Source organism: Triticum aestivum, chromosome 4A (assembly GCF_018294505.1).
Source record: "Triticum aestivum cultivar Chinese Spring chromosome 4A, IWGSC CS RefSeq v2.1, whole genome shotgun sequence".
NCBI lineage: Eukaryota > Viridiplantae > Streptophyta > Magnoliopsida > Poales > Poaceae > Triticum > Triticum aestivum.
In genome coordinates this window covers 544,980,231-545,052,319 of record NC_057803.1, presented here as the reverse complement: position 1 = coordinate 545,052,319, position 72,089 = coordinate 544,980,231, and the positions used below count along the sequence as shown (strand labels likewise).

General features: G+C 45.1%; 1 protein-coding gene and 1 long non-coding RNA gene across 2 annotated transcripts; one reads left to right on the top strand and one right to left on the bottom strand.

Moving 5' to 3' along the window:
- Positions 1-49,782: 49,782 nt before the first annotated feature.
- On the bottom strand, positions 49,783-52,741 carry LOC123086848 (metal transporter Nramp6). The gene is made up of 4 exons (XM_044508667.1): positions 52,088-52,741; positions 51,280-51,416; positions 50,528-51,180; positions 49,783-50,395 (listed from the first exon to the last, which is right to left on the bottom strand). Exons 1-4 carry the CDS (start codon positions 52,672-52,674, stop codon positions 50,177-50,179), a joined length of 1,596 nt encoding a protein of 531 aa, XP_044364602.1. The 5' UTR covers positions 52,675-52,741; the 3' UTR covers positions 49,783-50,176.
- Positions 52,742-64,924: 12,183 nt separating this feature from the next.
- Positions 64,925-71,399, top strand: LOC123086849 (uncharacterized). The gene is made up of 7 exons (XR_006441145.1): positions 64,925-66,018; positions 67,169-67,240; positions 67,656-67,698; positions 67,773-67,896; positions 68,459-68,615; positions 68,739-68,986; positions 69,068-71,399. It is a non-coding gene; the product is annotated as an uncharacterized lncRNA (long non-coding RNA).
- The last annotated feature ends 690 nt before the right edge of the window (positions 71,400-72,089 follow it).

Sequence of the window (72,089 nt, the reverse complement as noted above, 5' to 3'; positions counted from 1 at the left end):
CTAGAGAGAAAACAACACACAAGAAGTAGGGTATTACCTCCATCTCCGAGGGCCTGAACTTGTATAATTCCTTATGTGTACACCCATTTGCATATTTGGTAGTCACTATGCATATTGTCAATGAAATAACTATGACATGGGAGCTCATACGTCAATTTTGCATCGTTATTTCTTATTATAAATTGCTCATTATCAACCATGTTTTTCACATTATGCCACCACTCTTATATGTTTTTCCTATTATTCTTCAAGTTACAATCAAGGAGGGGGAAGTGCCATGAAACTTCCAAAAAGTATAAAAAAGAAGTCAAGCAAAGAAAATAATTTTCTAAAGATAGAAAAGTTCCCAAAAAAATCAGAAAGTCAGAATCACTGAGGAAAAGAGCCAGGGGGCTTGGACCTAGGCTTGTCGGGGCCACGCAGCCACCCAACATGGTCAAACCCTTGGCCGCGCCACCATGCCGCATGGGGATCATAGGGCGCGCCTCCCCCTCTCCCAGTACCCTTGGTATTATTTTTACTTGAAAACCCTAGACCTAATTAAGTAGGATTTTTTGCACCGTTGGAGCAAGGCAGAATATGGAGGGGAGCCATTTTCTTTCCAGGAGGGCTGATTTGTTGAGATTCATCCCCTTCGGGTGGGGTAATGTTAAGCCATCCTCATCACCAACACTAAATCCACGGTGAGGATCATCTTCATCCACTCCATCTTACCAACACCATCTCCGCTACCATTACCATAACCTTCACCATCCCCTTTTCGATCTATGAACTATGAACTCAAATCTGTTGCAAAATTCACTTCCGGTGTTGATTGTTATCTAGTAGTTGATGCTTTGTGGTTTATCGGGAGGAGACTTGAGGAAGGGGAAGAAGAACTCATAGGAAGAAGGGGTCTTGTTATTTTTATTTCTTGCTCCCTAGCTTTTTGATGGTTACACAATATATAATTTACACCTCATTGCGCCACACAAGTAACCCTGACACAAGGCCCAACCTAGCAAACACCATACACTCAAATTTGTCGTAACCTAGCTTCTAATCGTGCATCCTAAAATTTATAGTTAGTCGTCTTAGATTGGTGGAATCCAAGTTGCGCCCTCGGTGCCGCCAGTTAATCAACTTTTATTCGCAGATGATATCATGTTGTTTTTCAAGGCTAGTGACTGTGCTATCAAACTTGTTGGGAACCTACTATCAAGCTTCTGGTCAACATATCAATGCTAGTAAATCTTCTATATTATTTAGCAAATGATGGCCAGTTGTGATTAAAGAGAAGGCCAAGACCTTACTGAAAGTTCCCAATGAAACTCTCAATGAAAAGTATTGATGTCGCTTGAAGCTACGTCGGTATTTCCCCAAAGAGGAAGGGATGATGCAGCACAACAGCGGTAGGTATTTCCCGAAGATATGAAACCAAGGTTATCGAACCAGTAGGAGAACCAAGCAACACAACGTAAACAACCCCTGCACACAAATAACAACCACTCGCAACCTAACGTGTTAAAGGGGTTGTCAATCCCTTTCGGGTAACAGCGCCAAAAGCGGTGCATGGACGGGAGAAAATTGTAATAAATTGATAGATCGAACGCCAAATAAAATAAAGTGCAGCAAAGTATTTTTGTATTTTTGGTTTAATAGATCTGAAAATAAAATCAAATAAAAGTATATCGCAAAGGCAAATATATGAGAAACAAGACCCGGAGGCCGTAGGTTTCACTAGTGACTTCTCTCGAGAAAAATAGCAAAAGGTGGGTAAACAAATTATTGTTGGGCAATTGATAGAACCTCAAATAATTATGATGATATCGAGGCAATGATCATTATATAGGCATCACGTCCAATATTAGTAGACCGACTCCTGCCTGCATCTACTACTATTACTCCATAAATCGACCGCTTTCCAGCATGCATCTAGTGTATTAGGTTCATGGAGAAATTGAGTAATGCAATAAGAACAATGACATGATGTAGACAAGATCTATATATGTAGAGATAGACCCCATCGTTTTATCCTTAGCAGCGATGATACATATGTGTCGTTTCCCTTTCTGTCACTGGGATCAAGCACCGTAAAATCGAACTAACTACAAAGCACCTCTTCCCATTGCAAGATAAATAGATCAAGTTGGTAAAACAAAACCAAAATATTGGAGAAGAAATACGAGGCTATAAGCAACCATGCATATAAGAGATCAAAGAAACTCAAATAACTTTCATGGATATAAAAAGATAGATCTGATCATAAACTCAAAGTTCATCGATCCCAACAAACACACCACAAAAGAGTTACATCATATGGATCTCCAAGAGACCATTGTATTGAGAATCAAGAGAGAGAGAGATGAATCCATCTAGCTACTAACTACGGACCCGAAGGTCTACAAAGAACTACTCACGCATCATTGGAGAGGCACCAATGGAGGTGGTGAACCCCATCTGAGATGGTGTCTAGATTGGATCTGGTGGTTCTGGACTTTCCGGCGGCTGGATGAATATTTCGTCAACTCCCATAGGGTTCTGGGATTTTTGGGGTATTTATAGAGCAAAGAGGTGGTCCGCGGGGCACCTGAGGTGGGCACAACCCACCAGGGCGCGCCTGGGCCTCCTGGCGCGCCCTGGTAGGTTGTGCCCTCCTTGGGGCACCCCCCAGGCGTAGCCAGGGCCCGTTGTGTTCCTTTTGGCCCATTAAAATTCTCTATAAAGTTTCGTGGTATTCGGACTCCGTCTGATATTGATTTTGTGCGATGTAAAAAACATGGAAAAAACAGGAACTGACACTTGGCACTATGTCAATAGGTTAGTACCAAAAAAAAATATAATAACTATAAAATGATTATAAAACATCCAAGATTGATAATATAACAGCATGGAACAATAAAAAATTATAGATATGTTGGAGACATATCAGCATCCCCAAGCTTAACTCCTACTCGTCCTCGAGTAGGTAAGTGATAAAAACAGAATTTTTGATGTGGAATGCTGCCTATCATGTCATATCATATTCTTTTCTTTATAGCATGGACAATTGGACTTTTAGTTGTTCAAAGCAATAGTCTAGTTTTGACATGATAATTTAGATACTCAAGCATATCAACAAGCAACCATGTATTTCAAAATATCAACGCTAAAATAAGTTATTCCTAGCCCATCACGCTCAAACATTGATCCATTCATGAAACACACTCGATTATTAGTTACACCCAATACTTAAGTATGGTCATATTGCCTCCTAGTTGGTGCTTTTATAAGAGAAGATGGAGACTCAAAATAAAAATTGCATAAAGTAAAAGAAGGGCCCTTCGTAGAGGGAAGTAGGCATATGTAGAGGTGTCAGAGCTCAAAGCGAAAAACTTAGAGATAAAAACATTTTGAGAGGTGTATCCATCCCACCAACGAAAACGACTTAGAGTTCACAATACTTTCCATGCATAGATATATCATAGGCGGTACACAAACAGAAAATAAAGTTATTCCTTTTTCCACCATACTTTCACTTTCCATGGCTAACTATATCCACAGGTGCCCTCCATACCAACACTTTTCAGGGAATTTATTATTTCACAACATAAAGTAAATTCATTTTTTTGCATTTCGGGACTGGGCATCCCTAATACCTTTGCCTCACTCTCGTGCAATGACAAGTCAATAAACACTCATTTTGAGAATAACGCATCTAGCATGGAAAATATTATCCACCCCTCACCGCTCCGCGAGCGAAACAAACACACAAAAGAGAAGTTTATTTTGAACATTAGAGATGGCACATGCAAATTTGCTTAGAACGGCAAAAGAATACCGCATATAGGTAGATATAGTGGACTCATGTGGCAAAACTAGGTTAAAGGTTTTTGGATGCACAAGTGGAGATCATACTTAGTGCAAAATGAAGGCTAGCAAAAGATTGGGAAGCGACCAACTAAGAAACGAATAATCTCATAAGCAAGCATTAAGCATAATTAACACCGAATAATGCACCATAAGTAGGATATAATTTCATTGCATGACTATTGACTTTCGTATTTGTATAGGGAATCACAAACCTTAACACCAATATTCTTACTAAAGCATAATTACTCACCAACATAACTCACATATCACATCATCATATCTCAAAACTATTACTAAGAATCAAGTTTATTTTGTCCAATGATCTTCATGAAAGTTTTTATTATATCCTTCTTGGATATCTATCACTTTGGGACAAATTTTCATGTATTGCTTTTGACAAGCTCCAACAAATATAAGTGAAGATCATGAGCATAATAAATTTTTCTTTCTCTCAAATTAATTTAAGTGAAGCAAGAGAGAATTTCTTGAAAATTTTACTAACTCTCAAATAAATCTAAGTGAATTAAGAGAGCATTTCTTCAAAAATACTAAAGCACACCGTGCTCAAAAAGATATAAGTGAAGCACTAGAGCAAGTCCATTGCTCATAAAAATTTAAGTGAAGCATAGAGAGCAATTCTAACATGTCATGAAATAATTTTGGCTCTCTCAAATAGGTGTGTCCAACAAGGATTGATGACTTAAAACACAAAATAAAACAAGCAAAGACTCATATCATACAAGACGCTCCAAGCAAAACACATATCATGTGACGAATAAAAATATAGTTTCAAGTAAAATACCGATGCTAGTTGGAAGAAAGCGGGGATGCCACTCGGGAGCATCCCCAAGCTAAGTTGGTTGCTCATTTTTGGATATGAGCTTGGGATGCCTGGGCATCCCCAAGCTTAGGCTCTTGCATCCTTCCTTCATCCATTGTAAGATAACCCAAAACTTTAAAACTTCAATCACACAAAACTCAACAAAACCTTCGTGAGATCCGTTAGTATAAGAATAATAAATCACTACTATAAGTACTGTATCAAACCACTTCATATTTTTTTTGTATTATATATACGATATTCCAACTTTTCTATGGCAAAAACTCATCAAAGAAAATCATAGAGCCATCAAAATAAGCACACAACACAAAGAAAACATAATCTGTCAAAACAGAACAGTCTGTAGCAATATGACTATTTCGAATACTTCTGTAACTCAAAAAATTCTGAAAAATTAGGATGACTTGTGCAATTTGTATATTGATCTACTACAAGTGGAATATGTATTGTATCGCTCTCTCGTAAAAAATGAAAATTAATTTTTTGAGCGCAAAAGTTTCTGTTTTTCAGCAAGATCAAACAACTATCACCCAAGAAGATCCTAAAGGATTTACTTGGCACAAACACTAACTAAAACATAAAAAACACAATCATAACAGTATAATAATTGTGCTAACACTCAAGAAAAGAAAGCAAAAAGAAAAAATAAATTTTATTCATTGAGTTGCCTCCCAACAAGCTCTTTCTTTATAGTCGTTAAGTTAGGCTTTGCGATTTCAATGATGCTCACATGAAAGATAATAATTGAAACACAAAAAGAGCGTCATAAAACATGTGACAAACACGTTTAAGTCTAACATACTTACTATGCATAGGAATTTTATAGGCAAACAAATTATCAAGACAAGAAATATCTAGAATATGCATAGGAGAGAAATAAAACTTTGACAATCTCAACATAACGAGAGGTGATTTAGTAACATGAATATTTCTACAACAATATTTTCCTCTCTCATAATAATTACATGTGGGATCATGTTCAAATTCAGTAATATAGCTATCACATAACATATTCTCTACATGATCCACATGCATGCAAAGTTGATACTCTTCCAAAATAGTGGGATTATCATCAAATAAAGTCATGGCATCTCCAAGCCCACTTTTATCAAAAAATTTATAAGATTGAACACTCTCCAAATATGTGGGATTATTTTTACCTAGAGTTGACACTCTTATAAACCCACTTTTAATATTGTTGCAAACATATTCATCATGAGGCTTAAATAGACTATCAAGATCATAAGAATCATCATCACCCCAATCATGATCATTGCAGTAAGTAGCGGACACAAACAAGCATCCCCAAGCTTGGGGTTTTGCATATCACTAACATAATTGACATTAATAGAATTTATAATAATATCATTGCAATCATGCTTTTCATTCAAGGAGCTATAATGAATCACTTCATAAATTTCTTCATCACAATTTTCAGATTCACGAATCTCAAGCAAAGCTTCATAAAGATAATCTAGTGCACTCAACTCACTAGTAATTGGTTCATCATGATTGGATCTTTTAAAAATATTATCAAGTGGATGGGGATCCATATCAATAGATTTGTAGCAACCAAAGATGCAAGCATATAGAAGGCACATGACAACACAAGCAAACAAAAGATTTGATGGGAAAAGGCGAACGAAAAAGAGGGCGAATAAAACGGCAAATTTTTGTGAAGTGGGGGAGAGGAAAACGAGAGGCAAATGGCAAATAATGTAAATTACGAGGAGATGAGATTTGAGATTAGGAACCTGGTATATGTTGAAGATCCTCCCCGGCAACGGCGCCAGAAATTCCTTTTGATGTCACTTGAAGCTACGTCGATATTTCCCCAAAGAGGAAGGGATGATGCAGCACAACAGCGGTAGGTATTTCCCTCAGATATGAAACCAAGGTTATCGAACCAGTACGAGAACCAAGCAACACAACATAAACAACCCCTGCACACAAATAACAACCACTCGCAACCCGACGTGTTAAAGGGGTTGTCAATCCCTTTCGGGTAACGGCGCCAGAAACGGTGCGTGGACGGGAGAAAATTGTAATAAATTGATAGATCGAACGCCAAATAAAATAAAATAAAATGCAGCAAAGTATTTTTGTATTTTTGGTTTAATAGATCTCAAAAAAGCAAATAAAAAGTAGATCGCAAAGGCAAATATATGAGAAAGAAGACCTGGGGGCCGTAGGTTTCACTAGTGGCTTCTCTCGAGAAAAATAGCAAACGGTGGGTAAACAAATTACTGTTGGGCAATTGATAGAACCTCAAATAATTATGACGATATCCAGGCAATGATCATTATATAGGCATCAAGTCCAAGATTAGTAGACCGACTCATGCCTGCATCTACTACTATTACTCCACACATCGACCGCTATCCAGCATGCATCTAGTGTATTAAGTTCATGGAGAAACGAAGTAATGCAATAAGAACGATGACATGATGTAGACAAGATCTATCTATGTAGAGATAGACCCCATCATTTTATCCTTAGTAGCAATGATACATACGTGTCGTTTCCCTTTCTGTCACTAGGATCAAGCACCATAAGATCGAACCCACTACAAAGCACCTCTTTCCATTGCAAGATAAATAGATCAAGTTGGCCAAACAAAACACAAATATCAGAGAAGAAATACGAAGTTATAAGCAATCATGCATATAAGAGATCAAAGAAACTCAAATAACTTTCATGGATATAAAAAGATAGATCTGATCATAAACTCAAAGTTCATTGATCCCAACAAACACACCACAAAAGAGTAACATCATATGGATCTCCAAGAGACCATTGTATTGAGAATCAAGAGAGAGAGAGAGAGAGAGAGAGATGAAGCCATCTAGCTACTAACTACGGACCCGAAGGTCTACAAAGAACTACTCACGCATCATCGGAGAGGCACCAATGGAGGAGGTGAACCCCATCGAGATGGTGTCTAGATTGGATCTGGTGGTTCTGGACTCTGCGGCGGCTGGATGAATATTTCATCGACTCCCCTAGGGTTCTGGGATTTTTTGGGTATTTATAGAGCAAAGAGGCGGTCCGGGGGGCACCCGAGGTGGGCACAACCCACCAGGGCGCGCCTGGGCCTCCTGGTGCGCCCTGGTGGGTTGTGCCCCCTTCAGGGAACCCCCCAGGCACAGCCAGGGCCTGTTGTGTTCCTTTTGGCCCATAAAAATTCTCCGTAAAGTTTCGTGGCATTTGGACTCCGTCTGATATTGATTTTCTATGATGTAAAAAACATGGAAAAAAACAGGAACTGACACTTGGCACTATGTCAATAGGTTAGTACCAAAAAATGATATAAAATGACTATTAATGATTATAAAAATCCAAGATTGATAATATAACAGCATGGAACAATAAAAAATTATAGATACGTTGGAGACATATCAAGTATCTTGGCATGCCTTCTGATGTAGGTATGTTGGTGTTTTAAATATTTGAAGGATATATTATGGAGCAAGGTGAAATGATGGATATATCGTTAGTCGGCGTGGGTACCATGGAAAACTATGAGCAAACCAAATACATGGGAGGCCTTGGTTTCAGAGATTTTTGAGCTCTTCAAGTTGTTGCTGTTAGCGAGACATTCATGGAGTGTATTGCCATCATCGGAAGTTTATGTGCAAGAATTCTCAAAGTTATTTATTTCCCTTCATGTTTTATCCTCTCCCAAAACTGGGAAATCATCAATCTCATATTTGGTGCTCCATTATTGAGGGAAGAGTTGTGTTGAACCAGGTGCTCATAAGAAGAATAGGGGACCAATCTTCTACTCGTATTTGGTCATATAATTGGATCATACGGGATGAGAATATGAGACCCATTGCGTGTACCTGACCCCCTGTCATGGTGATGGAGCTTATTGAATGTACTAGTGCATCTTGGCGACATGATATTATTCAATAATGTTCTTGCCCATGGATGAAGTGGCAATCATGAGCATACCCATATGCACTAGTAACAATCGGGATTTTTGGGCCTGGAACTTTGAGAAGAAAGGTATTTTTTAGTCAAGTCTGCATATAGGATGTTGGTCTCCACTGAAAGGAGGCAGGATTGGCTAAAGGGCTGCTCGAGCTCTAGCAACCCAGGAGGCGAAGCTAGGTCTAAATTGTGGAATGTTGATGTTCCAGCAAAGCTTCACACTCTCCCTTGGCATCTTGCAAAACACTCACTGCCAAGTGAGGATGTTCGTCACCAAAGAAAATGAGCAATTCTGATACATGCCAATCGTGTCGACCTTTTGATTCATGACGTCATTGTTTGATTTAATGCTCCATGACAAGATGTGTTTGGTCTTTGGTTGATGAGGAATTAGCCAAGCACATGGCCATGTCCGAGCCAATGTTCACATTGTTTGAATCCTTATCACATGGATGCATGATTAAACTAGTCGTGACCCTTTGGGCAATATGGCATGCGAGGAGGAATCAATCCATGAAAAGGTATTTCTCAGAGCCCTCTGTCTACTCACCTTTTTCTTGAGAGGTATATTGCCAAGCTAGAAGAGCTGAAGCGTCCCAAAGAGGTGGCTCCTGCACCGCCAAGACCTGTTCAGCGCCATATGACATGGCAGCCTCCACCGACGGATGTGGCCAAGACAAATGTTAATGGTGACCTATCGCTCAAGGGGGGAGTAATGGTACACACCAGCTAGGTGGAGGATTAAAATTGGAGATTAGGGGAGTAAGGGACCCACCCCCCCTAAAATTCAGGGGAGGGGGTGTTAGTTAGGAGCATTACGTAAGAGTTTTCGTAGGCTTACCTAGATGAAAGGGGGAGTCTAGTGCGTCGGCAGCGTCTGCAGGGATCAACAAGCTTGTTGTTCATCAACATTCCAGGTGTCAGGTTGTCTTAGTCAATAGACTGACAGAAACATATGCTTTCTCCGCTAGCTATAGTACAATTTCTCTTCAGATGAGAAAAAAACTCTCGTATATAAGGTAACATACTTCCTCCGTAAAGAAATATAAGAACATTTAATCTTAGTGATAGAAATATAAGAACATTTAATCTTAGTGATCTAAACACTCTTATATTTCTTTACAGAGGGAGTACAAGTTTTGTATCACCCATTGCACACAATACGGACCACAAATGTTAACACATGGTCCTTACCCGAAGTCCTTTTTTTGGAGGAGGTCAAAATGAACCTAAAGTCCTAAACACATTTTTCCTTCTCGAGGTACATGAATATCATAACATGCATCATCCTCACTTCAATTTCTATACCGGGTGGTTAAATACGTTGGGTGACCAGTCTACACAGCCAGATAGAATGCCTTGCTCCACTCCCGTGTTTCTTTTGCACTGTTTGTCAAGTCGCAGAACAAACTACAGAATTACAAGACACAACAACACATGTCCATCTCGATAGTGGGTAGTTACTGTTCTTCTCAACAGAAGAACGCGCCATCCTTAATTCCTCTGTGCAAACACAAAATTCACAACACACTAAAATGTGCCAGGGGCAGTAGCCAAACCAAAGGGAACTACTCCGAACTGAAATTGACCATGGTGTTTCTTAAAAGCAGTCTTGAACTCTTCTTCTTCGTTCATTCCGATCTAGTGGTATCCAGCTCTGAGATCTAGCTTGGAGAACCATTTCATGCCCCCTAATTCATCCAGCAGCCCATCAATTATTGAAAGAGGAAATTTGTTCTTAATTGTCAGCGCATTTAATCTCCTGTAATCCACACAAAACCTCCATGTTCCATCCTTCTTTACTAGCAACACAGGAGAAGCCAAATGGCTCATACTGGGTGTGACCAGACCAGCCTGTAGCATGGATGTAACATGTTTTTCTATATCATCCTTTTGCTGAGGGGATTACCTGTATGGTCTACAGTTTATTGGTACAACATCAGGTACCAGATGAATTGTATTGTCAAAAGCTCTATGAGGAGGCAATGTTTTTTGGCTCTTGAAATACAGTATGATTCTTGTCCAACAGTTGCTGCACAACAGGTGCCATGACTATGTGGTTGAGGACTGTAGTGGCCCACACATCATTCCCTTTCTCCCACTTAAGGAACTGTTCTATTGAAATTTCTCCAGCTTCTCTTGTTGCACTGGTAACACTCCCTGTAGCTTCACCTCTTTGCCTTCATGCTTAAACTGTATCCACTTTTCTGCCCAATGACATTGCATAACTCCCCACTGTTCCAACCAATCCATGCCTAGTATAATGTCATGACCTCCCAAAGGAAATGTGACGCCCTCGATTTGACCATACACTAATCATAGACGCAAATGTGTACGATCAAGATCAAGGACTCAAGGGAAGATATCACAACACAACTCTAGGCACAAATTAAAATAATACAAGCTTTATATTACAAGCCAGGGGCCTCGTGGGCTCGAATACATAAGCTCGAAAACACAAGAGTCAGTGGAAGCAACAATATCTGAGTACAGACATAAGTTAAACAAGAATGACTTAAGAAGGCTAGCACAAAAGTAGCAACGATCGAAAGGGCAAGGCCTCCTGCCTGGGACCTCCTAAATACTCCTCGAAGTCGAACTCCACATAGAATCATCCTTGGGATCCTTGATGACTATCGGTGTCAAAACCGGCGGATCCCGGGTAGGGGGTCTCGAACTGTGCGTCTAGGCCGGATGGTAACAGGAGGCAAGGGACACGAAGTTTTACCCAGGTTCGGGCCCTCTTGATGGAGGTAAAACCCTACGTCCTGCTTGATTAATATTGAAGATATGGGTGTTACAAGAGGAGATCTACCACGAGATCAGAGAGGCTAAACCCTAGAAGCTAGCCTACGATATGATTGTATGTTGTGATTATGGTCCTACAGACTAAAACCCTCCAGTTTATATAGACACCAGAGAGGGTTAGGGTTACACAAGGTCGGTTACAAAGGAGGAGATATCCATATACATATTGCATAACTCCCCAAGTAGAGTCCCATCCGGACACGAGACGAAGTCTTCAATCTTGTATCTTCATAGTCTAATAGTCCGGCCAATGGAGATAGTCTGGCTGTCCGGAGACCCCCAAATCCAGGACTCCCACAATGACCCACAAGTATAGGGGATCTATCATAGTACTTTCGATAAGTAAGAGTGTCAAACCCAACGAGGAGCAGAAGGAAATGATAAGCGGTTTTCAGCAAGGTATTCTCTGCAAGTACTGAAATAAGTGGTAACAGATAGTTTTGTGATAGAATAAATTGTAACGAGCAGCAAGTAACAAAAGTAAATAAAGTGCAGCAAGATGGCCCAATCCTTTTGTATTAAAGGACAAGCCGGAACAAACTCTTATAATAGGAAAAGCGCTCCCGAGGACACATGGGAATATCGTCAAGCTAGTTTTCATCACATTCATATGATTCACGTTCGATACTTTGATAATTTGATATGTGGGTGGACCAGTGCTTGGGTGTTGTTCTTACTTGAACAAGCATCCCACTTATGATTAACCTCTATTGCAAGCATCCGCAACTACAACAAAAGTATTAAGGTAAACCTAACCATAGCATGAAACATGTGGATCCAAATCAGCCCCTTACGAAGCAACGCATAAACTAGGGTTTAAGCTTCTGTCACTCTAGCAGCCCATCATCTACTTATTACTTCCCAATGCCTTCCTCTAGGCCCAAATAATGGTGAAGTGTTATGTAGTCGATGTTCACATAACACCACTAGAGGCTAGACAACATACAACTTATCAAAATATCAAACGAATACCAAATTCACATGACTACTAATAGCAAGACTTCTCCCTTGTCCTCAGGAACAAACGTAATTACTCACAAAGCATATTCATGTTCATAATCAGAGGGGTAATAATATGCATATAGGATCTGAACATATGATCTTCCACCAATTAAACCAACTAGCATCAACTACAAGGAGTAATCAACACTACTAGCAACCTACTAGCACCAATCCCGGACTTTGAGACAAGAATTGGATACAAGAGATGAACTAGGGTTTGGAGATGAGATGGTGCTGGTGAAGATGTTGATGGAGATTGCCCTCTCCCGATGAGAGGAGCGTTGGTGATGACGATGGTGATGATTTCCCCCTCCCAGAGGGAAGTATCCCCGGCAGAACAGCTCTGCCGGAGCTCTAGATTGGATCCGCCAAGGTTCCGCCTCGTGGCGGCGGAGTCTCGTCCTGAAAAGTTCCTTCTTATTTTTTTCTCATTGAAAGACTTCATATAGGAGAAGATGGGCGTCAGAGAGCCACCAGGGGGGCCACGAGGTAGTGGGCGCGCCCTAGGGGGGGCGCCCCCCACCCTCGTGAGCAGGGTGTGGGGCCCCTGGCCTTCATCTTTGGTGAGGATTTTTCTTTATTTGTTTTAAGATGTTCCGTGGAGTTTTAGGACTTTTGGAGTTGCGCAGAATAGGTCTCTAATATTTGCTCCTTTTCCAGCCCAGAATTCCAGCTGCCGGCATTCTCCCTCCTTACGTAAACCTTGTAAAATAAGAGATAATAGCCATAAGTATTGTGACATAAAGTGAAATAACAGTCCATAATGCAATAAATATCGATATAAAAGCATGATGCAAAATGGACGTGTCAACTCCCCCAAGCTTAGACCTCGCTTGTCCTCAAGCGAAAAGCCGATAACAATAAATATGTCCTCATGTTTAGAGGTAGAGGCGTCGATAAAACTAAAATATGGACATGAAGGCATCATGATTATTCTCATAGCAGCAACATATATAGATTTTGTCATATGATTACTTATGTTCAAGTGATGATCTATTCGCAATGCAAAAGTATAAATCATAAACCTTACTGGGCTCCGACAAACTATAATCTCAGTCATTGAAGCAATTGCAATTTATCATAACATCAGAAAGAGTCTATGTCAGAGCTAAAAAGCAAGTCCACATACTCAACTATCATTTAGTCCTCCATAATTGCTAACACTCACGCAATACTTGTGGTTACGGAGTTTTAATCGGACACAGAGAAAGATAGGGGCTTATAGTTTTGCCCCACAACCTTTTACCTCAAGGGTAATGTCAACAATAATGGTTCATGCTCCCCTACATCCAATTAGATATATATATATATATATATATATATCATGTTCTTTCCAACATGCTGAGCTTGCCAAAGGATAAAATGAAAAAGAAAAGGTGAAGATCACCATGACTCTTGCATAAGGCAGAAGATAATAATAAAGGATAGGCCCTTCGCAGAGGGAAGCAGAGGTTGCCATGCGCTTTTATGGTTGGATATATAAAATCTCAATGCGAAAGAACGTCACTTTATATTGCCCTTGTGATATGAAACTTTATTATGCAGTCCGTCGCTTTTATTACTTCCACATCACAAGCTCGTATAAAGCTTATTTCTCCCACACCAATCAATCATACATATTTAAAGCAATTTTTATTGCTTTGCACCGATGACAACTTACTTGAAGGATCTTACTCAATCCATAGGTAGATATGGTTGACTCTCATGGCAAAACTGGTTTAAGGGTATTTGGAAGCACAAGTAGTATTTCTACTTGGTGCAGAGAATTTGGCTAGCACGAGGGGGAAAGGCAAGCTCAACAAGTTAGAGGATCCATGACAACATACTTTATCTCAGATATAAGAAAGACATAACTCATTACGTTGTCTTCCTTGTCCAACATCAACTCTTTAGCATGTCATATTTTAATGAGTGCTCCCAATCATAAAAGATGTCAATGATAATATATCTATATGTGAAAACCTCTCTTTCCTTATTACTTCCTATTAATTGCAACAATGACCAAAGCTATACTTGCCAACTCCCAACAACTTTTAATCATCATACTCTTTCTATGTGAAGTCATTACTCTCAATAAGATCAATATGAACTCTTTGTTTCTTTTTATTCTTTTTTGCTTTTCTTTTATTCACCCAAGATCATGGCAAAATAATCAAGCCCTTAACTCAACACTAATCTTTATTATATATAACTCACTGACTCGATTACATAGAGAGATCATAAGGCAAAACTCAAAACTAGATTATGCCATAAACTTTATTCTACTAGATCAAGATACTATTAATAGGATCGAACTAAGAAAAACGATAAAGATAGGAGTTGTGATGGTGATACGGTACCGGGGCACCTCCCCCAAGCTTGGCAGTTGCCAAGGGGAGTGCCCATACCCATGTGATTATATCTCCTTTGTCGGTGAAGAAGGTGGAGGTGACGGATAATCGCATATCGTGCGTAAGAGGTCCTCCAGCTTGTGAATAATGCCCTTGAGTGCAACAATATGCTCCTTCAACAAAATATTTTCTTGTGTGAGATACTTGTTTTGTATACGAGCTAACTCAATCATCTTGAAAGCTTCGATCTCAGCTGGGGTAAGAAGGTTATGATCAGATTGAAGGATGTCTTTTGCTGCCGGAGCTTGATCCTCCGTGGCCTTCTTGATCCTTTCATCCTTGTTGACCCTCGTGGGTTCTTCCCTCTTCAGATCTATCTTCATTAGCCAAGCATCGTTGTCACCATTGTTGGAGGAGGGAGACGACATGATGCCTAGCTTGGGAAACCCTGACAAAAAACAGCTAGAAACAAGAACAGAGGAGGTTTGCGTGATATGGGAGTCAAAACCCTCGGGAGGTTATATAATGACTTTTTACCGACCAAAATACGTAACGTGCAAGAAAACGGAGTCCGGAAGGCACACGAGGTGCTCACGAGGTAGGGGGGCGCGCCCAGGGGGGTAGGGCGCGCCCACCACCCTCGTGTCCTTCCTGGACTGCTACATATTTCTCTATTTTTCTAAATATTCCAAAATGGAGAAATATTGCCTTAAAAATTGTTTTGGAGTCGGTTTACTTACCATACCACATACCTATTCCTTTTCAGAGTCTGAAATGTTCCGGAAAGTGTTTCTTATGTATTCCTCCGGGGTTACGACTTCAATAATATTGGTTTCAACATTTATGGGATTACCTGAGATATAATGTTTGATTTTTTGACCTTTTACCACTTTCGGATTTGTGCCCTCAAAGTTGTTGATCTTTATGGCACCGGAACGATAGGCCTCTTCGATAACATAGGGGCCTTCCCATTTAGAGAGAAGTCTTCCTACAAAAAATCTTAAACGGGAGTTGTATAGCAATACATAATCACCTACATTAAACTCACGCTTTTGTATCCTTTTGTCATGCCATCTTTTAACCTTTTCTTTAAACAACTTGGCATTTTCATAAGCTTGGGTTCTCCATTCATCAAGTGAGATAATATCAAATAACCTCTTCTCACCGGCAAGTTTAAAATCATAATTAAGATCTTTAATAGCCCAATATGCCTTATGTTCTAGTTCAAGGGGTAAGTGACATGCTTTTCCATAGATCATTTTATACGGAGACATACCCATAGGATTTTTATATGCAGTTCTATAAGTGCATCATCAAGTTTTTTGGACCAATTCTTTCTAGACCTATTAACGGTCTTTTGCAAAATTAATTTGAGCTCTCTATTGCTCAACTCTACTTGACCACTAGACTGTGGGTGATAAGGAGATGCAATTCTATGATTAACATCATATTTAGCAAGCATTTTACGGAAAGCACCATGAATAAAGTGTGAGCCACCATCAGTTATTAAATATCTAGGGACTCCAAACCTCGGGAAAATAACTTCCTTAAGCATTTTAATAGAAGTGTTGTGATCAACACTACTAGTTGGAATAGCTTCTACCCACTTAGTAACATAATCAATAGCAACTAGAATATGTGTGTATCCATTAGAGGCAGGAAAAGGTCCCATATAATCAAAGCCCCAAACATCAAACGGTTCAATAACAAGTGAATAATTCATTGGCATTTCTTGACGTCTACTAATATTACCAATTCTTTGACATTCATCACAAGACAATACAAACTTACGGGCATCCTTGAAGAGAGTAGGCCAATAAAAACTAGATTGCAATACCTTATGTGCAGTTCTATCTCCAGCGTGGTGTCCTCCATAAGACTCGGAATGACACTTGCGTAGGATCTGTTCCTGTTCATGCTCAGGTACACAACGTCTAATAACACCATCTACTCCTTCTTTATAAAGATTTGGGTCATCCCAAAAGTAATGTCTCAAATCATAGAAGAACTTTTTCTTTTGTTGGTATGTGAAGCTAGGTGGTATAAACTTAGCAACACTATAATTAGCATAATCAGCATACCATGGAGTACTACGAGAAGTACTTATAACATTTAATTGTTCATCAGGAAAGCTATCATTAATAGGTAGTGGGTCATCAAGAATATTTTCTAACCTAGACAAGTTGTCCGCAACGGGGTTCTCAGCTCCCTTTCTATCAACAATATGCAAATAAAATTCTTGTAGCAAGAGAACCCATCTAATAAGTCTAGGTTTAGCATCTTTCTTTTCCATAAGATATTTAATAGCAGCATGATCAGTTTGAATAGTTACTTTAGAATCAACAATATAAGATCTGAACTTATCACAAGCAAATACAACTGCTAAAAGCTCTTTTTCAGTAGTAGCATAATTTCTTTGAGCATTGTCTAGAGTCTTACTAGCATAATAAATAACATTTAATTTCTTATCAACTCATTGCCCTAGAATAGCACCTACAGCATAATCACTAGCATCACACATAATTTCAAAGGGTAGGTTCCAATCAGGTGGCTGAACAACAGGTGCAGTGACTAATGCTTTCTTAAGTATTTCAAATGCTTCTACACATTCATCATCAAAAACAAATGGTATATCTTTTTGCAATAAATTAGTCAGAGGCCGAGAAATTTTTGAGAAGTCCTTAATGAACCTCCTATAAAATCCAGCGTGACCAAGGAAACTTCTTATAACTTTGATGTCCTTGGGACATGGCATCTTTTCAATAGCATCAACCTTGGCTTTATCAACTTCAATACCTCTTTCAGAAACTTTATGCCCCAAGACAATACCTTCATTAACCATAAAGTGGCACTTTTCCCAATTCAAGACAAGATTAGTTTCTTCACATCTCTGCAAAACTTGATCAAGATTGCTCAAGCAATCATCAAAAGAGGAACCATAGACGGAAAAGTCATCCATGAAAACCTCACAAATCTTTTCACAAAAGTCAGAGAATATAGCCATCATGCATCTTTGAAAGGTAGCAGGTGCATTACATAAACAAAAAGGCATACGTCTATAAGCAAAAGTACCAAAAGGGCATGTAAAAGTAGTCTTTGATTGATCTCTAGCCAACACAGGTATTTGAGAGAAACCAGAATAACCATCTAGAAAGCAATAGTGTGTATGTTTGCATAATCTTTCTAGCATTTGATCAATAAAAGGTAAGGGGTAATGATCTTTCTTAGTAGCTTTATTTAATTTGCGGAAATCAATTACCATCCTATAACCTGTGATAATTCTTTGTGGAATCAATTCATCTTTATCATTAGGAACAACAGTAATACCTCCCTTCTTAGGGACACAATGGACAGGACTTACCCACTCACTATCAGCAACAGGATATATTATACCTGCCTCCAGAATCTTTAGTATTTCTTTTCTTACCACTTCTTTCATTTTAGGATTCAGACGTCGTTGAGGATCACGAACTGGTTTCGCATCTGCTTCCAAATTTATTTTATCTTGACATAGAGTGGGACTAATGCCCTTAAGATCATCAAGAGTATATCCAATAGCAGCACGATGCTTCTTCAGAGTTTTCAATAATTTTTCTTCTTCATGCTCTGAAAGGTTAGCACTACTAATAACAGGATATATCTTCTTTTCATCAAGATAAGCATATTTAAAATTATCAGGCAAAGGTTTAAGCTCAAACATGGGATCACCCTTGGGTGGAGGAGGATCCCCTAAAATTTCAACAGGCAAATTGTGATGCAGAGTAGGTTCCTGTTTAAAGAATACTTCATCTATTTCCCTTCTTTCATTCATGAACATATCATTTTCATGGTCTAGCAAATAGTGTTATAAAGGATCACTAGGAGGTACGGCAATAGAAGCAAGACCAATAATTTCATCCTTACGAGGTAATTCTTCCTCACGATGTTGTTTACTAAATTTAGAGAAATTAAACTCATGAACCATATCATCCAAGCCAATAGTAACGACATTCTTTATGCAATCTATGGTAGCATTGACAGTATTTAAGAAGGGTCTACCAAATATAATGGGACAAAAGCTATCTTGTGGGGAACCAAGAACAAGAAAATCAGCAGGATATTTAGTTTTCCCACACAAGACTTCAACATCTCTAACAATTCCAATTGGTGAAATAGTATCTCTATTGGCAAGTTTAATTGTGACATCAATATCTTCTAGCTCAGCAGGTGCAATTTCATTCTTAATTTCTTCGTATAAGTCAATAGGTATTACACTAGCACTAGCACCCATATCACATAAGCCATGATAACAATGATCTCCTATTTTAACAGAAATAACAGGCACGCCTACCATAGGTCTATGTTTATCTTTATCACAAGGTTTAGCAATTCTAGCAGTTTCTCCTTCGAACTGAATAACATGCCCATCGATATTATCAGATGGGAGATCTTTAACAATAGCAATATTAGGTTCTACTTTAACTTGCTCAGGAGGTGTATAAGTTCTAATATTGCTTTTACGAACAACAGTTGAAGCTTTAGCATGATCCTTTATTCTAACAGGAAAAGGTGGTTTCTCAACATAAGAAGTAGGAACAATAGGATCATTATAAGTGATAGTCTTTTCTTCAACTTTAATAGGTGCAGCTACTTTTACTTTTATGGGAGGATGATATTTAAACCACTTCTCCTTAGGGACATCAACATAAGTAGCAAAAGATTCACAGAAAGAAGCTACTATCTTAGAGTCAAGTCCATATTTAGTGCTAAACTTACGAAAAATATCGGTATCCATAAAAGATTTAACACACTCAAACTTAGGTGTCATACCTGACTCCTTACCTTCGTCGAGGTCCCAATCTTCAGAGTTGCGTTCAACTCTATCTAATAAATTCCATCTGAATTCAGTAGTCTTCATCATAAAAGAGCCAGCACAAGAAGTATCGAGCATGGTGCGATTGTTTTCATAAAGCCGAGCATATAAATTTTGAATAATCATTTCTCTTGAGAGCTCTTGATTTGGGCATGAATATAACATTGATTTAAGCCTTCCCCAAGCTTGAGCAATGCTTTCTCCTTCGTGAGGCCAGAAATTATATATATAATTGCGATCACGATGAACAAGATGCATAGGGTAATACTTTTAATGAAATTCCAACTTCAATCTTTTATAGTCCCATGAAATCATATCATCACATAGCCTATACCATATCAATGTGTCTCCCTTCAAAGATAAAGGGAATACCTTCTTCTTAGCAACATCATCGGGTATACCTGCAACCTTAAATAATCCACAAACTTCATCCACATATATTAAGTGCTCATCAGGATGCTTTGTTCCATCTCCTGTAAAAAGGGTTAGCTAGCAGTTTTTCCATCATACCCGAAGGAAATTCAAAAGGAGTTTCATTTTCAATAGGTTCAGTAGGTTGAGGAGCAACTCTTTGCTCTACTGGACGGGATGAAGATACCCTGAACAAGCCCCTCAGAGAATTACTTTCCATAGTAACAACTGACAGTAAATTTCAGCACACTATATAAATTTTTCCTTACCAAATTCCACCTACCAAAGGCGCTACACTCGCCGGCAACGGCGCCAGAAAAGAGTCTTGATGACCCACAAGTATAGGGGATCTATCGTAGTCCTTTCGATAAGTAAGAGTGTCGAACTCAATGAGGAGCAGAAGGAAATGATAAGCGGTTTTCAGCAAGGTATTCTCTGCAAGTACTGAAATAAGTGGTAACAGATAGTTTTGTGATAGGATAAATTGTAACGAGCAACAAGTAACAAAAGTAAATAAAGAGCAGCAAGATGGCACAATCCTTTTGTAGCAAAGGACAAGCCGGAACAAACTCTTATAATAGGAAAAGTGCTCCCGAGGACACATGGGAATATCGTCAAGCTAGTTTTCATCACATCCATATGATTCGCGTTCGATACTTTGATAATTTGATATGTGGGTGGACCGTTGCTTGGGTTCTGTTCTTACTTGAACAAGCATCCCACTTATGATTAACCTCCATTGCAAGCATTCGCAACTACAACAAAAGTATTAAGGTAAACCTAACCTGTAACACCCCGGATGTAATTTTCCCAATTTGTACTCCAACTCTTGCCGTTTCCGGCGTTAAGTTAATTTATTTCCTCTGGTTCGGGTTCTTTGTCTCCGTGTGCTGTTATCGTTGTCATGCATCTCATATCATGTCATCATGTGCATTGCATTTGCATACGTGTTCATCTCTTGCATTCGAGCTTTTTCCCCGTTGTCCGTTTTGCATTCCGGCGCTTCGTTCTCCTCCGGTGGTCATTTCTAGCTTTCTTTCGTGTGTGGGGGTTAAACATTTCCGGATTGGACCGAGACTTGCCAAGCGGCCTTGGTTTACTACCGGTAGACCGCCTGTCAAGTTTCGTACCATTTGGACTTCGTTTGATACTCCAACGGTTAACCGAGGGACCGAAAAGGCCTAGTGTGTGTTGCAGCCCAACACCCCTCCAATTTGGCCCAAAACCCACCTAACTCTGCTCCATCATCTAGAGCGTTCGATCACGATCGCGTGGCCGAAAACCGACATCATTTGGACTCTCCTAGCTCCCTCTACCTATAAAACTAGACCCCTTCCCCGAAATCCGGATCCCCCCTCGTCCAAACCCTAGATCCAACCCCTCGCGCCGCCGGACGAAAACTGCTGGGCCGGACATGTACGGACGCTCCGTCGCCGCTGCCCCGGGCCAATAGGTGCCTGCCACATGGCGCCGCCGCACCGCCCCCGCCGCCGGCCCGGGCAGCCCGCGTTGGGCCCCCGCGGCCCACTCCCTCCGCCGCCGCTCGCTCGCGCCCTTCTCCTCTCCTCCCCGCGCTCCGGCCGCCGAGCCGCCATCGCCGCCCCGCCACAGCTCCTCGCCGGCCCCGCCGCCTCCGGCCGCCGCACCGGCCTCGACCCCGCCGCTCCGCCGCCGCCACCTCGTCGCGCGCCGCCGCCCGGCCCGGATCCGGCGAGATCCGGCCGGCCCTCGCTTCCCTGACTTCTCCGGCGACCCCGAGCACTATTCCGGCGAAGATCCGGCGAACTCCTCGATCCGCGTGCAAACCCTAGATCGGAGGTCGAAAATCTACTATGTCCCTGATATTTTCCGTTTCAAGTGCTCCTGTTCGTAGCTCCGTAACTTTGCATCCGTAGCTCCGATTCATGCATATAGCATATCAAAATGTTCACCTCAGAGATCATTTCATTCCATTGCATCATTTTCATTTGAGTTCATCTTGATGCCCGAAATGCTGTTAGAAGAGGGCTACTTGAGATTTTTTGTCAGATCTGCTACTCCATTTAGGTTTTTGTCATTTTTGCCATGATTAATGTGTGCATGATATGCCCTGATGCTCTACATATGTTTTGTTAGGGATTTTGTCGTCTTTCCAGAGGTGCAACCCATGTATTTTTGTGATGTGTGAGGTGACTAGTGCAAGCTTGCAAAGTGGTGCACTTAGTAATTCTGTTTTCAGGGACTTAGCAATTCCACTAAGTCCTTGAGCTGTTTATCTCATGATGCCATATGTTCATGTTGTTTCCTAGTGATCCGTGCCTCTTTTGAGGATGATCAGTAAGGATGTTTTGTTAATCTTGTAGTGCTCTATCCAGCCATGTCTTTGTTTGCAATTATGGAGCACCCTAGCTTGAGTCAGACGAGCTCTACCTTTGCTACTTAGTGAATCTGGGCTGATTGTCAACTTGTTTGCAATTTTGCCAGTGATGTTGTAGTTGATCCGTGCATGCTATGCTATTGTTCTTGCCATGTCTAGCTTGAATTTTGTGCCTTCTTGATGGATGTATGCTTGTCTTGCCATGACTTGCACCATAGTGAGTGCATCGAGCTCGTAAACATGCCTACTTGAGTTATATTTCAGCATGTGCCAGTTTTCACGAAGTCTGAAAACTGATTATGTTTTGCTATGTTCACATGCTTGCACTTGTATTTTCTGATCCCTTTTGGCTCAAGGTCACTAAGGGACTTTTGTTAAGCTCTTTGAGTAGCTCCATACTATGCTTTACTTTGTCATGTTCAGGTCCTGTAGCATGTAGTTTTGTGGCTCCGAAGAGTGCTACCTGATCTGAAATTCCAGACAAGTGTTAATTTCACTAAGTCTGAGATCTGTTTGCCATATGCATTCTTGCCATGCTTGTTTGAACCTGTTAATGGATGAATTGGCCATAGCTCAGTGCTAGACTTTTGTTAAGCATCTTGAATGCATCCCTGCCATGTATTTTGTTGTCGTGTTTGGGTGATGTAGTATGTTCATCTCATTGCATTTAGATGGCTACTTGCTGTAAATCGCAGACCGGTGTCATATTTGAATCGCTTGCCATTTCCAAACCGTAACTCCAATTCCGGCGTTCTTTATATCGTTTTCAAGCGATTTCATCTCATCTTTCCAGTGGCACACTTGGATTCCCAAGTTGAGGCCAGATTCATGCATTCCTTGTCACATCTTGCATATGCATCCCGCATCGCATCCCGCATAGCATATCATCTTTGCATCATTTTGTTTGTTCCTTGCACGTGGTTGATTGTGCCCTTGTTGCTTGTTTGTCTTGTTTGGGTAGAGCCAGGAGACAAGTTCGCTAACGAGGAGCCCGTTTAGTTTGCTTTCGAGGATCCAGTCAACTCTGACAACTGTGCAGGCAAGATGATCATACCCTCGAAATCACTATTATCTTTGCTATGCTAGTTTGCTCGCTCTTTTGCTATGCCAATGCTATGATGCCTACCATTTGCTTTCAAGCCTCCCAAATTGCCATGTCAAACGGCTAACACATCATGTCCTAGCAAACCATTGATTGGCTATGTTACCGCTTTGCTCAGCCCCTCTTATAGCGTTGCTAGTTGCAGGTGAAGATTGGAGGCGGTTCCTTGTTGGAACATTTACTTACTTGTTGGGATATCATTATATTATCTTGTTATCTTAAATGTATCTATATAATTGGTGAAGGGTGGAAGGCTCGGCCTCTCTCCTAGTGTTTTGTTCCACTCTTGCCGTCCTAGTTCCCGTCATATCGGTGTTATGTTCCCGGATTTTGCGTCCCTTACGCGGTTGGGTTATAATGGGAACCCCTTGATAGTTCGCCTTGATTAAAGCTTTTCCAGCAATGCCCAACCTTGGTTTTACCATTCGCCACCTAGCCTCTTTTTCCCTTGGGTTACCGGAGCCCAAGGGTCATCTTATTTTAACCCCCCCCCCCCCCCCCGGGGCCAGTGCTCCTCTGGGTGTTGGTCCGAACTGAGCTGCGTGCGGGGCCACCTCGGGGATACTTGAGGGTTGGTTTTACTCGTAGCTAGTCTCATCTGAGTGTGCCCTGAGAACGAGATATGTGAAGCTCCTATCGGGATTTGTCGGCACATTCGGGCGGTGTTGCTGGACTTGTTTTAACCTATTGAAGTGTCTTGAAGAACCGAGATACCGAGTCTGATCGGAATGTCTTGGGAGGAGGTCTATTCCTTCGTTGACCGTGAGAGCTTGTCATGGGCTAAGTTGGTGTTGGGGAACGTAGTAATTTCAAAAAAAATCCTACGCACACGCAAGATCATGGTGATGCATTGCAACGAGAGGGGGAGAGTGTGATCTACGTACCCTTGTAGATCGACAACGGAAGCGTTTGGTTGATGTAGTCATACGTCTCCACGGCCCGACCGATAAAGCACCGAAACTACGGCACCTCCGAGTTCTAGCACACGTTCGGCTCGATGACGATCCCCGGACTCCGATCCAGCAAAGTGTCGGGGAAGAGTTCCTTCAGCACGACGGCATGGTGACGATCTTGATGTACTACCGTCGCAGGGCTTCGCCTAAGCACCGCTACAATATTATCGAGGATTATGGTGGAAGGGGGCACCGCACACGGCTAAGAATATGATCACGTGGATCAACTTGTGTCTAGAGGTGCCCCCTTGCCCCCGTATATAAAGGAGCAAGGGAGAAGGAGGCCGGCCCTAGGAGGGGACGCGCCAAGTGTGGAGTCCTACTAGGACTCCCTAGTCCTAGTAGGATTCCACCTCCCATATGGAATAGGAAAAGAGGAAGGGAAAGGAGAAGGAAGGAAGGGGGCGCCCCCCCTTCCCTAGTCCAATTCGGACCAGACCAAGGAGAGGGGTGCAACCACCCTTGAGGCCCTTTTTCTTCTTTCCCGTATGGCCCAATAAGGCCCAATACGTATTCCTGAAACTCTCTGATACTCCGAAAAATACCCGAATCACTCGGAACCTTTCCGATGTCCGAATATAGTCGTCCAATATATCGATCTTTACGTCTCGACCATTTAGAGACTCCTCGGCATGTCCCCGATCTCATCCGGGACTCCGAACTCCTTCGGTACATCAAAACTCATAAACTCATAATATAACTGTCATTGAAACCTTAAGTGTGCGGACCCTACGGGTTCGAGAACAATGTAGACATGACCGAGACACGTCTCCAGTGAATAACCAATAGCGGAACCTGGATGCTCATATTGGCTCCCACATATTCTACGAAGATCTTTATCGGTCAGACCGCATAACAACATACGTTGTTCCCTTTGTCATCGGTATGTTACTTGCCCGAGATTCGATCGTCGGTATCTTAATACCTAGTTTAATCTCGTTACCGGCAAGTCTCTTTACTCGTTCCATAATACATCATCTCACAACTAACTCATTAGTTGCAATGCTTGCAAGGCTTATGTGATGTGCATTACCGAGAGGGCCCAGAGATACCTCTCCGACAATCGGAGTGACAAATCCTAATCTCGAAATACGCCAACCCAACATGTACCTTTGGAGACACCTGTAGAGCTCCTTTATAATCACCCAGTTACGTTGTGACGTTTGGTAGCACACAAAGTGTTCCTCCGGCAAACGGGAGTTGCATAATCTCATAGTCATAGGAACATGTATAAGTCATGAAGAAAGCAATAGCAACATACTAAACGGTCAGGTGCTAAGCTAATGGAATGGGTCATGTCAATCACATCATTATCCTAATGATGTGATCCCGTTAATCAAATAACAACTCTTTTGTTTATGGTTAGGAAACATAACCATCTTCGATTAACGAGCTAGTCAAGTAGAGGCATACTAGTGACACTCTGTTTGTCTATGTATTCACACATGTATTATGTTTCCGGTTAATACAATTCTAGCATGAATAATAAACATTTATCATGATATAAGGAAATAAATAATAACTTTATTATTGCCTCTAGGGCATATTTCCTTCTGTCTCCCACTTGCACTAGAGTCAATAATCTAGTTCACATCGCCATGTGATTCAACACTAAGAGTTCACATCACCATGTGATTAACACCCATAGTTCACATCGTCATGTGACCTATACCCAAAGGGTTTACTAGAGTCAATAATCTAGTTCACATCATTTATGTGATTAACACCCAAAGAGTACTAAGGTGTGATCATGTTTTGCTTGTGAGATAATTTTAGTCAACGGGTCTGTCACATACAGATCCGTAAGTATTTTGCGAATTCTATGTCTACAATGCTCTGCACGGAGCTACTCTAGCTAATTGCTCCCACTTTCAATATGTATCTAGATCGAGACTTAGAGTCATCCAGATCTGTGTCAAAACTTGCATCGACGTAACTTTTTACGACGAACCTTTTGTCACCTCCATAATCGAGAAATATTTCCTTATTCCACCAAGGATAATTTTGACCAATGTCCAGTGATCTACTCTTAGATCACTATTGTACTCCCTTGCTTAACACAGTGTAGGGTATACAATAGATCTGGTACACATCATGGCATACTTTATAGAACCTATGGCTGAGGCATAGGGAATGACTTTCATTCTCTTTCTATCTTCTGCCGTGGTCGGGCTTTGAGTCTTACTCAATTTCATACCTTGTAACACAGCCAAGAACTCTTTCTTTGACTGTTCCATTTTTGAACTACTTCAAAATATTGTCAAGGTATGTACTCATTGAAAAAACTTATCAAGCGTCTTGATCTATCTCTATAGATTTTGATGCTTAATATGTAAGCAGCTTCACCGAGGTCTTTCTTTGAAAAACTTCTTTAAAAACACTCCTTTATGCTTTGCAGAATAATTCTACATTATTTCCGATCAACAATATGTCATTCACATATACTTATCAGAAATGTTGTAGTGCTCCCACTCACTTTCTTGTAAATACAGGCTTCACGGCAAGTCTGTATAAAACTATATGCTTTGATCATACTATCAAAGAGTTTATTCCTACTCCGAGAGGCTTGCACCAGTCCATAAATGGATCGCTGGAGCTTGCACACTTTGTTAGCTCCTTTTGGATCGACAAAACCTTCCGGCTGCATCATATACAACTCTTCTTCCAGAAATCCATTCAGGAATGCAGTTTTGACATCCATTTGCTGGATTTCATAAAATGCGGTAATTGCTAACATGATTCGGACAAACTTAAGCATAGATACGAGTAGAAACTCTCATCATAGTCAACACCTTGAACTTGTCGAAAACCTTTTTGCGACAATTCTAGCTTTGTAGATAGTAACACTACTATCAGCGTCCGTCTTCCTCTTGAAGATCCATTTAATCTCAATGGCTCGCCGATCATTGGGCAAGTCAATCAAAGTCCATACTTTGTTCTCATACATGGATCTCATCTCAGATTTCATGGCCTCAAGCCATTTCGCAGAATCTAGGCTCATCATCGCTTCCTCATAGTTCGCAAGTTCGTCATGGTCTAGTAACATGACTTCCAGAACAGGATTACCATACCACTTTGATGCGGATCTCACTCTGGTTTACCTACGAGATTCGGTATTAACTTGATCTGAAGTTACATGATCATCATCATTAGTCTTCCTCACTAATTGGTGTAGTAGTCACAGGAACAGATTTCTTGTGATGAACTACTTTTCAATAAGGGAGAAGGTACAATTACCTTATCAAGTTCTACTTTCCTCCCACTCACTTCTTTCAAGAGAAACTCCTTCTCTAGAAAGTTTCTGAACTTAGCAACAAAAGTCTTGCCTTCGGATCTGTGATAGAAGGTGTATCCAATAGTCTCCTTTGGATATCCTATGAAGACACATTTCTCTGATTTGGGTTCGAGCTTATCAGGTTGAAGCTTTTTCACATAAGCATCGCAGCCCCAAACTTTCAGAAACGACAACTTTGGTTTCTTGCCAAACCATAGTTCATAAGGTGTCGTCTCAACGGATTTTGATGGTGCCCTATTTAACGTGAATGCGGCCGTCTCCAAAGCATAACCCCAAAACGATAGCGGTAAATCAGTAAGAGACATCATAGATCGTACCATATCTAGTAAAGTACGCTTACGACGTTCGGACACACCATTATGCTGTGGTGTTTCGGGTGGCGTGAGTTGTGAAACTATTCCACATTGTTTCAAATGTACACCAAACTTGTAACTCAAATATTCTCCTCCACGATCAGATCGTATAAACTTTATTTTCTTGTTACGATGATTTTCAACTTCACTCTGGAATTCTTTGAACTTTTCAAACGTTTCAGACTTATGTTTCATTAAGTAGATATACCCATATCTGCTTAAGTCATCTGTGAAGGTGAGAAAATAACGATATCCGCCACGAGCCTCAATATTCATCGGACCACATACATCTGTATGTATGATTTCCAACAAATCTGTTGCTCTCTCCATAGTACCGGAGAACGGTGTTTTAGTCATCTTGCCCATGAGGCATGGTTCACAAGTACCAAGTGATTCATAATCAAGTGGTTCCAAAAGTCCATCAGTATGGAGTTTCTTCATGCGCTTTACACCGATATGACCTAAACGGCAGTGCCACAAATAAGTTGCACTATCATTATCAACTCTGCATCTTTTGGCTTCAACACTATGAATATGTGTGTCACTACTATCGAGATTCAATAAAAATAGACCACTCTTTAAGGGTGCATGACCATAAAAGATATTACTCATATAAATAGAACAACCATTATTCTCAGATTTAAATGAATAACCGTCTCGCATCAAACAAGATATAATGTTCATGCTTAACGCTGGCACCAAATAACAATTATTTAGGTCTAATATTAATCCCGAAGGTAGATGTAGAGGTAGCGTGCCGACTACGATCACATCGACTTTGGAACCGTTTCCCACGCGCATCGTCACCTCGTCCTTAGCCAATCTTCGCTTAATCCGTAGTCCCTGTTTCGAGTTGCAAATATTAGCAATAGAACCAGTATCAAATACCCAGGTGCTACTGCGAGCATTAGTAAGGTACACATCAATAACATGTATATCACATATACCTTTGTTCACCTTGCCATCCTTCTTATCCGCCAAATACTTGGGGCAGTTCCGCTTCCAGTGACCAGTCTTCTTGCAGTAGAAGCACTCAGTTTCAGGCTTAGGTCCAGGTTTGGGTTTCTTCTCTTGAGTAGCAACTTGCTTGCTGTTCTTTTTGAAGTTCCCCTTCTTCTTCCCTTTGCCCTTTTTCTTGAAACTAGTGATCTTGTTGACCATCAACACTTGATGCTCCTTCTTGATATCTACCTCCGCAGATTTCAGCATTGCGAAGAGCTCGGGAATAGTCTTATTCATCCCTTGCATATTATAGTTCATCACGAAGCTCTTGTAGCTTGGTGGAAGTGATTGGAGAATTCTGTCAATGACGCAATCATCTGGAAGATTAACTCCCAATTGAATCAAGTGATTATTATACCCAGACATTTTGAGTATATGTTCACTGACAGAACTATTCTCTTCCATCTTGCAGCTATAGAACTTATTGGAGACTTCATATCTCTCAATCCGGTCATTTGCTTGAAATATTAACTTCAACTCCTGGAACATCTCATATGCTCCATGACGTTCAAAACGTCGTTGAAGTCCCGATTCTAAGCCGTAAAGCATGGCACGCTGAACTATCGAGTAGTCATCAGCTTTGCTCTGCCAGACATTCATAACATCTGGTGTTGCTCCAGCAGCAGGCCTGGCACCCAGCGGTGCTTCCAGGACGTAATTCTTTTGTGCAGCAATGAGGATAATCCTCAAGTTACGGACCCAGTCCGTGTAATTGCTACCATCATCTTTCAACTTTGCTTTCTCAAGGAACGCATTAAAATTCAACGGAACAACAGCACGAGCCATCTATCTACAATCAAGCATAAACAAGCAAGATACTATCAGGTACTAAGTTTCATGATAAATTTAGGTTCAATTAATTTACTTAAAGAACTCCCACTTAGATAGACATCCCTCTAATCCTCTAAGTGATTACGTGATCCAAATCAACTAAACCATGTCCGATCATCACGTGAGATGGAGTAGTTTCATTGGTGAACATCACTATGTTGATCATATCTACTACATGATTCACGCTCGACCTTTCGGTCTCCGTGTTCCGAGGCCATATCTGTATATGCTTGGCTCGTCAAGTATAACCTGAGTATTCTGCATGTGCAACTGTTTTGCACCTGTTGTATTTGAACGTAGAGCCTATCACACCCGATCATCACGTGGTGTCTCAGCACGAAGAACTTTCGCAACGGTGCATACTCAGGGAGAACACTTCTTGATAATTAGTGAGAGATCATCTTATAATGCTACCGTCAATCAAAGCAAGATAAGATGCATAAAAGATAAACATCACATGCAATCAATATAAGTGATATGATATGGCCACCATCATCTTGTGCTTGTGATCTCCATCTTCGAAGCACCGTCGTGATCACCATCGTCACCGGCACGACACCTTGATCTCCATCATAGCATCATTGTCGTCTCGCCAATCTTATGCTTCCACGACTATCGCTACCGCTTAGTGATAAAGTAAAGCATTACAGCGCGATTGCATTGCATACAATAAAGCGACAACCATATGGCTCCTGCCAGTTGCCGATAACTCGGTTACAAAACATGATCATCTCATATAATAAAATTTAGCATCATGTCTTGACCATATCACATCACAACATGCCCTGCAAAAACAAGTTAGACGTCCTCTACTTTGTTGTTGCAAGTTTTACGTGGCTGCTACGGGTTTAAGCAAGAACCAATCTTACCTACGCATCAAAACCACAATGATAGTTTGTCAAGTTGGTGTTGTTTTAACCTTCCCAAGGACCGGGCATAGCCACACTCGGTTCAACTAAAGTTGGAGAAACTATCACCCGCAAGCCACCTATGTGCAAAGCACGTCGGGAGAAGCGGTCTCGCGTAAGCATACGCGTAATGTCGGTCTGGGCCGCTTCGTCCAACAATACCACCGAACCAAAGTATGACATGCTGGTAAGCAGTATGACTTATATCGCCCACAACTCACTTGTGTTCTACTCGTGCATATAACATCAACACATAAAACCTAGGCTCGGATGCCACTGTTGGGGAACGTAGTAATTTCAAAAAAATTCCTACACACATGCAAGATCATGGTGATGCATAGCAACGAGAGGGGGAGAGTGTGATCTACGTACCCTTGTAGATCGACAACGGAAGCGTTTGGTTGATGTAGTCGTACGTCTCCACGGCTCGACCGATCAAGCACCGAAACTACGGCACCTTCGAGTTCTAGCACACGTTCAGCTCGATGACGATCCCCGGACTCCGATCCAGCAAAGTGTCGGGGAAGAGTTCCCTCAGCACGACGGTGTGGTGACGATCTTGATGTACTACCGTCGCAGGGCTTCGCCTAAGCACCGCTACAATATTATCGAGGATTATGGTGGAAGGGGGCACCGCAGACGGCTAAGAATATGATCACGTGGATCAACTTGTGTCTAGAGGTGCCCCCTTGCCCCCGTATATAAAGGAGCAAGGGAGGAGGAGGCCGGCCCTAGGAGGGGGTGCGCCAAGTGTGGAGTCCTACTAGGACTCCCTAGTCCTAGTAGGATTCCACCTCCCATATGGAATAGGAAAAGAGGAAGGGAAAAGGAGAAGGAAGGAAGGGGGCGCCCCCCTTCCCTAGTCCAATTCGGACCAGACCAAGGGGAGGGGTGCGGCCACCCTTGAGGCCCTTTTTCTTCTTTCCCGTATGGCCCAATAAGGCCCAATACGTATTCCCGTAACTCTCCGATACTCCGAAAAATACCTGAATCACTCGGAACCTTTCCGATGTCCGAATATAGTCGTCCAATATATCGATTTTTACGTCTCGACCATTTTGAGACTCCTCGTCATGTCCCCGATCTCATTCGGGACTCCGAACTCCTTCGGTACATCAAAACTCATAAACTCATAATATAACTATCATTGAAACCTTAAGCGTGCGGACCCTACAGGTTTGAGAACAATGTAGACATGACCGAGACACGTCTCCAGTGAATAACCAATAGCGGAACCTGGATGCTCATATTGGCTTCCACATATTCTACGAAGATCTTTATCGGTCAGACCGCATAACAACATACGTTGTTCCCTTTGTCATCGGTATGTTACTTGCCCGAGATTCGATCGTCGGTATCTTAATACCTAGTTCAATCTCGTTACCGGTAAGTCTCTTTACTCATTCCGTAATACATCATCTTACAACTAACTCATTAGTTGCAATGCTTGCAAGGCTTATGTGATGTGCATTACCGAGAGGGCCCAGAGATACCTCTCTGACAATCGGAGTGACAAATCCTAATCTCAAAATACGCCAACCCAACATGTACCTTTGGAGACACCTTTAGAGCTCCTTTATAATCACCCAGTTACATTGTGACGTTTGATAGCACACACAGTGTTCCTCCGGCAAACGGGAGTTGCATAATCTCATAGTCATAGGAACATGTATAAGTCATGAAGAAAGCAATAGCAACATACTAAACGATCGGGTGCTAAGCTAATGGAATGGGTCATGTCAATCACATCATTCTCCTAATGATGTGATCCCGTTAATCAAATAACAACTCTTTTGTTTATGGTTAGGAAACGTAACCATCTTCGATTAACGAGCTAGTCAAGTAGAGGCATACTAGTGACACTCTGTTTATCTATGTATTCACACATGTATTATGTTTCCGGTTAATACAATTCTAGCATGAATAATAAACATTTATCATGATATAAGGAAATAAATAATAACTTTATTATTGCCTCTAGGGCATATTTCCTTCAGTTGGGACTCCCCTGCAGGGTTTTGAACTTTCGAAAGCCGTGCCCACGGTTATGGGCAGATGGGAATTTGTTAATGTCCGGTTGTAGATAACTTGAACCCTAACTTAATTAAAATGAATCAACTGAGTGTTTTGCCGTGATGGCCTCTTCTCGGCGGAGTCCGGGAAGCGGACACGGTGTTGGAGTTATGCTTGCGCTGGTTGTTCTCTAGTTTCTCGCTCGCGCTTTGCCTCCTCTTCTCGCTCTCTTTTACAAATAAGTTAGCCACCATATTTGCTAGTCGCTTGCTGCAGCTCCATATATATTTACCTTGCCTTACCTATAAGCTTAAATAGTCTTGATCGCGAGGGTGCGAGATTGCTGAGTCCCTGTGGCTCACAGATTACTATTACACCAGATGCAGGGCCTGATGATTCCATTCCAGCAGACGTGTTTGAGCTCAAGTGGGAGTTCGACGAGGACTCTTAATGTTACTATGTTTCCTTTCCTGATGATCAGTAGTGGTGCCCACTTGGGGGTGATCGGGACCGTGTCGCATGTTGGGTTGTCTTTTATTTTGGCGCCGTAGTCGGGCCATGAGTGGTTGGATGATGTAATGTTATTTATGTACTTGATTGACGTGGCGAGTGTAAGCCAACTATGGTATCTCCCCTTTCATTATTATATTACATGGGATGTTGCGAAGATTGCCTAACTTGCGACATATGCCTTCAATGCGATTATGCCTCTAAGTCGTGCCTCGACACGTGGGAGATATAGTCGCATCGAGGGTGTTACAAGTTGGTAATCAGAGCCTTCCCCGACCTTAGGAGCCCCATTGCTTGATCGTTATTAGCGGCCGAGTTGTGTCTAGAAAAATGTTTTGAGTAATTTAGGAATTATATATCGGAGAGTTTAGGAATTCTTTTTACTTCCCAGTCTCCTCATCGCTCTGGTAAGGCATCCTGACGTAGAGTTTTGACTCTTCTCTTCTCAAATTTCACTAAAAAAATTTAGGATCACGCGGGTATCTTGGAATCGTTCCGATGGTTTTATGATGAGAACATTGTCTTGGTGCCTCCTGTCAGGGGTTTAGTGGAAGTGTCCCGGGGAGTTGAGCTCTGAGGTGTTGTCATCATAATTTTATCGTTGCAGTTCTGAATACCTGAGTCTAATACGCCGACATCGAAAATCTCTTTTATGCAGTTCGTTGGTGAGATAACCTCGACGCCACCCAGTACTGGGGCGGGAGTTCGGGAGTATCGCCATAACTTGTATAACGGATGCTTTTCGAAGGTTGAGGTAGATGGTTTCCGAAGGTTTCTTGGTTATGTGTTGAAGGATGGATACAGCTGGATGTAGGATTTGCTAGTTTGGGTGAGATATTATGCTTCCCCTGTATCCCCAACACCTGATTGCATAACCGGAAAAGGTTCGGGAGTTTCATAGGTGGGAATTCTAGTAGCTCTAGTTCTTCTTCCACGGATATTGGTTTGAGATTGGGATTTCTTACCGATTATTCGTTCTTGATCCGTACCTTGTTGATTTATTTCTCTACCTTAATTCTACGTGGCTTCTCAATTTATGGATATGTGACCATTTCAAGAGGAATGCATTCGTTCATTTTGTTCGGATGTGAAGACTATATGTTGCAATTTTCATTCCGTTGGATTCAGCTTCAATATTTGTCTGTCAATGTGCTAATGGTGGTCAACCTCTTCAGGATGGCTCCCCCAACGCGCACAACTCCGAATCCTGATCCGCCACCACCTCCACCTCCTCCAGAGGCATGGCAAGCTGTGATGGCCACAACCAATGCAAACACACAGTTGATCATGCAAATTCTTCAAGAGCGCAATCAAGGCAACCAAGGGAACCAAGGCAACAATCATAATCACTTTGCTACACTCAACCAGTTCCTTGCTAACGGGCCAAAGACTTTCAGCAATTGTGTTGAGGCAACCGATGCTGACGATTGGCTTGTAGATCTGTGCAAGCATTTCGAGTGCAGTAACATCAGGCCTGAGGACTTTGTCAAGTTCGCTTCCTTCCAACTCAAAGATCAAGCTGCAGAATGGTTCCAGCAGTACAAGGACTCCAGAGGTGGACGTGTTATCACTTGGGATGATTTCCGTCGAGATTTCCGAGCTCATCATATTCCCCAGAGCATGGTTGAAAGCAAGCGTGAGGAATTCCGCAACCTGAAGCAAGGCTCTTTGTCTGTCTATGACTACAACAAGTTGTTCCAGAAGCTCGCCCGCTTTGTCAAGCAGGACGTCCCTGATGAGAAGAGCATGATATACCAGTTCAGGGGTGGTCTCAGAGAAAAAATTCAGCTAGCTCTTGTCCTCTTTGAGCCCTTGAGATACGATGAGTTCTACAACATGGCACTGAAGCAAGAGGCTGCTCAGTTGAGGTGTGATGCTTCCAAGAAGCGAGTCAGAGATGTTACTCCTTCTTCCTCTACTCAAGTGGCCAAGCAGCAGAAGTTTTGGCTTCCTCCTCCTCCGTTCCGTCAGCCGTATCAGCAGAAGAGCAAAGGTGGCAGTGGTTCTTCCCACCCACCCAACCCTGGCTTTCAGAACAAGACTTCATCTCAAGCTCCAAGATCGAGTGCTCCGTATCACCGTCCGCTTTCAGAGGTCACATGCAACTAGTGCCAACAGAAGGGTCACTATGCCAACAAGTGTCTCAACCAGAGGCGTCTTCCTCCTCCTCCTCCTGTCAGATCGGCAAGTACAGCTGTGGTCAAGCATAACCCCAAGCACGCCAAGGTCAACTTGATGAATGCAGCTCAGGCAGAGGATTCGTGAGATGTGATCATGGGTAACCTTCCTGTTAATGATATTCCCGCAAAAGTACTTTTTGACTCTGGTGCATCGCATTCCTTCATGTCATTCCCATTTGCATCGGAGAACAATTTTAGTACTAAGGCTTTACCTAGAGCTATGCAAGTCGTCTCTCTGGCTAAGCGTCTGAGTTCTAGTATGATGGTTCCGGATATTTCTATCTTGATGGGTGATTTCAAGTTTCTGGCTTCTCCAATGGTTCTTGGTAACTCGGATATTGATCTTATTCTCGGGATGGATTGGCTTTCTAAGAACAAGGCTCAGCTTGATTGTGCAGCTAGGCAGATTCAATTGACTCATTCGTCTGAGGATGTAATTGTCTTTGCTGCTCGGAATAATACCATCCATCTGTTTTCTCTCAATGAGAGGGGTGAATTGGATGCCATCTCTCAAATTCCAGTCATTTGCGAATATCAAGACGTCTTTCCAGAAGAGCATCCAGGAATGCCTCCGCACCGGCCAGTTGAATTCATTATTGATCTTGAGCCTGGCACGGAACCTGTGTGCAAACGTCCTTACAAGCTCGGACCTGAAGAGTTGAAGGAGCTGAAGAAGCAACTCGATATTCAAGAGAAAATGGGTCTTATCCGGCCTAGTTCTTCTCCGTGGGGTTGTGGTGTTCTTTTTGTGAAGAAGAAGGATGGAACGGACCGACTTTGTGTTGATTACCGGCCAGTGAACAAGAAGACCATCAAGAACAAATACCCACTTCCCAACATCAATGAGCTGTTCGAACAACTCAAAGGTGCTCGAGTTTTCTCCAAGCTTGATCTCCGTATGGGTTATCATCAGATTCGAATTCGTGAGCAAGATATTCCCAAGACGGCTTTCGGGACAAGCTTTGGTTCATATGAATACACTGTCATGTCTTTTGGCCTCGTCAACGCTCCTCCGACGTTCTCTCGCATGATGAACTTCATCTTCAACACCTACACCAATGACTTCGTTTTGGTCTATCTCGACGACATTCTGGTTTTCTCGAAGAACAAGGAAGATCATGCCAAGCATTTGCGTTTGGTTCTTGATAAGCTCAGAGAACATCAGTTCTACGCCAAGTTCTCCAAGTGTGAATTTTGGCTCGATGAGGTTCTTTATCTTGGTCATATCATCTCTGCCAAGGGCATTGTCGTGAATCCTGAGAAGGTGTCTGCAATTGTGAATTGGGAACCTCCTCAGAACGTGAAGCAACTCCGTAGCTTCCTCGGTCTCGCAAGCTATTGCCGAAGATTCGTTGAAAACTTTTCTAAGATCGCGAAGCCTCTCTCAAATCTTCTCCAGAAGCACGTCAAGTACGTTTGGTCTCCGGAGTGTGACATTGCTTTCAACACTTTGAAAGAGAAATTGATCACTGCTCCAGTTCTGACTCCGCCTGATGAATCCAAGCCGTATGAGGTCTTTTGTGATGCCTCTCTCCAAGGTCTTGGCGCAGTATTGATGCAAGAGAAGAAAGTTGTTGCTTATACATCTCGCCAGTTGAAGCCTAATGAGAAGAACTACCCCACTCATGATCTCGAGTTGGCGGCAGTTGTGCATGCTCTTTTGACTTGGAGACATCTTCTATTGGGAAGAAAAGTGGACATTTTCACTGATCACAAGAGTCTCAAGTACATCTTCACTCAGCCTAATCTCAACCTCAGGCAAACTTGATGGGTCGAAATGATTCAAGAGTATAATCCGAGTATTGAGTACACTCCAGGCAAGGCTAATGTGATTGCTGACGCATTGAGCAGGAAAGCTTATTGTAATAGTCTGATTCTCAAGCCTTATCAACCCGAGCTTTGTGAAGCTTTTCGCAAACTTAATCTGCAAGTTGTTCCTCAAGGTTTCCTCGCCAACCTTCAAGTCTCTCCTACCTTGGAAGACCAGATTCGCCAAGCCCAGCTTCTTGATGCTATGGTGAAAAAGGTGAAGATTGGGATTGCCAAGAGTCAACCCAAGTACAAGTGCTACCGCCTTGATGACAAGGACACTCTTTTCTTCGAGGATCGTATTGTGGTACCCAAAGGTGACCTCCGTGAAGTGATCATGAAATAGGCTCACAATTCTCTCCTCTCCATCCACCCTGGGAGCACGAAGATGTATCAGGACCTCAAGCAAGCTTATTGGTGGACTCGAATGAAGCGCGAGATCGCTCAATTCGTGAATGAATGTGATGTCTGCAGAAGAGTGAAGGCAGAACACCAAAGGCCGGCAGGTCTCCTCCAACCTCTTGCCATTCCAGAATGGAAGTTTGACCACATTGAAATGGACTTCGTGACTGGGTTTCCAAAGTCCAAGCGTGGCAATGATGCTATATTCGTTGTCATTGACAAACTCACCAAAGTGGCTCATTTTCTGCCTATCAAAGAGTCGATCACTGCAGCTCAATTGGCGGAACTCTATACCTCTCGTATTGTCTCTCTGCACGGTATTCCACAAGTGATCTCTTCAGACCGTGGCAGCATCTTTACCTTGAAGTTTTGGGATTCTTTTCAGAAGGCCATGGGCACCAACATCCGCTTCAGCACAGCTTTCCATCCTCAAACTAGCGGTCAAGTCGAGCGTGTCAACCAGATTCTTGAAGATATGCTCAGGGCTTGTGTGATCTCCTTCGGCATGAAGTGGGAGGATTGTCTTCCTTATGCTGAATTCTCCTACAACAACAGTTTTCAAGCAAGTTCGGGCAAGGCCCCATTTGAAATTCTGTATGGCAGGAAGTGTCGTACCCCTCTCAACTGGTCTGAAACCGGTGAACGTCAGCTTTTGGGTAATGACTTAATCACAGAGGCAGAAGAAATGTGCAAAGTCATTCGTGATAACCTCAAAGCAGCCCAATCCCGTCAGAAGAGCTACTATGATAGTAAGCACCGTGATTTGGCTTTCAAGATCGGAGATCATGTTTACCTCCGCGTCTCTCCTACGAAAGGTACTCGTCGCTTCGGTATCAAAGGGAAGCTTGCCCCTAGATACATGGGACCTTTCAAGATTGTCAGCAAGAGAGGCGACCTCGCCTATCAACTCGAGTTCCCTTCAAACTTTGCAAATTTTCATGACGTGTTCCATGTCTCTCAGCTTCGAAAGTGCTTCAAGACTCCTGACCGCACCGTCAACTTCGAGGACATTGAGCTCCAAGAAGATCTCTCTTATCGTGAGCACCCAGTTGCTATTCTTGAAGAGACTGAACGCAAGACTCGCAACAAGTCAATCAAATTTCTCAAAGTAAAGTGGTCACACCATTCCGACCGTGAAGCTACCTGGGAACGCGAGGATCACCTCCGTTCTGAGTACCCGGCGTTCTTTCAGTCCTAGATATCGGGACGAGATTCTTTCGTAGTGGTGGAGTGTTGTAACACCCCGGATGTAATTTTCCCAATTTGTACTCCAACTCTTGCCGTTTCTGACGTTAAGTTAATTTAATTCCTCGGGTTCGGGTTCTTTGTCTCCGTGTGTTGTTATCATTGTCATGCATCTCATATCATGTCATCATGTGCATTGCATTTGCATACGTGTTCATCTCTTGCATTCGAGCTTTTTCCCCGTTGTCCGTTTTGCATTCCGGCGCTTCGTTCTCCTCCGGTGGTCATTTCTAGCTTTCTTTCGTGTGTGGGGGTTAAACATTTCCGGATTGGACCGAGACTTGCCAAGCGGCCTTGATTTACTACCGGTAGACCGTCTCTCAAGTTTCGTACCATTTGGACTTCGTTTGATACTCCAACGGTTAACCGAGGGACCGAAAAGGCCTCGTGTGTGTTGCAGCCCAACACCCCTCCAATTTGGCCCAAAACCCACCTAACTCTGCTCCATCATCTAGATCGTTCGATCATGACCGCGTGGCCGAAAACCGCACCTCATTTGGACTCTCCTAGCTCCCTCTACCTATAAAACTAGACCCCTTCCCCAAAATCCGGATCCCCCCTCGTCCAAACCCTAGATCCAACCCCTCGCGCCGCCGGACGAAAACTGCCGGGCCGGACATGTCCGGACGCTCCGCCGCCGCCGCCCCGGGCCAATAGGCACCCGCCACGTGGCGCCGCCGCACCGCCCCCGCCGCCGGCCCGGGCAGCCCGCGTTGGGCCCCCGCGGCCCACTCCCTCCGCCGCCGCGTGTCCGCACCCTTCTCCTCTCCTCCCCGCGCTTCGGCCGCCGAGCCGCCATCGCCGCCCCGCCGCAGCTCCTCGCCGGCCCCGCCGCCTCCGGTCGCCGCATCGGCCTCGACCGCGCCGCCCTGCCGCCGCCACCTCGTCGCGCACCGCCGCCCGGCCCGGATCCGGCGACCCCGAGCACTATTCCGGCAAAGATCCGGCGAACTCCTCGATCCGCGTGCTGTCCCTGATATTTTCCGTTTCAAGTGCTCCTGTTCGTAGCTCCGTAACTTTGCATCCGTAGCTCCGATTCATGCATATAGCATATCAAAATGTTCATCTCAGAGAGTACATCATTTCCTTACATTGCATCATTTTCATTTGAGTTCATCTTGATGCCCGAAATGCTATTAGAAGAGGGCTACTTGAGATTTTTATCAGATCTGCTACTCCATTTAGGTTTTTGTCATTTTTGCCATGATTAATGTGTGCATGATATGCCCTGATGCTCTACATATGTTTTGTTAGGGGTTTTGTCATATTTCCAGAGGTGCAACCCATGTATTTTTGTGATGTGTGAGGTGACTAGTGCAAGCTTGCAAAGTGGTGCACTTAGTAATTCTGTTTTTTGGGACTTAGCAATTCCACTAAGTCCTTGAGCTGTTTATCTCATGATGCCATATGTTCATGTTGTTTCCTAGTGATCCGTGCCTCTTTTGAGAATGATCAGTAAGGATGTTTTGTTAATCTTGTAGTGCTCTATCCATCCATATCTTTGTTTGCAATTATGGAGCACCTTAGCTTGAGTCAGACAAGCTCTACTTTTGCTACCTTGTGAATGTGGGCAGATTGTCAACTTGTTTGCAATTTTGCCGGTGATGTTGTAGTTGATCCGTGCATGCTATGCTATTGTTCTTGCCATGTCTAGCTTGCATTTTGTGCCTTCTTTATGGATGTATGCTTGTCTTGCGATGACTTGCACCGTAGTGAGTGCATCGAACTCGTAAACATGCCTACTTCAGTTATATTTCAGCATGTGCCAGTTTTCACTAAGTCCGAAAACTGATTATGTTTTGCTATGTTCACATGCTTGCACTTGTATTTTCTGATCCCTTTTGGCTCAAGGTCACTAAGGGACTTTTGTTAAGCTCTTTGAGTAGCTCCATGCCATGCTTTACTTTGTCATGTTCAGGTCCTATAGCATGTAATTTTGTGGCTCCGAAGAGTGCTACCTGATCTGAAATTCCAGACAAGTGTTAATTTCACTAAGTCTGAGATCTGTTTGCCATATGCATTCTTGCCATGCTTGTTTGAACCTGTTAATGGATGAATTGGCCGTAGCTCAGTGCTAGACTTTTGTTAAGCATCTTGAATGCATCCCTGCCATGTATTTTGTTGTCTTGTTTGGGTGCTATAGCATGTTTATCTCATTGCATTTAGATGGCTACTTGCTGTAAATCGCAGACCGGTGTCATATTTGAATCGCTTGCCATTTCCAAACCGTAACTCCGATTCCGGCGTTTTTTATATCGTTTTCAAGCGATTTCATCTCATATTTCCAGTGGCACACTTGGATTCCCAAGTTGAGGCCAGATTCATGCATTCGTTGTCACATCTTGCATATGCATCCCGCATCGCATCCCGCATAGCATATCATCTTTGCATCATTTTGTTTGTTCCTTGCACGTGGTTGATTGTGCCCTTGTTGCTTGTTTGTCTTGTTTGGGTAGAGCCGGGAGACGAGTTCGCTAACGAGGAGCCCGTTGAGTTTGCTTTCGAGGATCCAGTCAACTCTAACAACTGTGCAGGCAAGATGATCATACCCTCAAAATCACTATTATCTTTGCTATGCTAGTTTGCACGCTCTTTTGCTATGCCAATGCTACGATGCCTACCATTTGCTTTCAAGCCTCCCAAATTGCCATGTCAAACCGCTAACCCACCATGTCCTAGCAAACCGTTGATTGGCTATGTTACCGCTTTGCTCAGCCCCTCTTATAGCGTTGCTAGTTGCAGGTGAAGATTGGAGGCGGTTCCTTGTTGGAACATTTACTTACTTGTTGGGATATCAGTATATTATCTTGTTATCTTAAATGCATCTATATACTTGGTGAAGGGTGGAAGGCTCGGCCTCTCGCCTAGTGTTTTGTTCCACTCTTGCGCCCTAGTTCCCGTCATATCGGTGTTATGTTCCCGGATTTTGCGTTCCTTACGCGGTTGGGTTATAATGGGAACACCTTGATAGTTCGCCTTGATTAAAGCTTTTCCGGCAATGCCCAACCTTGGTTTTACCATTCGCCACCTAGCCTCTTTTTCCCTTGGGTTACCGGAGCCCAAGGGTCATCTTATTTTAACCCCCCCCCCCCCGGGGCCAGTGCTCCTCTGGGTGTTGGTCCGAACTGAGCTGCCTGCGGGGCCACCTTGGGGATACTTGAGGGTTGGTTTTACTCATAGCTAGTCTCATCTGAGTGTGGCCTAAGAACGAGATATGTGCAGCTCCTATCGGGATTTGTCGGCACATTCGGGCGGTGTTGCTGGTCTTGTTTTAACCTGTCGAAGTGTCTTGAAGAACCGAGATACCAAGTCTGATCGGAACATCTTGGGAGGAGGTCTATTCCTTCGTTGACCGTGAGAGCTTGTCATGGGCTAAGTTGGGACTCCCCTGCAGGGTTTTGAACTTTCGAAAGTCGTGCCCGCGGTTACGGGAAGATGGGAATTTGTTAATGTCCGGTTGTAGATAACTTGAACCCTAACTTAATTAAAATGAATCAACTGAGTGTGTTACCGTGATGGCCTCTTCTCGATGGAGTCCGGGAAGCGGACACGGTGTTGGTGTTATGCTTGCGCAGGTTGTTCTCTAGTTTCTCGCTCGCGCTTTGCCTCCTCTTCTCGCTCTCTTTTGCGAATAAGTTAGCCACCATATTTGCTAGTCGCTTGCTGCAGCTCCATATATATTTACCTTGCCTTACCTGTAAGCTTAAATAGTCTTGATCGCAAGGGTGCGAGATTGCTGAGTCCCTGTGGCTCACAAATTACTATTACACCAGATGCAGGGCCTGATGATTCCGCTCCAGCAGACGCGTTTGAGCTCAAGTGGGAGTTCGACGAGGACTCTCAATGTTACTATGTTTTCTTTCCTGATGATCAGTAGTGGTGCCCAGTTGGGGTTGATCGGGATCGTGTCGCATGTTGGGTTATCTTTTATTTTGGCACCGTAGTCGGGCCATGAGTGGTTGGATGATGTAATGTTATTTATGTACTTGATTGACGTGGCGAGTGTAAGCCAACTATGGTATCTCCCCTTTCATTATCATATTACATGGGATGTTGTGAAGATTGCCTAACTTGCGACATATGCCTTCAATGCGATTATGCCTCTAAGTCGTGCCTCGACGCGTGGGAGATATAGTCGCATCGAGGGTGTTACATAACCATAGCATGAAACATGTGGATCCAAATCAGCCCCTTACGAAGCAACGCATAAACTAGGGTTTAAGCTTCTGTCACTCTAGCAACCCATCATCTACTTATTACTTCCCAATGCCTTCCTATAAGCCCAAATAATGGTGAAGTGTTATGTAGTCGACGTTCACATAATACCACTAGAGGCTAGACAACATACATCTTATCAAAATATTAAACGAATACCAAATTCACATGACTACTAATAGCAAGACTTCTCCCTTGTCCTCAGGAACAAACGTAATTACTCACAAAGCATATTCATGTTCATAATCAGAGGGGTAATAATATGCATATAGGATCTGAACATATGATCTTCCACCAATTAAACCAACTAGCATCAACTACAAGGAGTAATCAACACTACTAGCAACCTACTAGCACCAATCCCGGACTTTGAGACAAGAATTGGATACAAGAGATGAACTAGGGTTTGGAGATGAGATGGTGCTGGTGAAGATGTTGATGGAGATTGCCCTCTCCCGATGAGAGGAGCGTTGGTGATGACGATGGTGATGATTTCCCCCTCCTAGAGGGAAGTATCCCGGCAGAACAGCTCTGCCGGAGCTCTAGATTGGATCCGCCAAGGTTCCGCCTCGTGGCAGCGAAGTCTCGTCCCGAAAAGTTTCTTCTTATTTTTTTCTCATCGAAAGACTTCATATAGGAGAAGATGGGCGTCGGAGAGCCACCAGGGGGCCCACGAGGTAGGGGGCGTACCCTAGGGGGGGGGCGCCCCCCACCCTCGTGAGCAGGGTGTGGGCCCCCTAGCCTTCATCTTTGGCGAGGATTTTTCTTTATTTGTTTTAAGATGTTCTGTGGAGTTTTAGGACTTTTGGAGTTGCGAAGAATAGGTCTCTAATATTTGCTCCTTTTCCAGCCCAGAATTCCAGCTGCCGGCATTCTCCCTCCTTATGTAAACCTTGTAAAATAAGAGAGAATAGCCATAAGTATTGTGACATAAAGTGAAATAACAGTCCATAATGCGATAAATATCGATATAAAAGCATGAAGCAAAATGGGCGTATCAATCCTCTGGCTCCTGGACTCCATCATATGATCAAAGTAACCAGGAAAATGGAAAAAAGTAGTAGAAAAGCAACCGTGAGTACTCATCCAAAGTACTCGCAAGCAAGGAGCTACACTACATATGCATTGATATCAAATGAAAGGGGTAGTATATATGGACTGAACTACAGAATGCCAGAATAAGAGGGGGATAGCTAGTCCTATCGAAGGCTACGCTTCTGGCAGCCTCCATCTTGAAGCATATAGAAGAGAGTAGATGGTAAGTTCACCAAGTAGCATCGTATAGCATAAACCTACCCGGCGATCCTCCCCTCGTCGCCCCGTGAGAGAGTGATCACCGGGTTGTATCTGGCAATTGGAAGGGTGTATTTTATTAAGTATCCGATTCTAGTTGACATAAGGTCAAGGTACAACTCCGGGTCGTCCTTTTACTGAGGGACATGGCTATTCGAATAGATAAACTTCCCTGCAGGGTTGCACCATATTTCCCAACACACTCGATCCCCTTTGGCCGGACACACTTTCCTGGGTCATGCCCGGCCTCGGAAGATCAACACGCCACAGCCCCACCTAGGTACAACAGAGAGGTCAGCACGCCGGTCTAAATCCTATCGCACAGGGGTCTGGGCCCATCGCCCATTGCACACCCGCACGTTGCGTACGCGGCCGGTGAGTAGACCTAGCAACCTCCATTACAAAGGAAGTTGCATTACGCGGTCCAACCCTACGCGCGCCGCTCAGTCGCTGACATCACGAAGGCTTCAGCTGATACCACGACGTCGAGTGCCCATAACTGTTCCCGCGTAGTTGGTTAGTGCGTATAGGCCAGTGGCCAGACTCAGATCAAATACCCAGATCTCGTTAAGCGTGTTATTTTGAAGTAAACGCGAACGCCGACCAGGGCCAGCCCACCTCTCTCCTAGGTAGTCTCAACCCGCCCTGTCGCTCCGCCACAAAGTAACAGTCGGGGGCCGTCGGGAACCCAGGCCCACCACTACCTGGATGGAACCACCTGCCCCTTCAGCCCCCACATCGGAATCACTTGCGGGTGCTCTATGAGCCGACCCGACTTTAGTCACCACATGTATTATATATTATGTATATAAGTATAAACCCGTGATCACCTCCCGAGTGATCACGACCCGATAGTATAGCATGACAGGCAGACAAGAATGTAGGGCCACTGATGGAATACTAGCATCATATAGTAAGCATTTAGGATTGCGGGTAAAGGTAACAACAGTAGTAGCAAGGACAGGCTATGCAACAGAATAGGATTAACAAAAAGCAGTAACATGCTACACTACTCTAATGCAAGCAGTAGAGAGAAGAATATGCGATATCTGGTGATCAAGGGATGGGGGGGGCTTGCCTGGAAGCTCTGCTGAAAAGTACTGATCGTCAAGGCGTAGTCGTACTCGGCGGCATCGTCCGTCTCGAGGTCTACCGGGGAGAAGAGGGGGACGAAACAATAAATACAGAGCAAACAGATGCATGACAAGCAATAAGCAGCGCTAGGGGTGTTCTAACGCAAGGTTACACGATATAGGTGAAGGGGGGATTCACCGGGAATGTTTTCCCAGTTCCGGACCTGTGTCAAACAGATGACCGGAGGGGAAATGTTCCATGTTCAGATAGTTAGAGGCATCTACGAGGTAAATGGACTGCGTATTCGGATTCTTCTCGTCGTTCTAAGCAATTTTCATGTATGAAACTTTTTCATCCGAATTACGGATTAATTTCTATGATTTTTTAAAGATTTAAACAATTTCCTGAAAATCCCTGAAATTCTGCCAAGTCTGAGAATTCGCCGGCTTTAAACATTATTTGGCTGTTTTCGAAACGCTACAACTATTGTTCTGTACATCCTATGATTTTCTGCCTTATATAAATTTTGAGCATTTTTCTGTGATCTACTAGATAGTAGCATTTTCATCTCTGTTAGAGTTCATTTGCTTGATCATCAACAGCTCTAAAGTAGCTATGAAATTAAAGCTGTTTTCGGTTTTCTATTAACAGAACATTGAACTTTGTGATTTTCGTAGGAATTAATCTATACATCAAAAGGATTTGGTCCAGTGGGATAAAATAGAGCTTGTCATGTATACTTTCTACTCATATTATTTTTACTCCTGTTAGTAGTTGTTTAGGCGCTGTTTAGGGACTGCCTTGAGGGTTAGTCATTGTAGATTTAGAAAAGCTAGCAACATCTACAGTAGCAAGCAGCGGTACAGTAGAGCAGGAGCAAGCGGGCAAGGGCGCTGCAGCAAGGGAGCCAAGGCCGTGCGTGAGGCGGACGGGCGCGTCCCGGGTGCTCCGGCGGGCGCGCGCAGGAAGCACCGGCGACACCGGCAACCAGCAGAGCAGCTGCTTGCGGCATCGGCAACAGCAACAGGCAGGGCAAGTAGCAGCGGCAGTGGCATCAGGTAGCAGGAGCGGCATCTAGCAGCGGCAACGCAAAGCATTAGCACTAGCGGCGGCAGCAGCAAGGATAGAGAGCAGTGGCAGGATCCACGCACGTACGTGTACGCGTACGCGGGATCCCGGACGAGCTCAGGGACGACAGCTACGGCAACGGATCGATAGGGCAAGCAGGGGGGAACAGGGGAGGAGCTCACAGTGCATCCTTGGAGTGCTCAGGGAGGGTCGGGGTGGACCGGAGCCACCGCAACGACGGCGAGAGTGGTGACGGCCGGACGAAGGGGACGAAGACGACGTCAGCTCGAGGGCGTCCCGGCTTGAGCTAGTCCCTGGGACGGACGAAGCCGGCCGCGGGGGACCTCCTGGACGTGCTCCCGCACGCCGGAGACGGCGGTGGCCGCGATGATGACGGCGAGGGGCGTCGGGCGCGAGAGTGGCAGAGGGAGAGGGGGCGCGAGGGGATAGAGGTTAGGGTTCCAGGGGGAAGAAGGGGGCGCCGGGGTCAGCTAAATAGGCGGGAGGGAGGGTGCCGATGGTCGCAACCGCGGCCATGGCGCCGTGGATGGCCGCCACGGCGCCGTCTTTTTTTTTTTTTTTTTGAGACAAGCCACGGCGCCGTCTGCTTCTGTAGCGGCAGGAAGGGGAAAACAGGGGGTGTTGGGCTAGGCTATGCAGGCCTGCTAGGTAGATGGGCCGGGTTGCCCATGGGAGGGAGCTTCATTTTATTTCTGTTTTTATTTTGTGTTTTGTTTTATTTTCTTTTCTTTTTACATGCTTATTTAATTTCCACAATAGTTTAGTTTATTTAAAATACCAAAGTAGTTTCTAAATTATTATTACTATTTATACCTCTGCCACAAAAAGTGCTAGTCCCAAATAAATTTGTTTGAAATTTTATATATTAGAAAAGGCATTTAACTAATTGTTTTAGATACTGTTTTCATTACTTTTGAGCACTTAAACATTCTATAAAAACTTGGTTTCTTCACCAACAATACTTACGAATTAATTTTCATAGTCTACACATTTTAGTTTTTACATTTGAAAACTTTTATTTTTGACTTTGTTTTGGATTTGAATTTGAACCGGTTTTGAACCAACGTGAGTTTAAGAACAGTAATCGTGGTGATATGGCACCATTAGAAGGGGATTATTGTAACTTAATTATCCGGGCGTCACAGAAAACACCTGCATGGAGTTACTGAAATTGTGCCCCTGCAACCACCAAGTTAGTTGAGGAATAACTTCTGTACACTGCACTAACTGTCCATTAGCCACTTTAACTTGGAGAGGTACTTGTATTTTTTCTATAGCAACTGATATTCTGCTCAATAGAGCCTGATCCACAAATGTGCGAGTGATGTTCGAGTCAATTAGAATAAGCACCACCTGATTTCCAACCAAGGCCATCAACTGAATTGTTTTGGGATGATGAGCACCAGATAGGGCAGTAGCTGAGATAGCTGCACATTCTTCCGTATCACCAGTTACCAAGGCATCTAGAACTGCATTTGAAATGATCTCATGGGGATCTACCATCTCAGCAACTTTGAGCTGACTAGTTTGTGCAGCAGGTTGATTGCACATGTGCCCAGGTAGAAACTTCTCTCCACATTTATAACAAAGACCATTTGCTCGTCTGTATACCTTGAGTTGCTTGGCTTTCCACAAGTCACCTGTTGCCAACTGAGATTTTGAATCAGTTTTTGTGTATGAGTTGTGGAAGTAATTTGTCTTTGGGGTTTTGCTCTGTAACATCAATCCTTCCTGAAATGAAGCATACAGAGCGGCCACCTGAACTGTTGTGGGAATTTGGATCTCCACTCTAGCTCGAAGCTCTTCCTTAAGACCCATCACAAACCTTGTGACTAGAAACATATCACTGATTGCTGGCTCATACAACCTGACAGTGTACACAAGTTGCAGAAACTGTTGTTTATACCAATGTTGGGGATATCGCTTATCGAGAACTTATCGGTCGACCCATGATAAGGAGTAAATCGGCCAGTTTATCGGCATATCGGCTGGTTTATCATCATATCGGTTGATTTATCGGCCGATATATCTTATCGGTCAGACACTGGTAAGCGATAAATCGGCCGATTTATCGGAATATCGGAAGATATCTTAAACAGTCGTTTATACTCCTCCATAGTGCATGTTTGTTTCAACAGCATCAGGTCTTTCATCTTCTGTCTGTATACGTCCACATCGGACTCCTGCAGTACCGCAACACAAAACTGCTCCCACGTATGGAATACCCCTAACTGTTTGAACCCTTGATATGAGTGAGCAGCATTGTCGGACAGATACAAAGAGGCGGAGGTCACCTTGAAATTGTCAGGTATGTGGTAGAGCTGGAAGAAGGCTTCACATCTGCCTAACCAAATCCGCACATCCGAGCCATCGAACCGTAGAAAATCCATCTTAGGCATCCACTGTCGCCTTTCCCCACTCTCCTCAACTGCAAGTGGCACTAGCGGCTGCACAATGGGCAACGGGATAGGTACCTGAACTGGACAAGGCGGCGACCGCATGAAACATGGTCCTGCCCCTAGAATCCATCTGAAACCTCAGATGCAGTCGAGGAAGAGCTCTCTCCCGAGCCCGTGGACTTGCCTCCTTGAGTCACATGGAGTTACCCTTGTTGTACCTGCTCCAGAGTGTCGCATGAGAGATCCACCTTGACTTGTACTTTATCCAGGCGCGTCGCTTGCTCCATGAGCTTCGCATCCAGAGCAGCGAGCTTCTCGCAGATGTCGTCCACAGCTGCCTACTTGCTCTGATTCGCCCGTAACTCGGTGAATTCCTTGAGCATCCGCTCTTGGAACGCCTCCACCTCATCGGCGAGAAACCGCGTCAGCGGATTCGGTTTGAATGTCGCCGTGGCTGCATCATTCCCCAACTCAACCCACCTCGGGTCTGGATTTACACAGATCAAGCCCTAGAGCGATCTGTAACCTTCGCCGCGGATTTGCTGGGTACGAAATTGGGGAGAATTTTTTTTGGTGGCTGCGCGAGCGGAAGGAGAGGCTCTGATACTAGATTGTCACAACCTAGGGTCGGCCAAGGTTCGTCGCCGACAAGGTAGCGGGATGAGAGGTAGCAGATTTGAATTTGGTAGAGAGGGAGAGACAACAACTAGGAGAAGATAGTGAGAGGAGGAAGGAGGAGCCTGTGGCTCATAATGATCTATTTCATCGTTGATGCCTATCCACAGCGATCCGACTCGCTTATATAAACGGGTCCGACTCACACTTACAAGGCCCACGGCCCAACACCATTACACGGCTTACAGCCCACTCGACACCCCTCGAATTCAAACACTCTCGCGTCTCCTTGCCGCTTTCTCCTCCCCTGCTTTACGCCTTTCCTCCCTGGCTACGCCTGCTGCCAGCGCTGCAGTCCTTACAAATCTACAATGTGATACCCCAAATCTCGATCGGATCTGACTCTTGTATACTGACTATACATACTTGCAACGAGCACCAGGAATCCTCTATGCTATGCTATTAAGCTATGGACCTATGGTAGAACAAAACTGGCTATACTATACACACCCTGTTCTTTGTCATTTGAAGCTAGCATCCTTGTTGTTTACTGGTGTAAATACATGGTTAGGCAGGTCCGTGCACCGGAGGATGAGATAGAGTAGGAACGCGGCATAAGCAACCACAGCCACGCAGAGAAACGAGCCCGACACCGCGCCCCTAATTTCCGACGAGAAGAAATCCAACAAGAGATAGCCGTTGATCAGGATCGGCAACGACGCAACCGTCCAGGTCACAATCTGCACCAACATGCATGCCAAGGTCAGTTCATAATCATATGTGCGACTGATAATGATTTGGCTAAACTGAAAACAGCTAAGTACAACACTACTAGGACTTGTTGGATTTCAGCATCAGCGGCCATTACTCACCTGTGTTGTTAGACCTATCTTGAACACCCCCATGACCTGCTCCTTGGACACCAACGTTATCAGCGGTATGAGCGAGAAAGGGATCTGAACTGACTGGAGGACGTTGAGCCACTCGTTCAGAACATCCAGCGCTGATTCAGACGCGTTGAAGTACAGCGCGACAACGATCGTCGGCACGATCGCAAAGCTTCGGGTGATCATCGCCCTCATCCATTTCTTCAGCCGCCAGTTGAGGAACCCATCCATTATGAACTGTCCGGCATAGGTTCCGGTAATGGTGCTGCTTGTGCCGGCGGCCAACAGGCCGACCCCCCAAATGGAGAGGATGGGGAAGTAATCTCCCCCAAACTTTTCTTGGAGATACTGTCCGGCGTTTTCGAGCCCGATCGTGCGCGCTTCTTCGGTGCCGTAAAACCCTTTGGCGAAAACCGTCGTGACAAATAGGTTTATCATGAAGGGCACCACCAGCGCCATGGTTGATTCGATGCTGTAGTACCTCAGCGCTTCCCGGACTTGGTATTCCTTGTTCTGGTCTACTTTTCTTGATTGGACGAGAGCAGAATGGAGGAACACATTGTGGGGGGTGATGACACATCCCACGATCCCTACTGCTTGCCTTAGTGTTCTTGAGCTCAGCTTAGGAACCAGAAGACCTATTTTGCATAGAGATTATTTTTGCGTCAGATGAAGCAGAATAATGTGGATCAAATTTAATTTGTTAAAGAAGAAGAAGAAGAAGAAAAGATACTTACCAACAATTAGGTCTTTCCCACTGGGTTTGGTTTCTATGAACATCCATGCGAAGGACCAGGCCATTATTGCAATCAGAACTGCAAATAGAGCCTCCAATTTTCTCACTCCGTAGTTCTCGATGGAAAGAAAAATAAAGCTGATGAAAAAAAGTATATTAAGGTAAGTCGAGTGGAACCTTGTGTTCACCCAAATAATAACTACAACAAAATAAATGCTCACCATGTAAGCAAGCAATTTGGAAATGTTGGTGCAGTAGCTCTGGTGATGTATAATGTAAAATAACACAAACTTCATTTCTGTCGTTACTCCTATGCTAGTTTTCGTGCATAGTGCATACAGTAGAAATCAAAATGATCAAGTAATTTTCACATTTCTGATATCTCCATAGGGAAATGTTCACTCCTGGTCGCCTACAAAGTTCAACAAAAATATTCTGCAGCATGTCATATATCGATGTGATAAATGTTGTTCCATCTCTACAAATGTGTACTGACTAAAAGTTTTGAATGATGCACCGGTCAAGTCGACCAAAAGGATACCACAAACTGGAACTAACTTGATCAAATTTCAGTTTTTGCAACTGAATCTACAAACTGAAACTAATTCGTTCAAATTTCAAGTTTTGCTGCGACTCGCTGCTGAACAGTTTTTTGCAACACATGGACGGTTTCATCCTAAAGATTTGGGGTGAGCCACAGATTTCTGGGAGCTGACAAGAAATCTCCAGTCCAGAATAACTCAAACATTTTGGCAACTGGCATCGAGCAGTACATCTCAACAGCACAAGAAGAGGCGATCAAAACTCACCAGTCCAATGCGGTGATGACAACGCCGGCCCAAATGGGCAGGAATCCGCGGCTGAGGATCTTGATGGCAATGGCGCTCCCGATGACCTCCTGGATGTCGGCGCTGACCATGGAGACCTCGGCCATGAGCCAGAGCGCGCGGCGCACCCAGTCCGGGTACTCGTCGCGGCAGAGCTCGGCGAGGTTCTTCCCGGTGGCCACCCCGAGGCGCGCGGCGAGCAGCTGGACGAGCAGCCCCATGGCCGTGGCCCAGAGAAGCAGCCAGAGCAGCGTGTCGCCGGCGGTGGCGCCGGCCTGGAGGTCGCCCTCGAGGTTGCCCGGGTCGAGGAAGGCGATGCTCATCAGGAACCCGGGCCCCGTGAAGAGCCAGAGCTTGCGCCACGAGAAGGGCGGCGCGCGGCCGGTGGCGGAGAAGAGGTCCTCCTCGTCGGCGTCGGGGTCGGCGGCGATGGACACGACGATCTTCTCGGCCGGCTCGAAGGCGCACTGCTCGGGGTCCTCGTCGGAGGAGGAGGAGGACGCGCGGAGCAGCGCGTGCGCCTCGACGTCGGGGCCGGTGCCCGCGGCTGGGTCCCCGTCGGCGGCCATGGGACGACGGGCGGTGAAGCTGCGTTGCGCGAAACCGAGCGCCGGCCGGCCTTCTTTGCCGGATGTTTTCGCGGGCTCCTGTGGCTTGGGAATGCCCGTGGTTAAACCATATGATCCTCGTTGCACAAAACTAAATATACACCCCAGAAATCCACGAGGCCGAAACATTTTGGCTGGTGTGCCCTCGCATGCCTGCATGCCTGCATGCGGCGTGCGTGAACCGTACAGGCGAAAAAGGTCGTGTGCACGGCTTCGCTCTTTGACCTGGGTGTTCGATGCACGCGGCTGCTCTAGCAAGCGCGTGTGGAATGAGCAATCACAATTTAAGTGCTTTACGTGCAGTCCTATCAAGGGGGCTAGGATTGGATGTTAAAGCATCTACGGCCGCAGAGGACAAATATGACCTCTTAAACGCCTCCTGACGTGTCCGGACACGTCCGCGGGCAATAACAAGGCACTACTCAAATAGCCTCGTCCACGTCCGTGTATCTCATATTCGATCCCCTATATTCATACTAAATCATGCAGCGTCAATCAAAATACGTAGATCAGCAAACGGACACAGGCAAGCACAATACTTTCACCAAAAGATCGGATGTTCAAACGGCCACCAAAGTTCATACCACGAACAACTTGAAATTACGTCTAAAGCTTGAAACTAAATTGAAACAACGCGGATCTTCTCCACTTCCGGGGCGGCCCTTCCCCTTTCGATCGCCGGCGCAGCTGTAGCCATCGGTGGCTGGTGGAGGATCGTCCACTCGTCGGACGAGGAGCCGCCGCCGTCGTCGTCGGAAGAGGAGGAGACGATGATGAGGCCCTTGAGGCGCCGGACGGCCCGGTCCTGCTGCCGCTTCAGCTTGGCCAGTCGAGCCGCCTCCATCGCCTTCTCCTTGGTCTCGAGCTTGGACTGCTCGATAGCTAGCCATAGAACCTTCACATTCTTCCACCGGAGCCGCCGAGTGTCTGTCTCCGCCGTCGTAAGCGACCGGAGGTAGACCTACGCGAGGAGTCGCTTGTCCTCGCCGGGCTCCGCAGGTAACCCACGGCGGCGGCGGACAGAGCTCTCCGCCGCGTCCCTCTCCCTTGCTCGCTGCCTCTCGCGGCGGGTGGCGCGCGCCTCTGACTCCTGCATGCATGGCTGGGCCGGTGCCGTAGCGACGGGCACAAGCACCCACCGCTACCCGCGTGAGGGAGCAGCAGGCAGCGGAGGAAGGGGACGATGTGGGGGAGGCGACTGCGCATCCCATGCGGAGCCAAGCATGGACCGGGAGGAGCCAGCGCCGGCTTCCTCACTGCAGCGGCGAGGGAGAGGCCAGGCCGATTCGGAACTGCCCCCCCTGTCCACCTTGGACCTCTCGAGGGCAATGCGGAGGGCTAGATCCTCATCGAAGTCGGAGGAGCGGCTGCCGGCGCACGACATGGTGGGCGCAGTCACCGGATTGGTCGAAGTGAATCGAATCGGAGAAATCGGAGGGAAGAAGAAGAGACAGATCAAAGTGGAGTGAGCTAGGGTTTCCGGATTGGGAATATTGTGGGGACGGAGTGGGGGGTGGGCCGAGCTGACGTGGCGGGCGTGCCCGGGCGCGAGGTGGATATGAGGGGTGTCAGCCAACCCGGGCGTTTGAGGGCCGTTTGAGGCGTCCAAGTGGGTCAAAAAACATGATCGATGAGTGACGGGGCGGGCCGTCCGGGCATTTAAGACCGGTATAAGGCGTCCGGCTGTAGATACTCTTATAAGAGGAAGGGGCCCACCCCCTGAAAATCTCAAAAGGGTGGGGGTAGTTAGATGGAGGATTACGCAGAGTTTTCACAGAGCCTACGAAGGTGTAGGATTTTCGATGTGGAATTCAGCCCATTGGTTTTCAGATTGAAGAAGACGTTCCTGATTCCTCTCGCCCGAACCGTAGCACCTAGGAACTAATTAACGAGCGCGAGCGCCATCGCCCTAGTGTGCAGCTGACAGGGCGTTGGACTGGCGGCTGGTGAAGGACGCTCGTTCCAGCGATGTCGGTGGTCATCGAAGCGCGCACACACACGTACATTTCAATTATTCCCAGCACAACTTGTTCAGTTTACCACTCTACGCACTCTGATCTCTATTTTTAATGAAGCAGTTGGTAGTCTCCGTCAGTTAACTTTCATCCCACCTCCTCTTATTTATTTTCGTCCTACCTCCCACCTCCCCCCTCCCAGTATTTCCCCACTAAACCGTCGAGCCAAAAAAAAAGCTATGTTAGCAATGCCCCCAAGGCAACGCAGTCGCACAAACGGTGAAAAACTCTACGAAAATTAAGCAGTCGCATAAACGACCCACGACTCGCACGCACGAGTGAGCGAGCGAGGCCTCCAGAGATCCCTTGGCCGCCGCCCTCGCGCTCGTGGATCCCTGAAACGTCGCCGATCCGAGACGAGCCGCCGCCGCCCTCGCGCTCATGGATCCCTGAAACGCCGTCGATCCGAGACGAGCCGCCGCCGCCGAGGAACAAGAGGAGCCACCGCCGCCGAGGAACAAGAGGAGCCACCGCCTTCATTGCGGACCACCAGGTCTCCGTCGGGACACACCGCCGAGGACCGCAATCGCCGCCGACGAGGTCCTAGAGGAGCCGCCGCCGCCTTCGTGCATCGGAGGATTTGATTGACTTCTCCTCTCCTCTCTTCCACCTCTGGTCGTCGGGTAAGTCGCAGGTATTGTATTCGTAATCGGTTCCAATCTCGCACCCCTGTTTCATTGTTCTTCGTTTGATTCATTTGAGGTGCTCCTTCCGACGATGTCGAGGGTCTTAGTCTCTGTGATTTCTCCTTGTATGTTCTGTTGAATTTTGAATATCGACCTCACATCTCGACCGCGGCTCCCCTTCATCTTCATTCTCACTGCCGAGACAACGTCTCCGCCGACGCTGCCGACCAGTCTGCTGCCGGCGTACCGAGAATCCAACGCCAAAATCCTCTGAGCTCGATGACCCTGACTCCTTTCTCTCCACGTGCCCCGCACGATGTGGGGGTCTCGATGCTCGGACTTGCCTGCCCGACGCCGTCTTCCTCCGCCCCTTCACTCCACGGACCTGAAGGATCCACCCCACTCCGCTGTCTCTGCAACCCACTACTAATGCAACAGCCTGCATGGCACAGCTCGGCCTGCTAACTAAGGCTGTGTTTGATAGCAAAGTACTGCAAAAAACAGGGTATTGAAGAACTGCAGTATTTTAACCCATTGGTGCAAGATACCATGGTTTTGACATATCAAACTATTTTGGAGTTTTGATAATACAGCGACCCGTTTGGCTAGCGCCGTATGTAGCGATGTAAAATGAGTTTTAGCTAGCTCGGCGTTGCATGCAACTGATCGGCCATGCACATTTATCATCCGCATGCACAAACTGAACGGCACTGCACGGCCATAGACATGGCTTGTAGCTTCCCTTGGAGGACGCTCAGCATCGCGAAGTAGCCGACTCATCACCGTCGAGTCATGGTGGAGCTGCGCGTGGAGGTAACACGTCACTCTCTGCACATGGCTTTGCTGGTCGGAAGCTGTGCAAGTGCGTGTGGACTAAACGGCCTGACCTTCATCCATATCATCGTCGAGGGGAACCAGGAGCTGACCGTGAATTGTAAACGGGTGGCCAAGATGGTGTTCGTCATGTCCACAGCTAGCTCCAAGCCTTCTGTGCCACTGACTCCTCGTGTATCGCCATCCTGCCGCGCCCAGGTGTTTCTCTGCAGCCTCTCCACCATGACAACATTCCATGGCCTCGCGGTGCCAAGCATCGGCATTCATCGTCGTGCGAGGGTCACTCCGCGGCGTGGCCTCTACCGCATGGTCTAAGGCAAGGTACGTAGCCAGGAGGTAATGGGCGGCCTGTGTAGAGAGGCATGAGGATGTACTGTCTCTTGGTTTGTCCATGACCGCCGAAGTAGAAGATCTTCAGAGACGGCGATGCGGCGATGGCTTGGATCGAGGAAGAAGTTGAAGACACCCGTTTCTTTTGCGTGGTGTGGGCAGAAGGGCGAAATTATAATTCTTTCGGATCATTTTGATCCGGAAGGAGATGGATGCTCCCGTCCCCCCTCGCTCCCCTCTCCCCTCCGGCGTCCCAGCCCCACCCACCGCCTCCACCCCTCCCCTGCCTCCTACGACGGCCACCTTCCATGACCCTCTCCGACGGCATGACTCCCCCACCGCCAAAGCCTTGCGGGCCGCACTCGGCGTCAGCGACGCTATGGGTGACGACTTCCAGGCGCAAGTTTGGCGGTGCCTTTCCAAGCATATCAACCCGCGTCGCCATGAACCCCCATGCTTCCTCTCCATGCATGTCCACCATTCTTCGCTCGTCCTTGACGAAGAACTGGTGGCCGTCCTCATGCAAGCCTGCCTGGGCGGCAACGCCCCCGCTTTCCAGGTGACTCGCCTCCATGATCAACTCTTTCGCATCTCTGTATCCGATATGCGCATCGTTCAAGCTCTCATTGCCGAGCCCATCCTCGTCGCCACAAGCCACTCCATCCAGTTTCTCCCTTTTCCACCGCCACCCACCTCCACACACCGTCCACCCATCCACCAAACAAAGCCCCTTGACATTGGTGACCGCTTCGGCCATGCCGACGCATTCCTGCGCTCTCAGCTCGGGTTCTTCCCCTCTCCCGGCGTCGACTTCGCGCGCAACATTCATGATCTCTGCTCGTCCAAAGTTTTTGCAGCGCCAATTGCCTCGGCCTCGCCCACCTCAATCATCTTCTTCGTCCATAAAGCGGATTTTATGGTCGATGAAACTCTCGTCGCCTCGCTTCTCTCCTTCCGCTTTGGTGGACCTGCGTGTTCTATCGAAGTTCAACGCCTCTCCAACGCTGCGTTCAATGTACCGGTCGCCTCCCACCACGTTGCCACGCTCATGGCGGCCTGCTCCCCGATTGTGGCGCCTCGCATGTTCGCCACCATCACCGTGGCGCCTCATGCCTCGCCGGCCATGCTGGCGGCGCGGCCATCCTCGCCGCTACATGATGCGCTGGCGCCTCCTCGCGTAGTCGTCGACGACTCAGCACGCTCCTCTCCGTGCATGGCCTCCATGTAGGTGGGCCATTCTCTCGCCAACGGTCGGCTGCCTGCTGGACCTACTGCAACTCCCGCAACTAGCTCCACTCTGCGATCGCATGCAAAGGTACGACCGTTCCGGCCTGGCATTTCGTTCAATAAGCTGATTTTTTCTAAGTACCACTGCCTTGTCACTACTCCTACCACATGCCTAACACACCAACCAAATACTCCTATCTGGATTGTGTTCTCTTCTAAGTCAGTTTGCGCTAATGAAACTCTGATTAATAATGCTCTAGACCACCAGTTTTCGTTCCAACGGGTTTTCCATGCGATCACGCTTGCTCCGAACTTGCTTTTAGTGCATGTGTACTCGGTCAAGGTCAGATCTGAGGTCCTCCGTTGCGCGCCCATCCTTTTTTCAAATTTTGAACTTCAACTATTTGACTCGTTTGACCAAGCATCTCAAATAGTGCGATCGGTACCATTGCCTGTAGTGTTTGAACCGGACTCAATCGATCCATTCGCACCCATCCTGCCCACTCACCGCACATCCTTGCTTGGACCGCACCCGTCAACTAAAAAACTACCGCAAGATCTTCTCACCTACATACCAAGATACAACACACCGTTCCATGCGTGGATTCCACTGCTGCTGCCTCGGTTGACCGGAACGCAATCGATGGCCTGGGACACGTGTGCCGCTCATCTGGTTCGGCCTCCCCCGCCAAGTATCCCTGCATCCTTTCTCCAGAGAGAAAACAAGACGGTGTAGACGACCGCACCGTACACCCCCTCGACCAGCCTAGTTCGTTAAACAATCCAACCTTAGACCACCCGACCTCACGCCACCCATCACATGCCACTGACGCATCCGGCCCACCTGCGTCGCCACAGCCGCCCCCCGGTCGGCCGCTCGGCCTGCTCGATCCCCCAGGTTCCAACGCGCACCCCATATCTTACCTAACAGCCACTAATCCACGGGTCCCACAATCGCACCCCCGCTCATCCTCACCGCGCGACAAAACCAACGCATGCATGCGCACGCATGCGACCATCATCACGTCTACTCCACCACCTGCCTCCCCTACCTCCGTCAGCCTACTCTCCGCCCAGTCCCCTCAGCTCCATCCCGAGATCGCCATTACCCAGTGCCACGCCCCTGCCACCGCTGCCAGTCCGCTAAGCTCTTCGATCTCCACGCCGCTGCAAGACCCGCGCAGCTACCGGGAGGTTTTGCTCTGCTCCCCGCCTCGGGCCCCTGCATCCCCTCTCCCCCATCCATCGCCCTCTCCAGCCTATAAATCGCCTCCTTCCCAGATGGTTAGCCTCAAACACTTCCACCACCACTACAGCCGCAAGAAGAAGACTAGGTGTTTTCGGTGCCTTGCTAGCGACCACACCATCGCAGACTGTCGCGACCCCGTCCGGTGCTCTCGCTGCTGGTGCTCCGGCCACCGGAGCTACAGGTGCAAGGCCATCCGCTTCCTCCCGTTCTTCCCTCCTATGCCCCCTTCACCGCGTATTAACCCTGCTTTTGTGCGACCGCCATGCAGCTCTATGGCACACACGACGGGCACCCACACCGCCTCCGGCTCGTCGGCCGGCTCCACGCGCTCCGATGGCGCACCAATCTGGTTCGGCTCCCACTGCGTCCTCACCAACGATCTGCCGCCATTCCGTCTCCCGCTCATCTTCGGACCGCGCACCTCCTCATCCTCCCCCCCGACGCCGTCCTTCGCTCCACCCCCACCCCCTTCCCCAGTCACCATTCCCACCGCAACATCATGCTTCCCTCCACTGGCACCACACATCCCTCTCCTTGTCCCTCCAAGCTGCCTAGTCCGCCAGGTGGACAACCTTGCCTACGTACACCTTGCCACTCCTATGCCTAACCCATTTAGGTTCAGCCGCCAGGCCCTCGCTCAACACCGCAACAATCCCACATTCGGCCTCACTTCCTCCGCACGTGGCGCTGGCCGTCTCTCCTTTGCCAACGCAGACGAGCGCCTCGCGGCCACTGGCCATGGGCCGATCCACCACCAGGGCAATTCCCTGTTCTTCAAAAGGCCTGAACACGTTGACAATAGATCTACGGCCATCTTCGTTCACATGGCTGAGATCGAGGCTTTCGATTATCCCGATGAGCTCTGGCACCCGGAGGGGGCAGACTACTTCTCCCACCTTGGTGACTTTGTCTCTGCCGACCAACACTGCTTCCAGGGTGACCACTCTAGCGTTCGCGCGCTCGTCATGGTTGCCTGCGATTTTGTCCTCCCTCCATGCCTCACGGTGCGTCTCCCCGACAACGACATCATCGTTGTCAAGCTGGAGCCGCGCGCTCTTCCATCACGGCTCCGGGGCATCGCCCTTCAGCTCTAAGGACGGGGACGACGGCTCCCTATCCTCCCTCTCATCAAACCCTCGCCCCTCTCCCTCCACTGTTACTCAAATCAGGAACACTGCCATGGCCATGCCACCATTTGCATGCACCCCGGAGTCGCCCTTGGGCCCTCCCCCATCTCCCACTGCTGACAGGCCGCTCGACGGCATCCCAATCCTCGCAGTCATGGCTGACGGCATGCCCATTGCCATGCTTGTTCATGCCCCATGGACCCCTCCCGCTCGCTCCCCCTCTCCACAGAAGCTGCACGCTCGCTCGCGCCATGCACGTCCCCTGCTTGCACTGCCAGCCCCACCATCTCCACTTCCTCTGCCACCTACGCTGCCTCCTCCACCATCCCCACCTGCCCTTCAGCCGCCCCCCCTTCCTGTGGATCTCTCCGCCCAGCCACTGGACCTGCCCCCAGAGCCTACGCACGAGTGCCTTGCCAGGCGCATCAGCAGGCGCGCCAAGATGGCTGCTGACTCCGGCATCAAGGCTAGACGCAGCGCTAGGCTGGCTGAAATAGAGCCGCCTATCTACTCCTCCATGACCTCCAAGGCCATGCGCTCCAAGGCAAAGAAGCTCGACCTATCTGCTACTTCTAAGGACCTCTCCGACGCCCTGATCCACGCTCGGCTCTGCGACGACTCTGGGCTCATCGACGGCTCTGCGCACGGTCCTGCCTCGCCTGAGGACCTGGCCGCCGTCGCTACTGCCTGCGGCGCCACGCCGGAGATGCTGGCAGACCTCGCTTCCGGTTCTGGTGGCCAGGGATCGCCATGATGTGCTCTCTTCTCCGCGGCCACGTGTGTGGCGGCCATGTCTGGCCATGTATCCGGGGCCTCGCTCCGACCTGTAGTCGCTGTGTTAGGTTTAATCTACTTGTAATGGTGCTCATGCCTGCTTCTGTCAGTTTGCCGTACTGTACCATGACCCGAAATGGTTGCTTGTTGGGTCAATACCCCTATGTAAGGTGTCAACTTAAGTTTCCATTATGAAAAACGCTACCTACTCTATCGTGTCCTGGAACGTTCGCGGTCTAGGAGATAATGATAAGTGCTCTAATGTGTTCTCTGAAATCAATGTCCTACGCCTATCCATTGCCCTTCTTCAAGAAACCAAATTACAAAAACCAGACACAATCAAACTATGATCGATCTTGCCGCGCTTCCTAGACTCTAATAACCACCTCGACGCAATCGGAACGGCGGGCGGCATTCTCTTGGCTTCTAACTCACGTTGCTTCTCGCTTCTCAACTGCCAACACAGGCGTTTCACATCCACATTAATGCTATCATGTCTTGCATCGCCACATAATATCTTCATCACTAATGTCTACGCCCCCTCGCAACGAGAGCTAAAACTAGTCTTCCTTGACGAACTGAAACAGATCGAACCACCACCTCAATCTCCTTGGCTCCTAATAGGTGATTTCAACCTGACTCGATTCCCCAATGAACGCAACAACGACAACTTTAGACGATCGGAGGCTGATGCCTTTAACGACACCATCGACCAACTTGCTCTCTTAGAGCTCCCGCTCCTTGATAGAGAATTTACCTGGTCAAACAAAAGACTATCCCCCACGCTGATTCGCCTAGATAGGGTACTGATCAATCTATCTTGGGATGCTCTTTTCCCTAACTCACACCTCACCTCCCTCACTCGATTTGTCTCTGATCATGTTTCACTCCTCGTCACCGTATCCACATCCGTCCCATCTTTCCTCCTTTTTCGATTTGAACAATTTTGGACCTCCTTCCCAGCCTGTTCTAACATTGTGGGCGGCTGCTGGCAGCCCGGCCCACAGCGCCACGGTGGGCGTTTCATTGATCCGGCGGCTTCGCTCGCTCAAAAAATTAAGGTACAAGATCGGCCCTAAAGTCTTGGGCCAAGTCGCTGTGGCCCATCTATCAACGGGAAACAAATTGCAAACTCGCTCTCCAGGCCCTTGACCTAAATGAGGAATTCGCTCCTCTCTTCCCGATCGAACAAAAACTGAGGCTTACGCTCTCCAACTTGCTACAACATACCATCAAACAAAAAATCGCCTTCTGGAAACAGAGGGGAAAGATCAGGGTCGCCATTGACGGTGACGAAAACACTTGATTCTTCCATGCCTCGGCTACGCAGCGCTCTCGATCAAACAAGATTCCCATGCTTTTACACGACACTTCCGAAGTTTTTCTGCATGAACAAAAAGCTGACATCTTAAAGGACTTCTTCCAACAGCTCATCGGGACCTCAAAAAATGCAACATGGAACTTCAGCTTGCAACAACTGTACCCCTCACCCCTCCCCCAGCTCAGTGATCTTGCACAACCTTTCTCTTATGACAAAATATACCAAGCCTTCCTCTATATGAACACCAATGCTAGCCATGGACCAGATGGCTTTGGACCCATCTTCTTCAGAAAATATTGGAATGATATCAAACAACCCATCCTAACCTTCTTCGCTGCCTTCCATGATCAAACCGCTTCTTTAGAACGATTCAACCGGGCCTACATGGTCCTTCTTCCAAAATCTCAGGCACCAACAACCCCAGACGCGTTTAGACCCATATCTCTTCAAAACTGCACGCCAAAAGCAGTTGCCAAAGTCCTCACCAATAGAGTTAAACCTCTCATCCCACTGCTCATACATTATGACCAGACTGGCTTCCTTCATGGACGTAACATTGCTGAAAACTTTATATACGCTGCCGATATCCTCAGTGCATGCCACTCCCGTAAAGCCCCGACCATGATCTTCAAGCTCGATTTCAGGAAAGCTTTTGACTCCATATGCTGGTCCTCCCTCATACAAATTTTACAAGCCCGCGGTTTTCCCTCTGACTTCTGTTCTTGGGTACAAAATATCCTTCTCACTGGGAAAACAGCTATCCTTTTAAATGGCGTTCCAGGATCCTGGATTCAATGTAGATGTGGCCTCCGCCAAGGTGATCCATTCTCGCCATACTTATTCATCATCGTTGACGACGTCCTTCAACGTCTAATCGCAAAAGCGTTCCAAACCAACGTTCTTTGTCACTCGTTACGGCCTAACGAACCACCTGTGACACTTCAATACGCTGACGATACACTGATAATTGCTGCGGCTAGCGACGCCGCCACCATCATCCTCAAAAACACCCTTCATGACTTCGCCCTTGCAACGGGGCTAGTCATCAACTTCCAAAAACGGCTCTTCTCACCATAGCCACCGACTCTTCCACGCAAAACAGCATTGCCACAGCGATTGGTTGTTCCTTATCCTCCTTCCCGCTAGTGTATCTAGGTCTACCACTCTCCCCCACCAAACTGCCTCTCACAGCTTTCGACCCAATCATAGACAACTTTCGAAAATTCCTCTTAGGTTGGGTGGCCCGCCTGCTCTCTCGGGGGGCACGTCTCACCCTGCTAACTGCGGTTCTTGACTCCTTAACAGTTTATTTTATGTCCGTCTTTCGCCTACCAAAATCGATCATAGCCAAACTAGACGCCATCCGGAGGGCGTTCTTCTGGTCTAACGAGCCAACCTGCACTGGGGCGAGCTGCTTGGTCGCGTGGAAAAACGTTTGCAAACCTAAAGATACTGGTGGTCTAGGCATTAAAAATCTAGAAGTTCAAAACCGCTGCTTGCTTATGAAATTCTCCTCCAAAATTCTACAACACCCAAACATCCCCTGGACCCAATGGTACCACCACCAATACCCTCTTGGCATTGCAGCAAAAACCTCAAAACCCTCCTTCCTTTGGAAGATCATCAACAACAACTTGCCACTGCTAATTGAGCACTCATTTGTGCTCACATACAATGGCCTATCCACTTTCTTTTGGCTTGATAAATGGTTACTGCAGTCTCCCCTCCAAAACGTCTTCCCAAACCTCTTCTTACACTCCATCGATGACAAGGTTTTAGTGGCTACTGTTTGGCAAACCAGCTTGTTGGCGAACCTACGGAACCGTCTGTCTAATGCTGCTGCTCGCGAGTTGGATTGCGTGCTGTTGTTGTTGCAGGATTTCCAGCAAACGGACCAACCTGACGAAAGATCCCTCACCCACGGACTACCGTTCTCTGCCAAGAACGCCTACTCCTCCATTACTGCTGAAGATGATACAGACCCTCACCACGACTTTGTCTGGTCTTCCAAAGTCCCGATCAAAGTCAAGATCTTCGCATGGCTCCTCCTCCGTGACCGGCTCAACACGAAGGCAAACATGTTCCACAAACACATTGCCCAATCTGCCGCATGTCCGCGCTGTCAAGACGCTCATGAAGATGCACTCCACCTCATCTCCAACTGTTCTTACGCTACACAGGTCTGGTCCTCCCTGGGCCTGCCGGCCCCGACCTCCCTTGCTGCTCTGCTCCAACACCCAACGCTTCATGGCCTCAACCCCAATATTTGGCCTTCGGTGGTTCTGACTATCTCTTGGAAGCTATGGGATTCCAGAAACGCGCTCGTCTTCAGGAATGACGATCATACACACAGAACCACCATACGGAACATTGTTGCTGACTTCTCTCTATGGGTTTTTCGGTTCAAAAAGAAAGAAGACAATATCTCCGCTAGACAATGGCTTCACTTCCTCTCTTCAGCTGTACCCTAATGATCATGTTGTAACCAAACTACTATTGTAATTCTCGACTCCTCCTTTTGAGTCAGTGGCGGAGCTTGGGCTGAATTTATGGAGGGGCAAATGGGCTGGAGGGGCAAGAAACATGCTTTTTGGCTGATTTTAACTCGACATATGGACTGAATACTAGGGGATATTTGCAAACTTTCTCATGGGTTTGGGGGGGCAATGGCCCAGTTTGCTCTGCACAAAGCTCCGCCACTGTTTTGAGTGGTAATATATTCAGGTGGGGAAGCTCTCCCCCCCGGTGACCGTTCAAAAAAAAAAAGAGGTGTGGGGTTCTTTTTATTTGACAGAGAAAATACTCTGGTTTTGGAAATACCACAGTATTAATACTGAAGTTTTTGTGGGTAGCCAAACACCTCACAGTAAATTAAACTGTAGTATTTTAAAAAACTGTAGTATTATCAGAATACTTTAAAAAAACTTCGCTATCAAACGGGGCCTTAAGGTTTGCCTCAGTTTTCTGCATTTTTTGGCAATGCAATTTCCCCCAATATACAATTATACATGATATGCTATGACATAAACATGTGAAGCCCTGTGCATCTTTGGTTCTGGTTCTACTACGTGCTGGTCTGCTGTCATGCAACACAGAACTGATTCTCTTGAAAAATACAGAATGAAACAGCTTCATTAGTTGTACTAAACTGATCTCGCACGAGTCATATTTCTCAATAACTGATGAACATTCAGAAGAAAAAACGGTCTGTTTATTTTTGTAATATATACTATTAAAGGGGAGTCCGTCGTCGTTTCGTTCGTATCTTTAGTCCCATCATACAGTCATTAGTTCTAAGGTACTTCCTCAGTAAACAAATATAAGAACATTGTTCTAAGGTGAGAATGGATGTGCATCTCCATTATGTATAACTACAACAGGCTTATGTGATCTTATCATGAAGTCATTTTTCAGTTTGTGCCCAACGTGACTGCATGTAAATATGTAATACGCTAACTTTGTTCTTCCTTTTTGTTGTTTGACTGACTCAATTTACCATCTCAAATGCCATTCCCTTTATAGCTAGCACATCATCTCCAAAGAATTTATTTAAGTTGAAATCCAGTAATTAAATGTTGATCGGATAAGCAGGCTGATGGAATCTTGGTCAAATTTTTTGTTTTTACTGGATGGAACTAGAACTATTATTTCCTGAATATATTGGATCACAAAGAACTAAATATATCTACAATGTCTTTGGGCATACTCTGAATTTGCAGAGTTAGCACAAACCTGGAAGCATATATGCAGCTCCCAGATGTTGCAGGCAAGAGGAAGGGCACGTACGTCATGCGATACCACGGTATTTGTGATTTTCCAACTAATACAGTGTTAGCTCTATGTTAACCTTCTTTTAGGTACTTCCCACGATTTTCTTTGTAGGAAACCCCACAAATATTAATAGGTGTATATTCCCATTAAGATGCTAAATTTTGTTGGTCTTATTTATGGGATAGCGAAACATTTCTGTGTGCACTCAATTGTCAGTTTGGACGCGCTGGGTGTTGGGAGTTTTGAGCTGATTAACACCAATACTGCTTCTATATCCACCTCTACTATTATTGCTTCTACATTTCCTTATTGCATGTATTTGTTTCCAGTAGGTCACGCCACCCTTTTCTACTGAGTTATATACACCCACTACGTTGGTGTTGTGACCTCTATGTAGATGAAATATATTAGGTCTGTACGAATAATTTGTATGTGATTTCACACAGTATCTTGTTGATGCTATGAGCATCGATTGGCATATAAGATGAAGGAGCTTCTAGCGCCACTTCCGATCAGTGATTGTATGAAGGCAACAGTAACATATTTGAACCAACAGTGGGGCACAAGGTGGTGTCAGTAATCTGTAGAGCTCTCAAGGAAAGATGACATGATTATTTGAGTTAGTTGAGCATCACCCAGGTCATAGGTACATCAATTAATCTTGGATTTTCCCTGGTGGCACTCTGATCTCACCACACTAAAAGGTCTACAAGATCAAGATATATGCACATAAATAATTATTTTGCTAACTAAATTGGTCAGTGTAATACTCCTACAACTAATTAATGATATGTACCATCATAAGATTAAATGGATTGTACAAGAGAATTCTTGCTACTTTGGTATGACGGTGTTCGAAGGGGCTAGAAGTATAATTGATTTTCATACTATTGAACTTAGCTAACTAGATGTTTCAAAGCAAAGGCACATGAAGGAACACATATGAGTTTCAACTGGCAGCTCTCGTCAACATTCCTAGAAAAGTTTAGGAATATTTCCATGACAATTCTTTATATTAATTACTTGTATGGGTGATGGTAATGTTAACATGTTTTTTTGGCTCCTTTGTACACGGATTAGGCTTGTTCAGCACAGCTCATTTTCTCAGGATTAGGCTTGTTCTTTCTGTACTGAAAATAGTATTCGTAGTAGCATGCATTTTCACTCAGTTTTTTTTGTAGGAGACCTCTATCTGGTAACCAGACTCTCCACGTGGACGTGGGAATAAGAAAGCGTAGCAGAGACATGAAAAGGTGGGGTGCGGCCTTGAAATGCTCATCAAATTGCCGGCTCCATGTTGCCTCCCCACTATCATCATACTTGTCTGCATCAAGAATAGTGTAGGCGCTGCTGCTGGGGGAGGCGCGCCGGTTGAGCTCGGCCGGGCAGCACTTTGAGCCGCTATAAAAATATCATGGTCATCTTTTGGCGAATACAAAGATGTTTGTAACCTCATAAGCAGAGCTCTATACTGCTGCTTGTATATTGAGAGATACTACAGGAATTGATACACTCATAGCTTATCTTTTCTGATCTCTGTCGTGCATATGTTTCAACTAAATTATGGTTATTGTTTATGTTTGTCAAATTAAGCCATTGATAGGATAAGCAAAAGTAGTTGTTGATTGACAAAGCTGAGAGACAATTTACAGACATTATACCAGCTAGGAATTTATTGGTGGGACAAAATTATGTCATGGTTTATATACAGGTGATCGATACTTCAGGTAGCTCACTACTTTTGATTCCATAGATCAAATACTAACAATTTTTCTTTGGATACAGCAAGGATCATACCCCACCCACGCGGTGGCACGACGCAGAAGGGCTACATGGGTTAATAGCGGCGTGTGCAATGGAAGGACGCCTATGAGAACAAGCTCGCCGAGGTCTTGGAATTCCAACCTAGGTAAACAAGTGAGCTCACTTTATAAGTTTGCCCTTTTTTGGTGATGTGGGCTAGCCCATTCATTAAAGCTACTCAACTCTGTATTTTTCTCTCTTTGGTGATTGGATTATTGCTACTCTATGTTGAAGGATCTTTTCATGCCAAATTTAATAAATATTGTCATGTTTCCATAGATTGCCTATTTGCTCACTCTGCGTAGAATGGTGAACGTTTGTAGAATGGTCACTTGGTCATGGTTTGATTATTTTTATCAGTGCACACACCTTCAGAAAATGATCCAATGAGGCTAGCTTGTTCTTTCTACTTTTGTACCTACACGTGGGATGCTCTGTTAATTTTGTTGTGCAAATAATCATTCTTTGTGTTGATGAGCAATGACAACGACTCCTAAAATTAAAAAACTTGCTGAAAGTACGCTTTGTTGCAATACAATCCTATTTATAAACATTACATTTTCTTGATAGATTGTGATTAAAATTTGTTGCTTTTACCCACTTTGGTGCTGCTTCAGTGTATGCGTACTAAGTTGTAAAAGGAGATGATTGTATATTTTGCTTTATAGTGCACTGGTTCACGAGATTGATGCTGAGAAGATTCAGTTTGCCGCGCTACACATGAGAAGATTCTTTTTCTTGAAAATATATTGTTTTCTCGGTGCACATACCTTCAGAAAAAGAGAAGTGCTTGAACGAAGATTCTCCTCCGTCATCTAAACGATGGTCAGATGTTTGTGCTTTTCCATCATGGTTTAACCTAGGATCAAGATTTCTTTTCTACATCATGTCCTTCTCGGGAAAGTTGTTGTCGATAACTCAATTGATGTGTTCCTTTTTTTCTTCAAGAAACTCGATATAGACCAGGCAGGAAGGAGGAGGTGGAGGAGGCGAGAAGCTGTGGCGTCATGCTCTCCCCCGATGCTTTCAAGTCGTCCGCCCTGCACCAAGGCACTCCTCTCCCCACTCGATTCCGCTCCTCCACATTTGGTCCTTCAGTTGTTGATGTGTTGAAGGAGGCTCCACGGAGGCGGCGGCCATCGAGCTCTAGATTTGGCAGCAGCGGCACACCGTACGTAGTGCACGCCAAAGCTAAGGTAGGTCTCCCGTAGATCTCATCCTCCACTTTTCTGAAGAGATGGTTTTCAAGTCTTAACTGTAACATGGGATCGTTGCAGGAACTGGCGAAGACCGCTATAATGCCCCACGTCATATTAAGGATAAGCTGTTCTGGCAATATACTTTTGCTCGTGAGGAGCTACATCTTACCAAGAGTTTCAGGGATAGGACTAAGACAGATATCAGTTTTTGCCTAATTGTAGTTTATGGTGCTCTTTTTTCTTTATAGAAATTTCCTATGCTCTTATGCTCACGTGGAATAGCAACATCACAACCAATATTAATGTGACTTGTTTGTCTTTTGCAGAATTTTTTTAAGGCCTCGTCCTGCTTGATTTGCCAGCGTGTGTGACTCCCGAAATCCAAGTTTACATCACTGCATACAAATTTGTTGGGCACCTCTGAATTCGTTGCATGCGTTGATTCGCATGGGAAGCGGGCGCTACAGGTTGATGCAACTTCCCCAACTAAATGCACGGATGATACTTCTTTATGGCTGTGACTAACTTGTCAACCTGGGTAAAAGAAAAATATTTACTGTACAAATAGGAGAAGGCAAAAAAATCATCTCATATATTAGATTGCACCAGTAGTATTTTGGGAGCATAAATTCTTCATTAGAGACATAGGAAAATTGTTTTCCAGATGTTGCAGGCGAGAGGAAGGGCGCGTCATGCGATGCCATGTATCCAGTAGTGGTTTCTTCTCCCATACGGTATGCCCTTACTCTCCGGTCTGTACGTATGTATGCTTTTCCACTTAATACGGTATTAGCTCTATGTTAACCTTCTTCTAGGTTCCCCGCTCTAGGATTTTCTTTGTAGGAAATCTGAATAATATAAATAGGTATGTTTTCCCATGAAGATGTCTGGTTTTAATCCAAAAAAATTACATTACATGGTATGCTAAAATGGTTTGTATTTTAGAGTTTACTCCCATTTACTTGTGTGTTCTTCCAATAGTAATAGAATTGCTATCAATTAGACTTCTTTGTGTTCCCTGAAATTAAATGGTTTGCCATAGAGGATGAAATTTGAGTATGACAGTTGTTGAACTGAAAATAATCTAGCGAGCAATAATAAAATGAAGAATACCTTATCATATTGCAGTGCCCTATGAGTGAATAACAGGCCAATACACTGGCAAAATGAAAATGCTTTGTTTGGATACCAAGAAGAAAAATAGTTCACATTAAGAGACTATTTTAAAGTTGTTTCCAGTAGACTATTAGATATGGTGTCGCATGGACCCTTTTAAAATTAGCTTCTTGATTTCATTTGGCAGGATGGTGCCGCAAAACTCTGGTTAAATAGCTGCTACCATCCCCGTACATGATAAATAAAGTTTTTTTCTCAGTGTAGAATTTGGTGTTTAGTGTAGTGCTTGATGTCTCCGTACATAACAAGACAAGTTGAGATTTATTTTCTTAGTTTGGTTGCTGGTCTTATCTCAAACTTGGGTGTCCAATGTAGTCCTTGACATCCCATGTACGCACTGTTGTATATACTTGTTGATTCATGCAAAAGTATTAACTGAGAGTTTATTGTGTTCTGCAAGAAACATTAATTCGGAGAGTCCACCATACATTATTTAAGTGCTGGTTAAATGTATACCACTAGAGTTGATTGAGGGGCTAATCAGCAGGGTGTAATCAAGGTTGGACTTATTGCTTCGAGGCACAATCTATATTTCACAGCATGTGTAACCTTGCAGGATGTGTTTTATTTTCTTTCAATACACCCAACCCTGCTTTCAATTAAATTCACTTTGGTTGGACTGAACTTCACTGATGAAAAATATCATTGTCGTCTATCGTGTCTCCTTAAAAAAGAGGAAACTGTCGAAATCTTTGTTATCAGTGCACATATCCTTTTGCTCTTGGTGCATGGGCTATAGGATTGTATCAAATTATTTGTTCGACACGAGTCACAAAAAACACTGAAGCATATGTACTTGATGCAGATGCATTTATATACATCTTTTGTGGGATTTACCTATTATCTTTGCCATAGACATGGAAAGCCATCGACCAGTTTTTGTAGTTTGGTAGCTTTCACATGCCCATAGTATAATTATGTTAGCCTTTGCATTTTTCTGATGATGTTGTCATGAGCTGAACATATACTGGGAGAATAATTGACATTTTGCCTATGATATCAATATACCAAGTTTTTGTTTGGTTGGAATTTTGACAGCATCATATTCATATGGTTATGTACTTCAAAATACCAAAGGAGGGGCCAAACGTTGTACGAGCTTCGACAAAGGGAACCTGCCTACAATGCTGTGGCGGGGTTGGGGGCAGCCGTGCGGTGTGAGTTGGTCAAGTCTGAGGATCACGGCCGACAACTGCATCTTCAACCTCTACACGATTAGTGATATTTGGCTATGTTAAGAGGATTAGCGATGGAGTAAATTATTAGGATGATAAAAAGTGTTAGGCTATTTTTCTTTGTATATGTGATTATAATGACGAGGTATGAGGGTCCGTATGAGTGGAACTATCAGCTCTCACACAATGCTAAAATAAGAAGAAAAAAAATGAGAGCACTATAACGTTGCAAAATTGTTTGGGAAAATTTCTGAATTTGTCAAAACTACGAGGATGGAGTGGATGACGAATGCATCTAAGTTAGGGAAGATAGGAATGCCTATGGCAATTTGGCAAACTTGGAAAAAAGATGCGGAAATTTGGAGTTGGGTGGAAATGTAGATCTGAAGCCAAGTAGCTGATATATTCCCTCCTTTTGGGTTTAAAGGGCCTATCTATTTTTTTTTTTGCTTTTTCGTTTTGGTTTAAAGGCCTATCTCTATCCTATGTTTAGATTCCAAAGCATATTAAATCTCTACATGTAAGGATTAAAAAGAACTCACCAATGCATGTAATGTTCCTACTCAATTAGTGGCCACTAATGCATATGCCATAGTTAATGATAATTAGTGCATCTGTTTAATTGGGTTAGTATTGCAAACTACAAAAATCATTCTACCACTCACCATTTGCCTTGTTTGAGGAGATTTTTGAGTTGAGAATTTTAAATTAAAAGGGAGGGAGTATTCATTTCCTAATCCGTGGATTAC

What these genes read in the sequence shown, in the direction of transcription:
- LOC123086848 (XM_044508667.1), bottom strand. Translation starts at nt 52,674, where the DNA reads ATGGCCGCCGACGGGGACCCAGCCGCGGGCACCGGCCCCGACGTCGAG. An exon ending in TGGGAAAGACCTAATTGTTG is followed by an intron (nt 51,181 to 51,279) that starts GTAAGTATCTTT and finishes TATGCAAAATAG; the next exon opens with GTCTTCTGGTTCCTAAGCTG. An exon ending in AGATAGGTCTAACAACACAG is followed by an intron (nt 50,396 to 50,527) that starts GTGAGTAATGGC and finishes ATGTTGGTGCAG; the next exon opens with ATTGTGACCTGGACGGTTGC.